We start from the raw sequence: 72,089 nt of genomic DNA on the forward strand, positions 1-72,089 counted from the left end.
ATTGGCTCGAGGGTGCTAAGCATCGTGTGGTGGTCTTGACTGATCACAAAAATCTGATGTATCTCGAGTCTGCTAAACGCCTTAATCCGAGACAGGCCCGCTGGTCATTGTTTTTCTCCCGCTTTGATTTTGTTGTCTCGTATTTACCAGGTTCAAAGAATGTGAAGGCCGATGCTCTTTCTAGGAGCTTTGTGCCTGATGCTCCTGGAGTCGCTGATCCTGTTGGTATTCTTAAGGATGGAGTTATCTTGTCAGCTATTTCTCCGGATCTGCGACGTGTGTTGCAGAGATTTCAGGCTGATAGGCCTGAGTCTTGTCCACCTGACAGACTGTTTGTCCCGGATAAGTGGACCAGCAGAGTCATTTCCGAGGTTCATTCCTCGGTGTTGGCAGGTCACCCGGGAATTTTTGGCACCAGAGATCTGGTGGCCAGGTCCTTTTGGTGGCCTTCCTTGTCAAGGGATGTGCGGTCATTTGTGCAGTCCTGTGGGACTTGTGCTCGAGCTAAGCCTTGCTGTTCTCGTGCCAGCGGTTTGCTCTTGCCCTTGCCTGTCCCGAAGAGACCTTGGACACATATCTCCATGGATTTCATTTCTGATCTTCCGCTATCTCAGGGCATGTCTGTTATCTGGGTGATATGTGATCGCTTCTCCAAGATGGTCCATTTGGTTCCTTTGCCTAAGCTGCCTTCCTCTTCCTATCTGGTTCCTGTGTTTTTCCAGAACGTGGTTCGTTTGCACGGCATCCCTGAGAATATTGTGTCAGACAGAGGATCCCAGTTCGTTTCCAGGTTCTGGCGATCCTTTTGTAGTAGGATGGGCATTGATTTGTCGTTTTCGTCTGCTTTCCATCCTCAGACTAATGGACAGACGGAGCGAACCAATCAGACTTTGGAGGCTTATTTGAGGTGTTTTGTCTCTGCTGATCAGGACGATTGGGTGACATTCTTGCCGTTGGCTGAGTTTGCCCTTAATAATCGGGCTAGTTCCGCCACCTTGGTTTCGCCTTTTTTCTGCAACTCTGGTTTCCATCCTCGCTTTTCTTCGGGTCATGTGGAGCCTTCTGACTGTCCTGGGGTGGATTCTGTGGTGGATAGGTTGCAGCGGATCTGGAATCATGTGGTGGACAACTTGAAGTTGTCACAGGAGAGGGCTCAGCGCTTTGCCAACCGCCGCCGCGGTGTGGGTCCCCGACTACGCGTTGTGGATTTGGTATGGCTTTCTTCCCGCTTTGTTCCTATGAAGGTCTCCTCTCCCAAATTTAAACCTCGTTTTATTGGTCCTTACAAGATATTGGAAATCCTTAATCCTGTATCTTTTCGTCTGGATCTTCCTGTGTCGTTTGCTATTCACAATGTATTTCATAGGTCCTTGTTGCGGCGGTACATTGTGCCTGTAGTTCCTTCTGCTGAGCCTCCTGCTCCGGTGTTGGTTGAGGGCGAGTTGGAGTACGTGGTGGAGAAGATCTTGGATTCTCGCCTCTCCAGGCGGAGGCTTCAGTACCTGGTCAAGTGGAAGGGCTATGGTCAGGAGGATAATTCCTGGGTGGTCGCCTCTGATGTTCATGCGGCCGATTTAGTTCGTGCCTTTCATGCCGCTCATCCTGATCGCCCTGGTGGTCGTGGTGAGGGTTCGGTGACCCCTCACTAAGGGGGGGGTACTGTTGTGAATTTGCTTTTTGCTCCCTCTAGTGGTTACTAGTTTTTTGACTCTGGTTTTTCTGTCATTCCTTTTATTCGCACCTGGGTCGTTAGTTAGGGGTGTTGCTATATAAGCTCCCTGGACCTTCAGTTCAATGCCTGGCAACGTAGTTATCAGAGCTAATCTGCTGTGCTCTTGTCTACTGATCCTGGTTCCGGTTATATCAGCTAAGTCTGCTTTTTGCTTTTTGCTATTTGTTTTGGTTTTGTATTTTTGTCCAGCTTGTTCCAAATCTGTATCCTGACCTTTGCTGGAAGCTCTAGGGGGCTGGTGTTCTCCCCCCGGACCGTTAGACGGTTCGGGGGTTCTTGAATTTCCAGTGTGGATTTTGATAGGGTTTTTGTTGACCATATAAGTTACCTTTCTTTATTCTGCTATCAGTAAGCGGGCCTCTCTGTGCTAAACCTGGTTCATTTCTGTGTTTGTCATTTCCTCTTACCTCACCGTTATTATTTGTGGGGGGCTTCTATCCTGCTTTGGGGTCCCTTTCTCTGGAGGCAAGAGAGGTCTTTGTTTTCCTCTACTAGGGGTAGTTAGATTCTCCGGCTGGCGCGTGTCATCTAGAATCAACGTAGGAATGATCCCCGGCTACTTCTAGTGTTGGCGTTAGGAGTAGATATATGGTCAACCCAGTTACCACTGCCCTATGAGCTGGATTTTTGTATTCTGCAGACTTCCACGTTCCTCTGAGACCCTCGCCATTGGGGTCATAACAGTTCGGTGCCCCCTCCTTAAGGGGGGGGTACTGTTGTGATCGCTTTTTGGGCTCCCCTAGTGGTGGCTGGTGGTACTGGAGACTTGTGTGTTCTTTTCTGCCTCGCTCACCTGCTTCCATCAGTTTTGGGAGTTCCCTATTTAGCCTTGCTCTCCAGTCACTTCCTTGCCGGTCATCATTGTAACCTGAGTCATTCAGTTGCATGTTCCTGCTACTAGTCTGCTGATCAGCTAAGTGGACTCTTGTCCTTATTGTTTTGTATTTTTGTCCAGTTTACAGTTTTGTCATTTCCTGTTACTGGAAGCTCTTGTGGACTGAAATTGCCACTCCTGTGTGATGAGTTGACACAGGAGTGTCATGATCTCAATGGCAAGAGAACATAGCATCAGCATATATAGGAACTAGCTCTTGGAAGATGGGAACTGAGCTGACCATGAACTAAACCTAACACACAACTAGCAGTGGCCGGGTAGCATGCCTACGTTGATTCTAGATGCCCAGCACCAGCCGGAGGACTAAATAATGCTAGCAGAGGAAAATATTAGTCCTAGCTCACCTCTAGAGAAATACCCCGAAAGGAGACAGAGGCCCCCCACATGTATTGGCGGTGAATTAAGATGAAATAACAAAACGTAGTATGAAAATAGGTTTAGCAAATTTGAGGTCCACTTACTACATAGCAGAAGACAGAAAGAACACTTTCATGGTCAGCTGAAAACCCTATCAAAACACCATCCAGAAATTACTTTAAAACTCTGGCATTAACTCATAACACCAGAGTGGCAATTCCTGTTCACAAGAGCTTTCCAGACACAGTAACGAAACTACAGCTGTGAACTGGAACAAAAATGCAAAAACAAACATGGACAAGAGTCCAACTTATCTAGTAGTTGTCTAGGAGCAGGAACAAGCACAGAGAGGCTTCTGATAACATTGTTGACCGGCAAGCAACTAACAAAGCAGCAAGGTTATATAGCGACTCCCACATCTTGATGGGAACAGGTGAACAGAGAAGATGAAGACACCAGTTCAATTCCACCAGTAGCCACCGGGGGAGCCCAGAATCCAAATTCACAACAGTACCCCCCCCTCAAGGAGGGGGCACCGAACCCTCACCAGAACCACCAGGGCGATCAGGATGGGCCCTATGAAAGGCACGAACCAGATCAGAGGCATGAACATCAGATGCATTCACCCAAGAATTATCCTCCTGGCCGTATCCCTTCCACTTGACCAGATACTGGAGTCTCCGTCTGGAAACACGAGAGTCTAAGATTTTCTCCACAACGTACTCCAACTCACCCTCAACCAACACCGGAGCAGGAGGCTCAACGGAAGGCACAACCGGTACCTCATACCTGCGCAATAATGACCGATGAAAAACGTTATGAATAGAAAAGGATGCAGGGAGGTCCAAACGGAAGGAAACAGGGTTAAGAATCTCCAATATCTTATACGGGCCGATAAACCGAGGCTTAAACTTAGGAGAAGAGACCCTCATAGGGACAAAACGAGAAGACAACCACACCAAATCCCCAACACAAAGCCGAGGACCAACACGACGGTGGCGGTTGGCAAAAAGCTGAGTCTTCTCCTGGGACAACCTCAAATTGTCCACCACCTGCCCCCAGATCTGATGCAATCTCTCCACCACAGCATCCACTCCAGGACAATCCGAAGATTCCACCTGACCAGAGGAAAATCGAGGATGAAACCCCGAATTACAGAAAAACGGGGACACCAAAGTGGCAGAGCTGGCCCGATTATTGAGAGCGAACTCCGCCAATGGCAAAAAAGCAACCCAATCATCCTGGTCAGCAGACACAAAACACCTCAGATATGTCTCCAGGGTCTGATTAATCCGCTCGGTCTGGCCATTCGTCTGAGGATGGAAAGCGGACGAAAAAGATAAATCTATGCCCATCCTAGCACAGAATGCCCGCCAAAATCTAGACACGAATTGAGTCCCTCTGTCAGAAACGATATTCTCAGGAATACCATGCAAACGAACAACATTTTGAAAAAACAGAGGAACCAACTCGGAAGAAGAAGGCAACTTGGGCAGAGGAACCAAATGGACCATCTTAGAGAAACGGTCACACACCACCCAGATGACAGACATCTTCTGAGAAACAGGCAGATCTGAAATAAAATCCATCGAGATGTGCGTCCAAGGCCTCTTAGGAATAGGCAAGGGCAACAATAATCCACTAGCCCGAGAACAACAAGGCTTGGCCCGAGCACAAACGTCACAAGACTGCACAAAGCCTCGCACATCTCGTGACATGGAAGGCCACCAGAAGGACCTTGCCACCAAATCCCTGGTACCAAAAATGCCAGGATGACCTGCCAACGCAGAAGAATGAACCTCAGAGATTACCCTACTGGTCCAATCATCAGGAACAAACAGTTTATCAGGTGGGCAACGATCAGGTCTATCCGCCTGAAACTCCTGCAAGGCCCGCCGCAGGTCTGGAGAAACGGCTGACAATACCACTCCATCCTTAAGGATACCTGTGGGCTCAGAGTTACCAGGCGAGTCAGGCTCAAAACTCCTAGAAAGGGCATCCGCCTTAACATTCTTAGAACCCGGTAGGTATGACACTACAAAATTAAACCGAGAGAAAAATAATGACCAGCGCGCCTGTCTAGGATTCAGGCGCCTGGCGGTCTCAAGATAAATCAAATTTTTGTGGTCCGTCAATACCACCACCTGATGTCTGGCCCCCTCAAGCCAATGGCGCCACTCCTCAAAAGCCCACTTCATGGCCAAAAGCTCCCGATTCCCAACATCATAATTCCGCTCAGCGGGCGAAAATTTACGGGAAAAGAAGGCACAAGGCCTCATCACGGAGCAGTCAGAACTTTTCTGCGACAACACTGCCCCAGCTCCGATCTCAGAAGCGTCGACCTCAACCTGAAAAGGTAGAGCAACATCAGGCTGACGCAACACAGGGGCAGAGGAAAAACGGCGCTTAAGCTCCCGAAAGGCCTCCACAGCATCAGGGGACCAATCAGCAACATCAGCACCCTTCTTAGTCAAATCGGTCAATGGCTTAGCAATATCCGAAAAACCAGCAATAAATCGACGATAAAAGTTAGCAAAGCCCAAAAATTTCTGAAGACTCTTAAGAGAAGAGGGCTGCGTCCAATCACAAATAGCTTGAACCTTGACAGGATCCATTTCAATGGAAGAGGGGGAAAAAATATATCCCAAAAAGGAAATCCTCTGTACCCCAAAAACACACTTAGAACCCTTCACACACAAAGAATTAGACCGCAAAACCTGAAAAACCCTCCTGACTTGCTGGACATGAGAGTCCCAGTCATCCGAAAAAATCAGAATATCATCCAGATACACAATCATAAATTTATCCAAATAATCGCGAAAAATATCATGCATAAAGGACTGGAAAACTGACGGAGCATTTGAAAGACCAAAAGGCATCACTAAATACTCAAAGTGGCCCTCGGGCGTATTAAATGCGGTTTTCCACTCATCCCCCTGCCTGATTCGCACCAAATTATACGCCCCACGAAGGTCAATCTTAGAGAACCACTTGGCCCCCTTTATGCGAGCAAACAAATCAGTCAGCAACGGCAATGGGTATTGATATTTAACAGTGATTTTATTCAAAAGCCGATAATCAATACATGGTCTCAAAGAGCCGTCTTTTTTTGACACAAAGAAAAAACCGGCTCCTAAGGGAGATGACGATGGACGAATATGTCCCTTTTCCAAGGACTCCTTTATATATTCTCGCATAGCAGCATGTTCAGGCACAGACAGATTAAATAAACGACCCTTTGGGTATTTACTACCCGGGATTAAATCTATGGCACAATCGCACTCTCGGTGCGGAGGTAACGAACCAAGCTTGGATTCTTCAAAGACGTCACGATAGTCAGACAGGAACTCAGGAATTTCAGAGGGAATAGATGATGAAATGGAAACCACAGGTACATCTCCATGAGCCCCCTTACATCCCCAGCTCAACACAGACATAGCTCTCCAGTCGAGGACTGGGTTGTGAGATTGCAGCCAAGGCAATCCCAGCACCAAATCATCATGTAGATTATACAGCACCAGAAAGCGAATAATCTCCTGGTGATCCGGATTAATACGCATAGTTACTTGTGTCCAGTATTGTGGTTTATTATTAGCCAATGGGGTGGAGTCAATCCCCTTTAGAGGAATAGGAGTCTCCAAAGGCTCTAAATCATACCCACAGCGTTTGGCAAAGGACCAATCCATAAGACTCAAAGCGGCGCCAGAGTCGACATAGGCGTCCGTGGTAATAGATGACAAAGAGCAAATCAGGGTCACAGATAGAATAAACTTAGACGGTGAGGTGCAAATGGAAACAGATTTACCAAGCTTTTTAGTGCGTTTAGAGCATGCTGATATAACATGAGTAGAATCACCACAATAGAAACACAACCCATTTTTCCGTCTAAAATTCTGCCGCTCGCTTCGGGACAGAATTCTATCACACTGCATACTCTCTGGCGACTTCTCAGTGGACACCGCCAGATGGTGCACTGGTTTACGCTCCCGCAAACGCCTATCGATCTGAATAGCCATTGTCATGGACTCATTCAGACCCGCAGGCACAGGGAACCCCACCATAACATCCTTAATGGCATCAGAGAGACCCTCTCTGAAAGTCGCCGCCAGGGCGCACTCATTCCACTGAGTAAGCACAGACCATTTACGGAATCTTTGGCAGTAAATTTCCGCTTCATCTTGCCCCTGAGATAGGGACATCAAAGTTTTTTCTGCCTGAAGCTCCAAATGAGGTTCGTCATAAAGCAACCCCAAGGCCAGAAAAAACGCATCCACATTGAGCAACGCAGGATCCCCTAGTGTCAATGAAAAAGCCCAGTCTTGAGGGTCGCCCCGGAGCAAGGAAATCACAATCCTGACCTGCTGTGCAGGGTCTCCGGCAGAGCGAGATTTCAGGGACAAAAATAATTTGCAATTATTTCGAAAATTCTGAAACCCAGATCTATTCCCCGAGAAAAATTCCGGCAAAGGAATTCTCGGCTCAGATACAGGTGCATGACAAACAAAATCTTGCAAATTTTGTACCTTCGTGGCGAGATTATTCAAACCTGCAGTTACACGCTGAAGATCCATTACAAACAGGTGGACACAGAGCCATTCAAGGGTTAAGAGGAGGTAAGAAGCAGCTAGACAGCAATTAAGGGCTAGGCAGCAAAACTCTGAAGGGGAAAAAAAAAAAAAAAAAATTTCCCTTAAACACTTCTCTATCTCCTGCTTCAGCCCAAACAATTAACACTTTGTGGGCCGGTCAAACTGTCATGATCTCAATGGCAAGAGAACATAGCATCAGCATATATAGGAACTAGCTCTTGGAAGATGGGAACTGAGCTGACCATGAACTAAACCTAACACACAACTAGCAGTGGCCGGGTAGCATGCCTACGTTGATTCTAGATGCCCAGCACCAGCCGGAGGACTAAATAATGCTAGCAGAGGAAAATATTAGTCCTAGCTCACCTCTAGAGAAATACCCCGAAAGGAGACAGAGGCCCCCCACATGTATTGGCGGTGAATTAAGATGAAATAACAAAACGTAGTATGAAAATAGGTTTAGCAAATTTGAGGTCCACTTACTACATAGCAGAAGACAGAAAGAACACTTTCATGGTCAGCTGAAAACCCTATCAAAACACCATCCAGAAATTACTTTAAAACTCTGGCATTAACTCATAACACCAGAGTGGCAATTCCTGTTCACAAGAGCTTTCCAGACACAGTAACGAAACTACAGCTGTGAACTGGAACAAAAATGCAAAAACAAACATGGACAAGAGTCCAACTTATCTAGTAGTTGTCTAGGAGCAGGAACAAGCACAGAGAGGCTTCTGATAACATTGTTGACCGGCAAGCAACTAACAAAGCAGCAAGGTTATATAGCGACTCCCACATCTTGATGGGAACAGGTGAACAGAGAAGATGAAGACACCAGTTCAATTCCACCAGTAGCCACCGGGGGAGCCCAGAATCCAAATTCACAACACAGGAGTTTTAAAGTAATTTCAGGATGGGTTTTTGAAAGGGTTTTTCAGCTGACCGTGAAGTCCTCTTTTGTATCCTTCCTCTATCTAGTAAGTGGACCTCGCTTTGCTAAATCTACCTTCATACTGTGTATGTCTTTTCCTCTGAACTCACCGTTAATATATGTGGGGGCTACTATCATCTTTGGGGAATTTCACTAGAGGTAAGCCAGGTCTGTTCCTTCCTCTTCCAGGCGTAGTTAGTTCTCCGGCTGGCGCGTGGCATTTAGGCAGCCGTAGGAATGCTCCCTGGCTACTGTTAGTTGTGTGGTAGATTTAGGTCACGGTCAGCTTGAGTTTCCATCACCCGAGAGCTAGTCTGTAATTTTTGTGTTTCTGATGTTCCCATGCCATTGGGGAATCATGACAGGGGGTACTGCCTTATTACAGGGTCTGCCTATGGGGGCTTCCTTATAGCAGGGTCTGCCTATGGGGGGCTGCCTTATTACAGGGTTGCCTATGGGGGGCTGCCTTATTACAGGGTCTGCCTATGGGGGGGCTGCCTTATTACAGTGTCTGACTATGGGGGCTGCCTTATTACAGGGACTGACTATGGCAGTGCTACCTCATTACTGGGTCTGCCTATAGGGGTGCTGCCTTATTACAGGGTCTGACTATGGGGGCTGCCTTATTACAGGGTCTGACTATGGGGGCTGCCTTATTACAGGGTCTGACTATGGGGGCTGCCTCATTACAGGGTCTGACTATAGGGGTGATGCCTCATTACAGGGTCTGACTATGGGGGTGCTGCCTCATTACAGGGTCTGACTATGGGGGTGCTGCCTCATTACAAGGTCTGACTATGGGGGTTGCCTTATTACAGGGTCTGACTATGGGGGTGCTGCTTCAATACTGGGTCTGACTATGGGGGTGCTGCCTCATTACAGGGTCTGTCTATGGAGGCTGCCTTATTACAGGGTCTGCCTATAGGGGTTCTGCCTTATTACAGGGTCTGACTATGGGGGTGCTGCCTTATTACAGGGTCTGACTATAGGGGTGCTGCCTTATTACACGGTCTGCCTATAGGGGTGCTGCCTTATTACAGGGTCTGACTATGGGGGCTGCCTTATTACACAGTCTGACTATGAGGGCTGCCTTATTACACAGTCTGACTATGGGGGTGCTGCCTTATTACAGGGTCTGCCACCTTATTACAGGGTCTGCCTATGGGAGTACTGCCTTATTACAGGGTCTGCCTATATAGGGGTGCTGCCTTATTACAGGGCCTCCTACATGGGGGTGCTGCCTTATTACAGGGCCTCCTAAATGGGGGTGTTGCCTTATTACAGGGTCTGCCTATAGGGGTGCTGCCTTATTACAGTGTCTGACTATGAGGGCTGCCTTATTACAGGGTCTTCCTATGCGGGGACTGCCTTATTACAGGGCCTCCTACATGGGGGTGCTGCCTTATTACAGGGCCTCCTACATGGGGGTGCTGCCTCATTACACGGTCTGCCTATAGGGGTGCTGCCTTATTACAGTGTCTGACTATGAGGGCTGCCTTATTACAGGGTCTGACTATGGCAGTGCTACCTCATTACTGGGTCTGCCTATAGGGGTGCTGCCTTATTACAGTGTCTGACTATGGGGGCTGCCTTATTACAGGGACTGACTATGGCAGTGCTACCTCATTACTGGGTCTGCCTATAGGGGTGCTGCCTTATTACAGGGTCTGACTATGGGGGCTGCCTTATTACAGGGTCTGACTATGGGGGCTGCCTTATTACAGGGTCTGACTATGGGGGCTGCCTCATTACAGGGTCTGACTATGGGGGTGCTGCTTCAATACTGGGTCTGACTATGGGGGTGCTGCCTCATTACAGGGTCTGTCTATGGAGGCTGCCTTATTACAGGGTCTGCCTATAGGGGTTCTGCCTTATTACAGGGTCTGACTATAGGGGTGCTGCCTTATTACACGGTCTGCCTATAGGGGTGCTGCCTTATTACAGGGTCTGACTATGGGGGCTGCCTTATTACACAGTCTGACTATGAGGGCTGCCTTATTACACAGTCTGACTATGGGGGTGCTGCCTTATTACAGGGTCTGCCACCTTATTACAGGGTCTGCCTATGGGAGTACTGCCTTATTACAGGGTCTGCCTATATAGGGGTGCTGCCTTATTACAGGGCCTCCTACATGGGGGTGCTGCCTTATTACAGGGCCTCCTAAATGGGGGTGTTGCCTTATTACAGGGTCTGCCTATAGGGGTGCTGCCTTATTACAGTGTCTGACTATGAGGGCTGCCTTATTACAGGGTCTTCCTATGCGGGGACTGCCTTATTACAGGGCCTCCTACATGGGGGTGCTGCCTTATTACAGGGCCTCCTACATGGGGGTGCTGCCTCATTACACGGTCTGCCTATAGGGGTGCTGCCTTATTACAGTGTCTGACTATGAGGGCTGCCTTATTACAGGGTCTGCCTATGGGGGGGCTGCCTTATTACAGGGTCTGACTATGGGGGTGCCGCCTTATTACAGGGTCTCCTTATGGGGGGGCTGCCTTATTACAGAGTCTGCCTATGGGGATCTGCCGCCTTATTACAGGGTCTGCCTATGGGGGTACTGCCTTATTACAGGGTCTGCATATGGGGGCTGCCTTATTACAGGGTCTGCCTATGGGGGGGCTGCCTTATTACAGGGTCTGCCTATGGGGGGCTGCCTTATTACAGTGTCTGACTATGGGGGCTGCCTTATTACAGGGACTGACTATGGCGGTGCTGCCTCATTACTGGGTCATTACTGGGTCTGCCTATAGGGGTGCTGCCTTATTACAGGGTCTGACTATAGGGGCTGCCTTATTACAGGGTCTGACTATGGGGGCTGCCTTATTACAGTGTCTGACTATGGGGGCTGCCTCATTACAGGGTCTGACTATAGGGGTGCTGCCTCATTACAGGGTCTGACTATAGGGGTGCCGCCTCATTACTGGGTCATTACTGGGTCTGCCTATAGGGGTGCTGCCTTGTTACAGGGTCTGACTATGGGGGCTGCCTTATTACAGGGTCTGACTATGGGGGCTGCCTTATTACAGGGTCTGACTATGGGGGCTGCCTCATTACAGGGTCTGACTATAGGGGTGCTGCCTCATTACAGGGTCTGACTATGGGGGTGCTGCCTCATTACAGGGTCTGACTATGGGGGTGCTGCCTCATTACAAGGTCTGACTATGGGGGTTGCCTTATTACAGGGTCTGACTATGGGGGTGCTGCCTTATTACAGGGTCTGACTATGGGGGTGCTGCTTCAATACTGGGTCTGACTATGGGGGTGCTGCCTCATTACAGGGTCTGTCTATGGAGGCTGCCTTATTACAGGGTCTGCCTATAGGGGTTCTGCCTTATTACAGGGTCTGACTATGGGGGTGCTGCCTTATTACAGGGTCTGACTATAGGGGTACTGCCTTATTACACGGTCTGCCTATAGGGGTGCTGCCTTATTACAGGGTCTGACTATGGGGGCTGCCTTATTACACAGTCTGACTATGAGGGCTGCCTTATTACACAGTCTGACTATGGGGGTGCTGCCTTATTACAGGGTCTGCCGCCTTATTACAGGGTCTGCCTATGGGAGTACTGCCTTATTACAGGGTCTGCCTATATAGGGGTGCTGCCTTATTACAGGGCCTCCTACATAGGGGTGCTGCCTTATTACAGGGCCTCCTACATGGGGGTGCTGCCTTATTACAGGGTCTGACTATGGGGGCTGCCGTATGCTATAGAGTCTGCCTATGGGGAGTGCATTATACTAAATTGTGGACTATTTGGTGCATTATGCTACTGTATATGGAGGCTATCTAGGGGGCCATCATCTAGTATGGAGAGGAGATTACAGGGTGGGGGTCATTATACATTGTTGGAGCCATCAAACAGTTTGGGGGCTACTAAGGGGCCAGTATACTGTGTGGGTGGTACTATACAGTGAAGGGGCATTATACTGTGTATAAGAGAGCATCATGCTGTGTATAGGGGAGCTGAACAGGGGGGAGACTCGGGACATTATTAAATGTAAAGTGGGCACTTATTGTTATAGGGGAACTCAGGTTACTGTGATTATCAAAGGAGCACACAGGGCATTATTACTTTCTAGGGGGCAAAATGTGGGCATTGTTTTCTAGGGCACTTGCACCCTGCATTACTATATTATAGAGGGGTGCTTTAGAATTTAGAGGGCACAGAGAACCACACAGCAGGAGCAGTAATAGGGTCACATATGGCAGCAGCGGCTCAGTATTGGGTATCAGGTGCAATAATAGTGACACATACGGCAGCAGCGGCTCAGTATTGGGGTATCAGGTGCAGTAATAGGGACACATACGGCACCAGCGGCTCAGTATTGGGGTATCAGGTACAGTAATAGGGTCACATATGGCAGCAGCGGCTCAGTATTGGGTATCAGGTGCAGTAATAGTGACACATACGGCAGCAGCGGCTCAGTATTGGGGTATCAGGTGCAGTAATAGGGACACATACGGCACCAGCGGCTCAGTATTGGGGTATCAGGTACAGTAATAGGGTCACATATGGCAGCAGCGGCTCAGTATTGGGTATCAGGTGCAGTAATAGTGACACATACGGCAGCAGCGGCTCAGTATCGGGGTATCAGGTGCAGTAATAGGGACACATAAGGCAGCAGCGGCTCAGCATTGGGCTATCAGCAGGATGAGGAGTTTGTTCAGGTTGGGAATAGATGGCGATGGGGCTGGAATATGAGAAGTTAAATGTGTTTTTGTTATATTCTCTGCAGACGAGTTGTACTGGAAGAAGTTGTCATGTCGGTCTGGGCCAGATGGAAAAGACGGGAAAAATGAACGACTCCATCAGAAAGAACGTCAGCGGTAAGTCATTATCTGTAACACTGCAGTGATCTCTTATATGTTCTGTAGGGCTGGTATCTACCACTGACCATATGGCGGTAATATCCATATTGGTCTTTATATAGAGATTATTTTCAGTAACAGCGCGGTCATCTGCTGAAGTTCTCTTCCACTATTAAGGGGCGTCACCGAGTTGTAATCAAGGTTACCTGGTTAGGGGCCCACTCAGAAGCTTCACCCCCCCCCCCCCCCCCCGAAGCAAAACCCTAGCTACGCCTCTGGTTTGCATCCATAATTTATATTACTTCTTAACCAGTGTCCCTATCACCTATTCCATCAACATTCAGATGAGTTATTTTCAACTTCCCCAATGTTCCGCTCATGTCTCCCAATATTTACCAACTGGTCTGTTCTGTTCACTTTGTCATGAGTGATTTTATACTCTTTTCCTTGTTACGTGTTACGTTATGATTCCAGCCACTCTAAATGAAACATTATAGCTTTCTGATTTTTAATGGAATCACTCAACCAATCTTTTAATAAGCTTTTGGCTATCAGACAAATTAAGTGGAACATTGGAGTTAATGTTCCCTTCCCTTTTTGTTGTGTGGCTCTATCTCCTTTCCAGTAATGGAAAAGTAACGGTAATGGGTGCAATGATGTATTCCCAATGCCCAAATTTTCCATCATATGCTTTATGTCTTTCCAGAATTCTTGTACTTTAGGGCAGCCCCAGAATCTGTGTCTGTGTGGTAAATCGTACTCTCTGAGTTTACATTTTGGACAGTGTATCAGGTGATCTCTCATGTCATTGTTCTAGATACTGGTATGTTGAAGGCCAGTATAACTCTATACATAATCCTAAATTGTGTCTCTCCAAACTTCACTCAAAATATTTTTCCGTTCTGCCTGCCAACCTGCTAGTATTTTTTCTCCAATTTGCCCACCCTCTATTTGTTTAGCCCAGGATCTACATGTTTTCTTTATGTTCATTTTCCCAAGGATGTCTTTTAAACCTCTGTATATTGTCGATATATATTGTGTGTGTAACAACTGCTGGCATCACTGCATGGCCTCCCATCCCCCACCTGCATTACACTCAAACTCACTTACTTCTCTGGGCCTTGTTGTGACTTCTCTCTGCTGCCAGCTCCATGCTGTGTGCCTCATGTCTGCTGTTTGCTCTGTGCATGCGCTGTCGGTGTGCATACTAGGGGGGCGGCAACTCCTGTTTCTTTAGAGACTGTGTGCACCTTGCTAAGGTGTCCCTGGCCAATCGCCATGAGGCTTCCTGTATTTAAGACATCCCCACCCATTGGTGGGGTCCTGTGCAACTTACTCCCTCAGTCAGTTCTTAGCTGCTGAGGTGCCAGGCCCCGTCTCGCTTACTCTTATGTCTGCCACCCAGGGGGGCGTTGTACCCTGGTCTGTTTTCTGTGTAGCCACCCAGCGGAGCTTCGTACCCTGGCCTATGTCTGCCACCCAGGGGGGCGTTGTACCCTGGTCTGTTTTCTGTGTAGCCACCCAGCGGGGCTTCGTACCCTGGCCTATGTCCGCCACCCAGAGGGGCGTCGTACCCTGGCTTGTGTCCATGTCTCTGTGCCTTGTCTCGTTCCTGACTCTGTCTTAGTCTAGTCCAGTTCCTGTGTCCGTTTATTTTATATCCCTGTCTTGGTTTGCTTTTTCTGCTGTGCGTACTCTGTGTCTTGCTTTGCTCTGCTCTGCCCTCTGTGTCTTGCTTTGCTCTGCTTTCGGCTCCGCTCTCTGCAACCTTGCTTCGATCCTTGCTCTGCATTGTGTGATCTTGCTCTGCACTCTGTGTTTTTGCTCTCGGCTCTGCACTCTGTGTCTTGCTCTGCGCTCCGACTTTGCTCTGCACTTAACTCTGCACTCTGTGGCTTTGCTCTCAGCTGTGCTCTCTGTAGCTTTGCTCTGCACTTTGCTCTGTACTCTGACTTTGACTTTCTACTTCTCCCGCTCTTGGCTCTGCCTCCTGCGTTTCTGCACTTGGCTCCAGCTCTTGGCTCCGCCTCCTGTGTTTCTGCACTTGGCTCTGCCTCCTGCGTTTCTGCACTTGGCTCCAGCTCTTGGCTCCGCCCCCTGCGTTTCTGCACTTGGCTCTGCAACCAGCTCTTGGCTCCGCCTCCTGCGTTTCTGCACTTGGCTCCGCCTCCTGTGTTTCTGCACTTGGCTCTGCCTCCTGTGTTTCTGCACTTGGCTCCACCTCCTGTGTTTCTGCACTTGGTTCCGCCTCCTGTGTTTATGCACTTGGCTCCGCCTCCTGCTCTTGGCTCCGCCTCCTGCGTTTCTATTCTTTGCTCTAGCTCCTGTGCTTTCGCTCTGCATCCGCTCTTGCAGTCTTTCTCTACCTATTCTTAAGTCCTCCTGTCTGAACAGGTTCTTACCTGTTTTACATACCTGCCTGCAGACCGGTCCCTACCGGTTCTTCCAGTGTACCAGCCTTGTCCGCCTGTCCTGCCAGAGAGCCAGCCGTACCTGCCTGCCTACCAGAGAGCCAGCCGTGACCGCCTGCCTGCCAGTGTCTCTGTTGTACCCGTCTGCCTGCCTGTGTCCCAGCCGTGCCCGCCTGTCTGCCAGAGTGCCAGCTGTGCCCACTTGCCTGTCTATGTTCCGTTCCCTGGTGGGATCAGCAGCCACAGCCAGACACCACCCTGGAGTGGTACCTGGTAGCTTCCTATTGCACAAGTCTGACCTCACCATCAGAGGCTCCAGCGAACACCTAGGAAGCTACTTAGTTACGCCCTTTCCAGGGAAGTTTGGTCTGTGGTCCAGTGGGGCCACATCCCCGCACGCTCGCGCCAACCAGTCTGGGCGCGAGCGTGACAGTGTGCCTGCTCCGTGAAATAATAGATTATCCATTGCATTCCTTCTCGTTTCTTCCCTCATATTTATCAAATGTGTCATAATCATTCCTTTTATTTGTCCAAATTGTAGGAATTGCTGTTCACTTAGCTTGAATTTTTATATCAACTCTTCCCTACTCAGCCACTTATTTTCTTCTTCATGCGGTAGATTAGCAATTTGTGGATCCCTTTCACCCTCCATTCCTGAAATAATTTGTTCTCTGCTATTTCCTGTAACCCTGGGTTTCCCCATATGGGTACATTTCTCGAGATTTTCCATGATAATTTGAATTTTCTCCTAAGTTTCTTCCATGTGGCTATTGTGTCTCGGTACACTATTGAATTTTTATTTTTTAGGCATTAGGCTTTGTGGAGTGTGTAATAAGTCTACTAAGTTCCACGGATATTAACTAACCATAGAAAATAAACGATCAAACACCCAACATTCTTAAGATGCAAAAAATACTTTATTAATAAGAAATACAATAAACATATTGAAGATATTTCGGGAAAACCAGGGAGGGAAAAGATGAAAAACCCTCAAAACACAAGTGCAACAGGAAACGGCCAGGGGTGCAGGCATGTGGACCATGAGAAAATGTGACTAGTCATCAACTAGGTTCCACTAACGGATTCCTATAAAGTGCCATAGCAGGGAGGTACAGTGGAAACAATTTTATATATAGAGGCTGAAATATAGTTATATTGCACAAAATGTATTACATTCAATAATCACCATGTAAAATACACCACATGTATATATTACCTGCAGAGGCACAAAAAGTAATCACGGTCCACCGCGTGCACCCACCCCAACGCACGTTTCGGCGTATGAGCCTTTTTCAAGGGGTGATGGGTAAAGGGAAGTGGGGGCATTAAAATAGCAAACACCCTCCAATCCACGCTCAGAACATCAGCTGCATTGTATAATGACAAACAGGAGAATGCCGGGAAACTAATGAAGGCACACGTTAGGAACACAGTGACCACATATAATTGACTGCGCCGCCATTAGCACATGCTGAGATATCGGCGCTGTAGTCTGATCACATCATCAACCAAGCTTAGATCATATCCGCCCACCCTCGATGACGCGGCTGTAGTCATGGAGATCAAACACAGCGTCGCACAATGTCGGCGCACTGCGTGCAGAGAATGAAGCCTGAAGAAATACCAATCCCTAACAGTGTACGCCCACCTGGGATGACGCGTACGTCACCGGAGCAACCGAGGACGCCGAACAGCGCCGGCGTCAGTGGGCCGGGAGGGAGAGGAACCTCCACAACAAGCAAGACGCCGGAAGCCGAACAACGGGCAAGGTGCTGCAGTGCGCACGCGTCAAGGTGGCAGACAATAGGAGCGGAGGTATAACCACAACAGTGCGAGACTAATATGCAAGGGAAGAGAGATCATAAATAAATAATTAATAACACTAAAGCATGTCATAACAATTCCCCTAAGATGGCATGTATAGTAAGTAAGATAGTATGTTATAAATATTGCTATCAACATATACAGAACCAAAAAATACAATAATAACACAATATAAATACAGCAGATAATGATGGATCAGTCCAAATATCCCTGTGGCCACATATGTTCAATCGACGTAATATCGCATCCTTCCAGCATAGACCGGCATCTCCAGATATTTGCATATGTCAAAAAAGCCGGGACACGGGTGCTTGCTAGATAAAAAAAGTAATTAAAAAAACTAATTAAAACCAACGAAAACCGCCTAAATGTGCACATTACAGGGAAAGAGATATACATCATAAATACAGGCCCGGAGAAAGAGAACTACTTCATAAAAAATAAACAAAACTGATGATTTCATTTAACCCCTTGGGCTGGACAGTGTCCAAAGCCCAGATCCACCTTGTCTCACAGCGAGCCAATTTTTGGCTAAGATTGCCACCACGGATTCCAGGGATGATGGCATCAATGCCCCTGACCCTGAGTAGAGAGCTGTCACAGTTGTGGTGGAGTTTAAAGTGGCGTGGTATTGTCCTGAGCGTGGCTATGTCACCCTCATGGCCGGCCGCCTCCTGGATCCCCAGCACGTGCTCACGCACCCGCACCTTGAACTGGCGGGTGGTCATACCGACATAAATGAGATTACAGGGGCACGTAGCAAAATAAACTACATATCGTGTAACACAAGATATGCGTTTCCTGATCTCATATGTCCTAGTGCCAGCAGAGTTAAAAAAGGTGCGGGTGCGTTCAACATTAGGGCAGGCAACGCAGCGACCACAAGGGACACAACCACACCCAGGACGACCACCATCAAGAAACGTACTTTTAGCCTCACCCTGATAATGGCTGTGAACAAGGTGATCTTTGAGGTTACGTGACCGTCTCACTGTGATACTGGGAACAGGCGGCAAAAGTTGGTTTAATACTGGATCAGTTTGCAAGATCGGCCATGCCTTTTGGAGACAATTTCGCATCCGCGCAAACTGAGCATGATAACTCGTGATGAACCTAATTTTATGGTTACACTTAGGGGTTTTTTTCTTATAAAGCAGCGATTGTCTGGTTGAATGTAACGCTCTATTATATGCTCTTTTTATAGAGCGTGCACTGTATCCCCTTTCACGAAATCTCATGCTCAATTCGCGGGCTTTGTATTTAAAGTCACTCTCATCAGAACAAATCCTGCGAAGACGCAGGAATTGTCCGACCGGTATAGAATTTATTAGAGGCTTCGGGTGGGCAGAAGAGGCATGCAGTAACATATTTGATGAAGTTTCCTTTCTAAAGATGGTAGTTTGTAGGATGTCTTCCACATCCCTCCATACCTTGACATCAAGGAAATCCACACTATTACTGTTACAATGATAGGTAATATGGATATTCCTATCATTATGATTAATTGCCTCCATGAATTCAGATAATTGATTCTGATTGCCCTGCCAGATCAGGAAGATGTCATCGATGTACCGCACCCAAAATGGGATACGGTCCATCCACATCCCCTGATCTGACAGGGGGAGGTCCCTCTCCCACAGGCCCAGGAACAAATTGGCGTATGCCGGGGCAAAAGCCGCACCCATGGCAGTGCCCTGGACCTGTAGGTAGAAGGACCCCTTAAACGTGAAAAAATTATGGGTAAGAGCAAACTGGAGGAGTTCCATAACCAGGCGGATGATCCCCATATTTAAGTTGGACATGTCCAAAAAGAATTTAGTTGCGGCCAGACCATCATCATGTTTAATATTTGTGTACAGGGATTCAACATCACCTGTTACAAGTAAGGTTTCTGGTCCAATATGGAGACCATCCACCCTCTTAAGGAACTCCCCAGTATCTAATAGAAATGAAGGAAGACTCCCAACAAGGGGTTGGAGTTTAGAGTCCAACCATAAATTAACCTTCTCAAGATAATTCCCTGAACCTGAGATGATCGGACGCCCTGGGGGAGCCTCACAGTTCTTGTGTATCTTAGGTAACAGATACATGGTGGAAACCATGGGTTCATCCACCAATAGTGCCAAAGCCAGCTCCTTTGTGATAACCTCATTATTGACCGCAGTTTTAAGAATTTTCTTAAGCTGTTCCGAAAAGGACGACAAAGGGTTGAATGTCAACCGCTTGTAGCATGTCTTATTCCCCAATTGACGCAAAGCCTCCATTTCATAAGAGGTCTTGGGCCAAATAACGATGTTACCACCTTTGTCAGCTGGCTTTAGCACTATACCAGGAAGCTCCCGCAAGGCCTCCAATCTCTCACGTTCAATACGGGTAAGGTTGTCTCTGCCTAACCCCCTAGGGATTTTTTCAAATTCCCTAGTAACAACCTGCACAAATAGATCTATTGCTGTGCATGTAGATAAGGGGGGAAATTTCTTAAGGCCCCGTCTCACATAGCGAGATCGCTAGCGAGATCGCTGCTGAGTCACAAGTTTTGTGACGCAACAGCGACCTCCATAGCGATCTCGCTATGTGTGACACGTACCAGCGATCAGGCCCCTGCTGCGAGATCGCTGGTCGTGTCGGAATGGCCTGGACCTTTTTTTGGTCGTTGAGGCCCCGCTGACATCGCTGAATCGGTGTGTGTGACACCGATCCAGCGATGTCTTCACTGGTAACCAGGGTAAACATCGGGTTACTAAGCGCAGGGCCGCGCTTAGTAACCCGATGTTTACCCTGGTTACCAGCGTAAATGTAAAAAAAAACAAACAGTACATACTCGCCTTCTGATGTCCGTCAGGTCCCTTGCCGTCTGCTTCCTGCTCTCACTGACTCCCGGCCGTACAGTGAGAAGTGAGAGCACAGCAGTGACGTCACCGCTGCGCTCTGCTCTCAGTGTACGGCGGCTCAGTCAGAGCAGGAAGCGGACGGCAAGGGACCTGGACACCGAAAGGCGAGTATGTAGTGTTTGTTTTTTTTGGTAACCAGGGTAAACATCGGGTTACTAAGCGCGGCCCTGCGCTTAGTAACCCGATGTTTACCCTGGTTACCCGGGTGCTGCAGGGGGACTTCGGCATCGTTGAAGACAGTTTCAACGATGCCGAAGTCGTTCCCCTGATCGTTGGTCGCTGGGGAGAGCGGTCTGTGTGACAGCTCCCCAGCGACCACACAGCGACTTACCAACGATCACGGCCAGGTCGTATCGCTGGTCGTGATCGTTGGTAAATCGCTTAGTGAGACGGGGCCTTTAGACTTGACTCTAATGGATGACGGGATCTTACCTCCTTCCCCAGTCTGATGTTCCAAAGCCAATTCCTCAAGATCTTGTAGTGCTATTTGTTCCTCTTCTGTAGGAAACAAAGATTGCAGTTGAGGATCAAAAAAAATGTTTTTTGAATATTAATGTTCTAGCGAACAAATGTAAATCCTTAACTGCTGTGAACATATCAAATCTCGATTTTGGCGAGAAGGTAAGACCCCTACCCAACAGAGTCAAGTCAGTATTAGTAAGTGAATGGGAACTAAGATTGATTACCTGATTGTTGTTCTTTTTCCGATCAGGTGATCTATGTTGTGTTCGTTTATATGGATGAAAATCCGCATCTCTTGTTCTTTTATTTCTAGGCCCTGATCGTGTCACCATCGACGAGGTGGACCATTCTGATGAATCACTGATATTGGACAGTGAGCCCTCAGATGGAGCACCTACTAGTCGTGGGACACGAGAATTGGCCTTCCTCCAATGATACACATTCTTTGATGAAAAGTCTCCAGTGTCTCTCTGAAATTTAGAGGCTTGTAGGGCCAAAATCTTTTTAACACATGTATCCAGGCTTTTTTCAATCTTAGATTCATATTCATTAATTTTATCAACAGGACATATTTGTTTAAAATTGACTTGCACCTCATCAATATTTTTATCAAGATTAGAAATTGATTTGGTGTTCAAGTCCACCAGTAATTGCATGAAGGTTAATGAACAAATACCGCATGCCTCCTCCCACTTAGTAATGAAATCGTCATCCTCCACAGGAAATGAGGGGATGACCCTCACACGTAGGCCTCTTGGAATAAGTTTATTTGAAATATAACGTTCTAAGAATACTCGATTCCACCAAATCTTCGTTCTCTTAATGAGTAGTCTCTCAATCTCACGGGCCTGATTTTCCACTGAATGGTCTGTAAGTGGCTGAGGATCCACACCACTGGCCCCGAATACCTGATCAATTTGGCCAAGCCAGGTCTTATCTTTGGCTCGGAAATCCATATCCCAGAAGGATAAAGCACCTGTGCAAAACACAGCAACGACATATGAAAGCCACGACTTCATGAGAAAAATGCCCATATAACAATAATTATAAATATTAATTAAATAAATAATGGGCCATAATGGATATGCTATGGGATAATCGCTAACCAAAACTAACTAACCATAGAAAATAAACGATCAAACACCCAACATTCTTAAGATGCAAAAAATACTTTATTAATAAGAAATACAATAAACATATTGAAGATATTTCGGGAAAACCAGGGAGGGAAAAGATGAAAAACCCTCAAAACACAAGTGCAACAGGAAACGGCCAGGGGTGCAGGCATGTGGACCATGAGAAAATGTGACTAGTCATCAACTAGGTTCCACTAACGGATTCCTATAAAGTGCCATAGCAGGGAGGTACAGTGGAAACAATTTTATATATAGAGGCTGAAATATAGTTATATTGCACAAAATGTATTACATTCAATAATCACCATGTAAAATACACCACATGTATATATTACCTGCAGAGGCACAAAAAGTAATCACGGTCCACCGCGTGCACCCACCCCAACGCACGTTTCGGCGTATGAGCCTTTTTCAAGGGGTGATGGGTAAAGGGAAGTGGGGGCATTAAAATAGCAAACACCCTCCAATCCACGCTCAGAACATCAGCTGCATTGTATAATGACAAACAGGAGAATGCCGGGAAACTAATGAAGGCACACGTTAGGAACACAGTGACCACATATAATTGACTGCGCCGCCATTAGCACATGCTGAGATATCGGCGCTGTAGTCTGATCACATCATCAACCAAGCTTAGATCATATCCGCCCGCCCTCGATGACGCGGCTGTAGTCATGGAGATCAAACACAGCGTCGCACAATGTCGGCGCACTGCGTGCAGAGAATGAAGCCTGAAGAAATACCAATCCCTAACAGTGTACGCCCACCTGGGATGACGCGTACGTCACCGGAGCAACCGAGGACGCCGAACAGCGCCGGCGTCAGTGGGCCGGGAGGGAGAGGAACCTCCACAACAAGCAAGACGCCGGAAGCCGAACAACGGGCAAGGTGCTGCAGTGCGCACGCGTCAAGGTGGCAGACAATAGGAGCGGAGGTATAACCACAACAGTGCGAGACTAATATGCAAGGGAAGAGAGATCATAAATAAATAATTAATAACACTAAAGCATGTCATAACAATTCCCCTAAGATGGCATGTATAGTAAGTAAGATAGTATGTTATAAATATTGCTATCAACATATACAGAACCAAAAAATACAATAATAACACAATATAAATACAGCAGATAATGATGGATCAGTCCAAATATCCCTGTGGCCACATATGTTCAATCGACGTAATATCGCATCCTTCCAGCATAGACCGGCATCTCCAGATATTTGCATATGTCAAAAAAGCCGGGACACGGGTGCTTGCTAGATAAAAAAAGTAATTAAAAAAACTAATTAAAACCAACGAAAACCGCCTAAATGTGCACATTACAGGGAAAGAGATATACATCATAAATACAGGCCCGGAGAAAGAGAACTACTTCATAAAAAAGAAACAAAACTGATGGTTTCATTTAACCCCTTGGGCTGGACAGTGTCCAAAGCCCAGATCCACCTTGTCTCACAGCGAGCCAATTTTTGGCTAAGATTGCCACCACGGATTCCAGGGATGATGGCATCAATGCCCCTGACCCTGAGTAGAGAGCTGTCACAGTTGTGGTGGAGTTTAAAGTGGCGTGGTATTGTCCTGAGCGTGGCTATGTCACCCTCATGGCCGGCCGCCTCCTGGATCCCCAGCACGTGCTCACGCACCCGCACCTTGAACTGGCGGGTGGTCATACCGACATAAATGAGATTACAGGGGCACGTAGCAAAATAAACTACATATCGTGTAACACAAGATATGCGTTTCCTGATCTCATATGTCCTAGTGCCAGCAGAGTTGAAGCAGAGTAGAGCAGCCACAGCCAGACACCACCCTGGAGTGGTACCTGGTAGCTTCCTATTGCACAAGTCTGACCTCACCATCAGAGGCTCCAGCGAACACCTAGGAAGCTACTTAGTTACGCCCTTTCCAGGGAAGTTTGGTCTGTGGTCCAGTGGGGCCACATCCCCGCACGCTCGCGCCAACCAGTCTGGGCGCGAGCGTGACAGTGTGCCTGCTCCGTGAAATAATAGATTATCCATTGCATTCCTTCTCGTTTCTTCCCTCATATTTATCAAATGTGTCATAATCATTCCTTTTATTTGTCCAAATTGTAGGAATTGCTGTTCACTTAGCTTGAATTTTTATATCAACTCTTCCCTACTCAGCCACTTATTTTCTTCTTCATGCGGTAGATTAGCAATTTGTGGATCCCTTTCACCCTCCATTCCTGAAATAATTTGTTCTCTGCTATTTCCTGTAACCCTGGGTTTCCCCATATGGGTACATTTCTCGAGATTTTCCATGATAATTTGAATTTTCTCCTAAGTTTCTTCCATGTGGCTATTGTGTCTCGGTACACTATTGAATTTTTATTTTTTAGGCATTAGGCTTTGTGGAGTGTGTAATAAGTCTACTAAGTTCCACGGATATGCATACGATTTTTACAGGGCCGTATCAGAAAACCCATTAGTGTCTTTGAACCAATCTATTATGTGATGAGAAATACAAACTAGATTATATCCTCTTATGTCTGGCAAGTCCCCCCCCCCCCCCATTTTTCTTGGATGCCATCATTTTTATACAGTGTGAGGCAGTGAACCCTGTAACAGCTAGGGGGCGCTGTTTGTGCTGTCCAGAATGCGCACGGAGGAGTAGTGAGGCCATGAGGGGGTATTGCAGTCACAGCTGTGGCTGTGATTACAATAGGGAAGCAGTGACTGATTAAAAAACCTGTAGTATAGGGAAGAGGTGTGTCCGTGTTGGTCTTGGAAGAAGACCGAGCAGGAGACTTGTACAGAGCTCTTTCTGTGTGGAGCAACACAGGGCCAGGCAGAGTCTAAAGCCTGATACCCCAACGTACATTACATGGTGGTGTAGTTCATTCACGGCAATTGGTTGCGGACTGTCTTCATTTTTCCCAGCTGCGTACCAGAGGACTCGTTTACGTTCTGTTTGTGAGTATGCTGAACAATAAACAGGACTTTATTTTGAACCTTTTCCTGGGTGACTGCCGTCTCACTGCACCAAGGTCACCACTGCACTACAACAGGATCTTCAACCTTTCCAGATAAATTTCCTAATAGCCGAATATATTTTTCCCACGTCCACATGCTTTCGGAGAACAGGGATGGTCTGTAATGGATACATGAGTTTTGAAATACTCATCATTTTTAAAAGGTGAATCCTGCCCAAAAGACTCAAAGGCAAATGTTGCCACCTTTCTAATTCCTGTTGGATTTTGGAGATGACTGGAGGAAAGTTTAAAATATATATTGACTCTGGTTTTCTACCCAGCTTGATACCCAGATATGTTATATGTGTTTTGGATATCGGAATACCACATATTTCCTTTTCTACCATATTACTTCTGTTAAGTGTTAATCTGTTAAGTGGAGAATTTCACATTTGCTTTTATTTAGAGTGAATGACGAAAACCTAACAAAATTTTCCATAAGATCTAGGACCCCTGGCAGATCTCTTGCCACCTCAGCCATGTAGTGTATTATATTATCTGCAAAGTACGAGGCCCTAAGCTTCATGTCCCCTATTAGTATGCCTTCAAATACTTCATGTTGTTCTATATATTGCGCCAGGGGGTCTAGTGTCAGGTCAAATATAAGCGGGGACAAAGGACATCCCTGACACGTTCCCTTTTCAAGTGGAAAATTTCCCGATAGATGACCCAGGGTTTGAATTTTTACTGCAGGGTTAGTGGAACGCCCGCCAGGGCCATGGGGTACTTGGTACCAGGTCCGGTACTTAAAGTGTATGTGTCACAGTGGCGGCGACCTGGTCCTTGGCCCTGGACGCCAAGTAAAAGGGGATTTGAAATGAGAATTAAAGTTTGTGTTTGTGACCCAACTTGTGGTACTTGGTCAGGGGTGACCGACGCTGCTTAAAGGGGTCCGCTGGGGTGATGTTATGGCAGCTGGGATGGTATCGCTTCCCACAGGTGAAGCTGGGTCCCAAGGGCTCCTGATATGTTTGGCAAGGATGGTGTGGTGCCATAAAGAAATGGAGGACACGGGGTTGCAGTCTCGTTTCCTCTTTACTGAAGGGTTCTGGCATCCACAGTCCTGGGTACTGGGTCATGGGTGTCAATGGTCCAGATGGCTTGGAAGCGAGTTGGAAGTCCCCCTTACCAGGTGGGGTTTGAAGCCTTCTCTCTAGCGCTGTGGTGTAGTTCCTTGCTGCCCTAGGCCTCTCACAAGGTCCTTACGTGTTCTCTCTGTCCTTCTTGTAGGTAGGACACTAACCCGTATGACAGGTGGCTCGAGCCTTTTTACAGGGTCTCTATCATGACCCAGGCTCTATGTGCCACTTTGTCTCCATGTGTCAGGGCGGACAGGTGACTTGTAATCCAGCTGTCCTGCCGGTTTCTGCTGTGAGCCGTGGAGTCCCTCACAACCTCGGTCTTCCGGCTACGGGTGTCTGCACTCTGTAGGGAGGTAGCCCAGTCGCAGCTATTCTCCCCAGTTCTCACTCTCCTGCGCTTCACTTCTCCTACACGATCTCTACAATCTGTTCGGCTTTCTCTTTCTAAGAGCTATAGCACTTCTCGTGGCTGCACAGCCCCTCTGCTCCCTTCTCCTCTGTCTCTCTAAGGCTACGTTCACATTTGCGGTCTGCGCCGCAGCGTCGGGCGCCGCAGCGGCGCCGCATGCGTCATGCGCCCCTATATTTAACATGGGGGCGCATGGACATGCGGTGCACTTGCGTTTTGCGCCGCATGCGTCACTGCGGCGCACGCGTCCGGGCGCAGAGGACGCAGCAAGTTGCATTTTTGCTGCGTTCAAAATCAATAGAAAAAAGGACGCATGCGGCGCAAAACGCAGCGTTGTGCATGCGTTTTGCCGCGTTTTTGTTTGCGTTGTGCGTTGCGGCGCCGACGCTGCGGCGCACAACGCAAATGTGAACGTAGCCGAACAGGAACTCTCCCTCTTTCCCTCCAGACCAGAATATATATAGGGGAGCCACCCACAAGCTGGATCAGAGCTCCTGCTTCTGGTCTGGAGTGTGAACATGTTGCATGCTTGTGTTTACCACAAAAAATGTGTACTGTAGCTTGCACCTACATTCATAAACAAATAAATATTTGTAGAATAAAGATGGCGTGCAATACCTTGTGCGGGAGGGAAACCATGATTCAATGAGAAAACAGACCAAACAAATAATGTTATGCACACCCAAACAACATGAAAACAAATTATTTTTATTAGAAAACCAGGACATACAAAGTGTGTATTAAAACCACTTAAAAACATGAACAACTCTGGAACAATGAATCACACCCCTGAGCCAAAGACATGTCAGACAATAAAGGACAAAATTCCACTGCTGAGTAAAAAAAGTCAGACAAAGCAGGTATTTAAACACATGCGATTAGAACTTTAAGGGTATGTGCACACGTCCGGATTTCTTGCAGAAATTTCCTGAAGAAAACCGGAAATTTTCTGCAAGAAATCCGCATTTTTTTTTTGGCTTTTTTTTTCCGTTTTGTTCGCGTTTTTTTAGCATTCTGCAAGCGTAATTAGTTTGCAGAATGCTAAAGTTTTCCAAGCGATCTGTAGCATCGCTTGGAAAACTGACTGACAGGTTGGTCACACTTGTCAAACATAGCGTTTGAAAAGTGTGACCATCTTTTTACTATAGATGCTGCCTATGCAGCATCTATAGCAAAAGATAGAATGTTTAAAAATAATAAAAAAAATAAAAAAAATGTTTATACTCACCTGCAGGCGTCCGTTCCTATAGATGCCGGTGTGGTTCAGGACCTTCCATGACGTCGCGGTCACGTGAGCGGTCACATGACCGGTCTCGACCAATCACAAGACCGCGACGTCATCACAGGTCCTGAACCACACCATCAATAGGAACGGTAGAGCGAGCATGCACCGGAGAGGCGGGAACACTTCGGGGGCCATCAGAGGGTGAGTATAGGACTATTTTTTATTTTAATTCTTTTTTTTTTTACCAATTATATGGTGCCCAGTCCGTGGAGGAGTGTCTCCTCTCCTCCACCCTGGGTACCAACCGCACATAATCCTGCTTACTTCCCGCATGGTGTGCACAGCCCCGTGCGGGAAGTAAGCAGATCAATGCACTCCTAGGTGTGCGGAATCCCCGCAATTCCGCATTTTAATGAACATGTTGCTTTTTTTTCCGCAATGCGATTTTTTCGCGGAAAAAAAGGCTACATTTGCACAAAAATGCGGAATACACTGAAAATAATGGGAGGCATATGTTAGCATTTTTTTCGCGTTTTTATCACGTTTTTATAGCGAAAAAACGTGAAAAAAACGCGAAAAATACTGAACGTGTGCACATGGCCTAAGATTACCACATGCTAATGTACCAAAATAGATATGCAAGCAAAAGGCTGTAAAAAAGAATGCTGATGAGTTAGTAGAAGGGGTAAGTAGCCCGTATTGAGCAACGCCGGCCCATATCCACACCTATTACCCATAGAATCACAACATGTAGAATCTATGTGGCATAATAACCAAGAAAGCAGCCAAGAGGTAAAAAAAAATGACAGTGTCAAGATTGAAAAATGAATAGAATTGTCCTTAAATATAGCTACCTGACTGGCTCTGGAGAAATCATGTGGCAGCCAAAATGGGCAAAAATGTCCACATGGAGCAGGGGAGTGGGAAAGAGCCCCAAGCGTATCGCTGCTAAAAGCAGCTTCGAAAGATCGGAAGTATGCCTCTGGATCTAATCACAAGAGTTATATACATAACAATCAGTGCTTCCATTAATTACAAGGTAGCCTAAAAAAAAAAGACAGTGATAATGATAATTATGGGGAAAAAAACAAAAAACCCATCAGCCTATAAAGCCCGTAAAGAGGAGTTCCTCATTGAGTCCCATTGGGGACACAGACTGTAGCTCGAATATCCATCTAGATTCAACCCGAAGTAAAAGCTTACAACTACTACCTCCTCTGCCGTTCTGGGTGATTTTCTGTAGGCCTACAAACTTAGTCTTACATGCATTGCCCCCACGTGCACACAGAAAATAGGCAGCTACTGAGCACGGGCATGCTTGTGTTTACCTGATAAAGAAGATCCTTCCTTGCTTCCAAGCATGACATCACTCTTCCCGTGAGGAAAGCAATGCCACTAAAGTTGAGCGACTTTTACTTTTTTAGGATCGAGTCGGGTTTCGCAAAACCCGACTTTCTCAAAAGTCGGGTCGGGTGAAATCGGCCGATTATTGCAAAAAGTCGGGGACCGACTGAAACACGAAACCCAATGCAAGTCAATCTGGAATCAAAGTCGGCAGTGAGTGGAGGACAGGAAAACACCTACAGTACCCATTTTAATGCCAAAAACATCAATTCTTATTACTGAAGCTTGTAAATCTTAATTTACTTTATAATAATAGTTAGGCATTAAAAACTGGGGGTCATTTGGCTAAAGTTGTGGGGGGGTAGGGCTGGCTCAAGATTTTCGTGGGCCCAGGAAACGCGGAATACGTCACGGCGGTGGAGCAGGGAGAGGTAAGTATTTCAACTTTGCAAGTGCTGTGATCCTGAGAAAGGGGGGGGGGCACTCGTTGGCATCGGCACTGGCACAGGGCCCCTCATAGTACGGCGGTGTGTTTGATGGCGGGTGGCGCCTACCACCGGCAGAGACACTTTTGCGTACTATGAGCGGCCCTGTGCCAGTGACGTCGCCAACGAGTATGCCCCCCACCTGATGAAGGAACCTGCACTTTCATCTGCACCTTCCTCTTTGTCCCCGTGTAAGGTGGTATAGTATGCGGGAAGGGGAACCTGACTTTCAGCAGGGTCAGATTCTGGCTGTGTAGAGTGCAAGGGGAATGTAGTGGTCTGGGTCAATGTACCAGCAGACTCATCTAGCAGTGGCTGGGCAATGGGCAGGATGAGGAGGAAACACAGATATAGGCCCAAATAATAAAGTAGGCTAAATGTAGTTCAAATGTGGTAACAGGCCTAAACAGGCAGCATTGCTTTGCTCAGTGGAGGAAAACTGTAATGTGTGGCAGACACAGTTAGTGTGCCCAAGTAATAAAGTGGGCCAAATGCAGTTCAAAATTGGTAACAGGAGTAAACAGGTGGCACTGCTTTGTTCAGTGGAGAACAACAAGCAGCGGCAGACACCGTTAGTAGGCCCAACCAAACAAGTAGGCCAAATGCAGTTTAATATTCGACACAGGATGAAAATTGAGGCTCAGCTTTGTTCAGTGGAGGAGAAAAGCAAGGAGCGGCAGACACCGTTAGTAGGCCCAACCAAACAAGTAGGCCAAATGCAGTTTAATAGTCGACACAGGATGAAAATTGAGGCTCAGCTTTGTTCAGTGAAGGAGAAAAGCAAGGAGAGGCAGACACCGTTAGTAGGCCCAACCAAACAAGTAGGCCAAATGCAGTTTAATATTTCGACACAGGATGAAAATTGAGGCTCAGCTTTGTTCAGTGGAGGAGAAAAGCAAGGAGAGGCAGACACATTGGTTTGTTCAGTGGAGGTCAAGTGTAAGGAGTGGCGCAGATAGACTTAGTAGGCCTTAAAATAAAAAAGTAGACTAAATGCAGTTCAAAACTGGTAACAGGAGTACACAGGCGGCATTGGTTTGTTCAGTGGAGGACAACTGTAAGGAGTGGCGCAGACAGACTTAGTAGGCATAAAATAAAAAAGTAGGCTAAATGCAGTTCAAAACTGGTAACAGGAGTACACAGGCGGCATTGGTTTGTTCAGTGGATGACAACTGTAAGGAGTGGCGCAGGCAGACACAGGTAGTAGGCCTAAAATAAAAAAAGTAGGCTAAATGCAGTTCAAAATTGGTAACAGGAGTACACAGGCGCATAGCTTTGTTCAGTGGAGGACAACTGTAAGGACTGGCTGACACAGTTACTAGGCCCAAATAAGTAAGTAGGCTAAATGTCTGCCCAAAAAATGTTCATAAATAAACAGGTGGCATAGCTAGGTACAGGGGTGGGCTCCTCTGCTGAGTAGCAGACAGTGGTAGTTGGCGCAAAGTATTAACTGGTCTAAAAGGAGGCCAGGGCCCCTGTATATTTTTACTATAATCTATCATTTCAACAAATTTGTATTGGAAGTGCCATTGAAGGATTTAACAGCACAGACTACACAGTGGTGGAGCAGGGAGAGGTAAGTGTTGCAAGTGGTAGAGCACTGTTCAAGCTGGGGGGGAACACTCTTTCATGGGTGGCGGTACTGGCACAGGGCCCCTCATATTATGACGGTGTGTCTGACGTTGGTTGTGCAACACCACCGTCAGAGACACTTCATTGTACTATGAGGGACCCTGTGCCAGTGCCGTCGCCCAAGAGTGGGCACACCCACCTGTCCAGGCAAACGGCACTCGCACGGGTGCTTGCGCCAGGTGGTGACCACGGCCCTGTGGGGGGGAGTCAGCCCATTTAGGGAGGTATAAAAATGGCCTATGGTGGACATTCAGCAGCTGCAAATGGAGGAATTGGAGCAGTCAGTAAGAGGAGGCCAAAAGCAAGACATTTTTCAGGCAAGCTACGTGTTAGCAGGGGAAGGTGGGGCAAAATAATTTGAAATCCATGATTGGTTCATTTTAATGAAGGTTAGATCATCAACATTTCGGGTAGCCAGACGTGTCCTTTTTTCGGTCAGTATTGAACCAGCAGCACTGAAGACTCTTTCTGATAGCACACTAGCAGCTGGGCAAGCGAGCTCCTGTAATGCATATTCTGCCAATTCAGGCCAGGTGTCTATTTTAGATGCCCAATAATTAAAGGGGAATGACCTGTGAGGGAGAACATCGATAAGGGAGGAAAAATAGTTCATAACCATACTGGACAAATGCTCTCTCCTGTCACTTTGAATCGATGCAGCACTACCTGTCATGTCTGCGGTCATTGCGAAATCACTCCACAACCTGGTCATAAAACCCCTCTGTCCAACGCCACTTCGGATTTGTGCACCTCTAACACCTCTGCCATGTTGCCCCCTACGGCTCGTGTGAGAACCATCACCGCCACTGTGTGCTGGGAATGCCTGAACCAAACGGTCTACAAGAGTTGCTTGTTTGGTAGCCAATATTTGCTCAAGGTTCTCATGTGGCATGATATTTTGTAATTTTCCTTTATATCGTGGATCCAGGAGGCAGGACAACCAGTAATCGTCATCGGTCATCATTTTGATAATGCGGGGGTCCCTTTTTAGGATACGCAAGGCATACTCAGCCATGTGGGCCAATGTTCCAGGTGTCAATTCACCGCTTGTGCTGGGTTGAGGAGCACTTTCTTGCAAATCAACATCACTTGTGTCCCGCAAAAACCCTGGACCTGACCTTGCAATGCCACCAGTTTCTATTGCCCCCTGAGAAGCATCCTCCTCTCATAAATATTCATCCCCATAATCCTCCTCCTCTTCCTCCTCTGAGCTGACAATCGCTGACTGTTATCAAGGCTTCCCTCCTCCTCGGCTGCAGACGCCTGCTCCTTAATGTGCGTCAAACTTTGCATCAGCAGACGCATTAGTGGGATGCTCATGCTTATGATGGCGTCGTCTGCACTTACCAGCCGTGTGCATTCCTCAAAACACTGAAGGACTTGACAGAGGTCTTGTAGCTTCGACCACTGCACACCAGACAACTCCATGTCTGCCATCCAACTGCCTGCCAGTGTATGTGTATCCTCCCACAAATACATTACAGCACGCCTCTGTTCACACAGCCTCTGAAGCATGTGCAGTGTGGAGTTCCACCTTGTTGCAACGTCGATTATTAGGCGGTGCTGGGGAAGATTCAGCGATCTTTGATGGCTCAGCATACGGCTGGAGTGTACGGGCGACCGGCGGATGTGCGAGCAATGTCTTCGCACCTTGAGGAGCAGGGCTGGTAACCCCAGATAATTTTTCAGGAAGCACTGCACAACCAGGTTCAAGGTGTGAGCCAGGCAAGGTATGTGTTTCAGTTCTGAAAGGGCTATGGCAGCCATAAAATTCCTTCCGTTATCACTGACTACGTTGCCTGCCTCAAGATGTACACTGCCCAGCCATGACTGAGTTTCTTGCTGCAAGTACTCGGCCAGTACTTCCGCGGTGTGTCTGTTGTCACCCAAACACTTAATTTCCAACACAGCCTGCTGACGCTTACCACTAGCTGTTCCATAAAGGGACACCTCGTGTGCAACACTGGCAGCTGCGGATGGAGTGGTCATGCGACTGCGCTCTGTGGACGAGCTTTCGCTTCTGGAAGAGGAGGTGGAGGAGGAGGAGGGGTGGCGAACGCCTACTGCCAACTGTTTCCTAGACCGTGGGCTAGGCAGAACTGTCCCACTATGGCTGTCCCCTGTGGACCCTGCATCCACCACATTAACCCAGTGCACAGTGATGGACACATAACATCCCTGGCCATGCCTACTGGTCCATGCATCTGTTGTGTGGTGCACCTTTCCACTGACTGATTGCCTCAGTGCATGGACAATGCCATCTTTGACATGCTGGTGGAGGGCTGGGATGGCTTTTCTCGCAGAGAAGTATTGACTGGGTAGGTCATAGCGTGGTACTGCGTAGGCCATCAGGGCTTTGAAAGCTTCGCTTTCAACCAACCAGTAGGGCATCATCTCTAGCGAGATTAGTCTAGCAATGTGGGCGTTCAAACCCTGTGTACGCGGATGAGAGGATGAGTACTTCCTTTTCCTAACAAGAGTCTCTTGTATGGTGAGCTGGACTGGAGAGCTGCATATGGTTGAACTAGCGGGGGGGGGGGGGTGGACATGGCAGATTGAGAGAGGGTTGATGATGGTATTCTTGATGTTGGCCTACATGCGGTGTTTTCTACCAAGAACTTTGTGATTCCCTGACTGCTTTGGCCTTGCGACGATACCTACACATTTGCTGCTGGTGGTGTCCTAACCGGTGGGCTTACAGTGAGGGAAGCAATGTATTGTTGCTGACTACCTTCATTCTGAGCAGGTGCACCAACGGTACGTGATGTTTGGTAGTTAGTCCAGGCTTGCAAGTGCATGCTGGTTAAATGTCTATGCATGCACGTTGTATTTAAATTTTGGAGATTCTGCCCTCTGCTCAAGGTCTTTGAGCATATCTTACAGATAACTTTTGACTGATTATTCGGATCTTGGTTAAAAAATTGCCACACTGCACTCTTCCTACTATGGAATACCTTTTCAGGCATTGCGCGCTGTGCTACTTTCACTGGATGGCCACGCTGTCCTAAAAGTGTTTTTGGTTTTGTCAAACGTTTTTGGCCAGATACGGGCCTGCCAGATGAAAGCTGTTGCGATGTAGATGCCTGCTGCGGATCATCCTCCTCCGCTTCAGAGCTACTGCCAGCGGCACCCTGTTCCCCCAATGGCTGCCAATCTGGGTCAACAACTGGGTCATCTATCACCTCCTCTTCAATGTCATGTGCACCTTCCTCTGTGTCACCGTGTAAGGTGCTATAGCGTTCGTGACGGGGCAACATAGTCTCATCAGGGTCAGATTCTGGCTCAGTACACTGCGAGGGCAATGTAGTGATCTGTGTAAGTGGAACAGCATCATAATATAGCTGTGGCTGTGCATCTGTGCACTCCATGTCCGATTCATCTTGTAATGGGCTGTTAACAATTTCCCTTTCTAACCCTGGCACGGTATGTGTTATGATCTGGTGGCCTAAGAGCAGCATGAGACGTACTCTGGAGAAGGTGGTACCTGTACTGACCGCAGACCCTGAACTTAACACCGCAACTAGAAGTAGCCGTGGAATGTACCTAGCACTCCCTGGACATCTTGACACAGCCGGAGGACTAATTACCCCTAGAGATAGAAAAGGGAAAACTATCTTGCCTCCCAAAGGATAGGCAGCCCCCCACAAATATTGACTGTGAGAGGAGAGGGAAAAAACATACACAGACTGAAATCAGAATTTAGCAAAGGAGGCCACTTCTAGCTAAATAGAAAGGATAGGACAGAGTACTATGCGGTCAATATTAAAACACTAGAAAATATCCACCACAGAAAATACAAAAACTCCACAGCTAACTAAAGATATGGAGGGTATATCTGCATCTCCAGAGATACCAGCTTGGCTAAACAAATCCTTATACAGACCAAGCTGGACAAGACAAAAAACATGGAAAAGAACTGAACAATAAGGCCACAGCATGTGGACAGCAAAAAATCAAGGCCAGAACTTATCTTTGATGAAAAGAACTGCAAAGCAGGAGAGACCAGGCAGAGATGTGAATCCTCCAGGAACAATGGACAACTGGCACTGACAAAAGGGTGAAGCAAGACTAAATAGCCCAGTCAGATTTGCAAAAAGTGAACACACCTGATAAATGCTGCGATTCAGAGACAGCAGCGCTACCACTTACAACCACCGGAGGGAGTCCAAGAGCAGAATTCACAACAGTACCCCCCCCTTGAGGAGGGGTCACTGAACCCTCACCAGAGCCCCCAGGCTGATCCCGACGAGCCAAATGAAAGGCACGAACCAAATCATCAGCATGAACATCGGAGGCAACAACCCAAGAATTATCCTCCTGGCCATAACCCTTCCATTTGACAAGATACTGAAGCTTCCGCCTCGAAAAACGAGAATCCAAAATCTTCTCAACCACATACTCCAACTCCCCATCAATCAACACCGGAGCAGGAGGATCAACAGAGGGAACAACGGGCAGCACATATTTCTGCAACAAAGATCTATGAAAAACATTATGGATGGAAAAAGAGGCTGGAAGGGCCAAACGAAAAGACACTGGATTGATAATCTCAGAAATCCTATAAGGGCCAATAAACCGAGGCTTAAACTTAGGGGAAGAAACCTTCATAGGGACATGACGGGAAGACAACCAGACCAAATCCTCAACCCGAAGCCGGGAACCAACACACCGACGACGGTTAGCAAAACGCTGAGCCCCCTCCTGAGACAACACCAAATTGTCAACAACATGAGCCCAAATTTCCTGCAACCTGTCAACCACAGAGTCCACCCCAGGACAATCAGAAGGCTCAACCTGCCCCGAAGAAAAACGAGGATGAAAACCAGAGTTACAAAAGAAGGGTGAAACCAAGGTAGCAGAACTAGCCCGATTATTAAGGGCAAACTCGGCCAATGGCAAGAAAGCCACCCAATCATCCTGATCAGCAGACACAAAGCATCTCAAATAAGTTTCCAAAGTCTGATTAGTTCGCTCGGTTTGGCCATTTGTCTGAGGATGAAATGCGGAAGAAAATGACAAATCAATGCCCAGCCTAGCACAAAAGGCCCGCCAAAACCTAGAAACAAACTGGGAACCTCCATCGGACACAATATTCTCCGGAATGCCATGCAAACGAACCACATGCTGAAAAAACAACGGAACCAAATCAGAAGAGGAAGGCAACTTAGGCAAAGGTACCAAATGAACCATCTTAGAAAACCGGTCACAAACCACCCAGATAACTGACATCCTCTGGGAAACCGGAAGATCCGAAATAAAATCCATAGGAATATGCGTTCAAGGCCTCTCAGGGACCGGCAAAGGCAAAAGCAACCCACTAGCGCGGGAACAGCAAGGCTTGGCCCGCGCACAAGTCCCACAGGATTGCACAAAAGAACGCACATCCCGTGACAAAGAAGGCCACCAAAAGGACCTACCAACCAAATCTCTGGTACCAAAAATCCCCGGATGACCAGCTAACACAGAACAATGAACCTCCGAAATCACTTTACTAGTCCATCTGTCAGGAACAAACAATTTCCCCACTGGACAGCGGTCAGGTTTATCAGGCTGAAATTCCTGAAGAACCCGTCGTAAATCAGGGGAGATGGCAGAAAGAATCACCCCTTCCTTCAGAATACCGTCCGGCTCAAGGACCCCAGGAGAATCAGGCAAAAAGCTCCTAGAGAGGGCATCAGCCTTAACATTCTTAGAACCCGGAAGATACGAGACCACAAAATCAAAACGGGAGAAAAACAGGGACCATCGGGCCTGTCTAGGATTCAGCCGTTTGGCAGACTCGAGATAAATCAGATTCTTATGATCGGTCAAGACCACAATACGGTGCTTGGCCCCCTCAAGCCAATGTCGCCACTCCTCAAATGCCCACTTCATAGCCAACAACTCACGATTGCCGACATCATAATTGCGTTCCGCAGGCGAAAACTTTCGAGAAAAGAATGCACACGGTTTCATCAAGGAACCATCAGAATTCCTCTGAGACAAAACGGCCCCTGCCCCAATCTCAGAAGCGTCAACCTCAACCTGAAAAGGAAGAGAAACATCCGGCTGACGCAACACAGGGGCAGAAGTAAATCGGCGTTTAAGCTCCTGAAAGGCAGAAACAGCCGCAGAGGACCAATTAGTCACATCAGCGCCTTTCTTCGTCAAATCGGTCAGGGGTTTAACCACACTGGAGAAGTTGGCAATGAAACGGCGATAAAAATTAGCAAAGCCCAAAAATTTCTGAAGGCTCTTCACGGATGTGGGCTGGATCCAATCATGAATGGCCTGAACCTTAATCGGATCCATTTCTATAGATGAGGGAGAAAAAATGAAGCCCAAAAAAGAAATCTTCTGTACTCCAAAGAGGCACTTAGACCCCTTCACAAACAAGGCATTATCACAAAGGATCTGAAATACCATCCTGACTTGTTTCACATGAGACTCCCAATCATCTGAAAAAATCAAAATATCATCCAAATATACAATCATGAATTTATCAAGATAATTCCGAAATATATCATGCATGAAGGACTGAAACACAGATGGAGCATTAGAGAGTCCGAATGGCATCACAAGGTATTCAAAATGGCCTTCGGGTGTATTAAACGCAGTTTTCCATTCGTCACCCTGCTTAATACGAACAAGATTATATGCCCCTCGAAGGTCAATCTTAGTAAACCAACTAGCCCCCTTAATCCTAGCAAACAGATCAGAAAGCAAAGGCAAAGGGTATTGGAATTTGACCTTGATCTTATTCAAGAGGCGATAATCAATACAGGGTCTCAAGGAGCCATCTTTTTTGGCAACAAAAAAAAAACCTGCTCCCAATGGTGAAGAAGATGGCCGAATATGCCCCTTCTCCAAGGACTCCTTAACATAGCTCCGCATGGCGGTATGTTCTGGCACAGACAGGTTGAAAAGTCGGCCCTTAGGGAACTTACAGCCTGGAATCAAGTCAATAGCACAATCACAGTCCCTATGCGTTGGAAGGGAACTGGACTTGGGCTCATTGAATACATCCTGGAAATCTGACAAAAACTCAGGAATTTCAGAAGAGGGGGAGGAGGCAATTGACATCAAAGGAACGTCACCATGAACCCCCTGACAACCCCAACTAGTCACAGACATAGATTTTCAATCTAATACCGGATTATGCACCTGTAACCATGGGAAACCCAGCACAATAGCATCATGCAAATTATACAACACCAGAAAACGACACTCTTCCTGATGGGCTGGCGCCATGCACATGGTCAGCTGTGTCCAAAACTAAGGTTTATTTTTAGCCAACGGTGTAGCATCAATACCCCTCAAAGGAATAGGACTCTGCAAAGGCTGCAAGGGGAAACCACAACGTCTGGCAAATTCTAAGTCCATTAAATTTAGAGCGGCGCCTGAATCCACAAATGCCATGACAGAAAATGACGATAATGAGCAGATCAGGGTCACAGATAACAGAAATTTAGGTTGTACAGTACTGATGGTAACAGAACTAGCGATTCTCTTGGTACGCTTAGGGCAATCAGAAATAACATGAGCAGAATCGCCGCAGTAAAAACACAACCTATTCTGACGTCTGAATCCTTGTCGTTCAGCTCTAGACACAATCCTATCACACTGCATAGGCTCAGGACTCCGCTCGGAAGACAATGCCATAGTGTGCACAACTCTGCGCTCGTGCAAGCGCCGATCAATCTGAATGGCCAGAGACATAGAATCACTCAGACCAGCAGGCGTGGGGAACTCCACCATAACATCTTTAACGGATTCAGAAAGACCCTTTCCAGAGGCGTAGCTAAGGGTTCAGCTCAGGGGGGGCGAACCATCTGAGTGGGCCCCTAACCCTTGATTACAACTATGGTGGCACACTTTAATCATGGGTATAGGGGGAACCTCAGCAGATGATCCTGCTGTAATCGAAAATGTATAATGGCCCCCGCATTGGCCCCCACGTTGTATCTCCCTTGGATTCTGGTCTCTGTCCCTTTCTGTGGGCTGCAAATTGCAGAAAATAAAAACAACCAGTAAATGCGTATAGAGTCCATCATATGGGAATAGGTCCCTGAATGAATCCAGGTAACCCTAAAAGGAATACTCTTGTCTGGACAAGACCCTAAAGAGGGGAATGGAAAAAAAGAGGAAAGCAGAAGAAAGGGGGAGGTAAAAAATCACACAAGAATAAAGTGCGCCCCCCCCGTATGTCATCTCTTCTTTTTTTCCCTTCTCCCCATTTGCGGGCCATGTTATTCAGACTGAGTATACATATGCAGCTAAAGGTGATTGTGATTATCTATACGCACCTACTGGCTGTTCCCATTTTTATTCTATTTGGCTTTTCATCATATATATTTATACTCAACTTTATGGGGATTTTTATTGTTTATATAAATAGCATTTTCATGTTTGTTACCTTGTATTTACTGATATGAGATGACACACACTGGACTGATAGGACCCTGACCCCAGCTACAGGACCACATTACAAGAGATAGAGAGAGAGATGCTGAGAGAGAGACTGAGAGACAGAAAGAGAGAAGACAGAGAGAAAGACAGAGAGAGCGAGACTGAGAGACAGAGAGCGATACCGAGACAGAGAGACTGACAGAGAGACTGAGAGAGACAGAGAGAGACTGACAGAGAGAGAGACTGAGAGACTGATAGAGTCACACAGAGAGACAGACAGTGAGAGACTGACAGAGACAGACAGAGAGCGAGACAGAGACTAACAGAGACAGAGAGAGAGACTGACACAGAGACTGAGATCGAGACTGAGAGAGCAAGACAGAGAGAGAGCGAGACTGAGACAAACTGAGAGAGAGAGTGAGACAGAGACTGAGAGACAGAGAGAGACTGCCAGAGACTGAGAGAGACAGAGACTGAGAGAGACAGAGAGAGACTGACACAGAGACAGAGACTCAGAGAGAGACTGAGACAGAAAGACACAGAGCGAGACTGAGAGAGACAGAGAGAGCGAGACCTTGACTGAGAGAGACAGAGAGACTGAGAGACAGACAAAGAGACAGACTGAAGAGAGACTGACAGAGAGACAGATTGAGAGAGACAGAGAGACAGACAGAGAGAGACAGAGAGACTGACAGAGACTGAGAGCGAGACAGAGAGAGAGCGAGACAGAGAGAGATCGAGACTAAGACAGAGACAAACTGAGAGTGAGACAAAGACTGAGCCAGAGAGAGACTGACAGAGACTGAGAGAGAGACAGAGACTGAGAGACAAACAGAGAGAGAGCGAGACAAAGACTGAAACAGAGAGAGACTGCCAGAGACAGAGACTGACAGAGAGACAGAGACTGAGAGAGTGATTGACCCTGAGAGACTGAGAGAGAGCGAGACAGAGTGAGCGAGACAGACAGAGAGAGTGAGAGAGAGTGAGACTGAGAGCGAGACAGAGTGAGCGAGATAGAGAGTGAGCGAGACAGACAGAGTGAGCGAGACAGAGACAGAGAGCGAGAGAGAGCGAGACTGAGAGCGAGACAGAGAGAGACAGACTGACAGAGAGCGAGACAGACTGAGAGAGAGCGAGACAGAGAGCGAGACAGAGTAAGCGAGACAGAGAGTGAGCGAGACAGAGAGTGAGAGCGAGACAGAGTGAGCGAGAGAGAGTGAGCGAGACAGAGAGAGACAGAGAGCGAGAGAGAGCGAGACTGAGAGCGAGACAGAGTGAGCGAGACAGAGAGACAGACTGACAGAGAGCGAGACAGACAGAGAGAGCGAGACAGAGAGCGAGACAGAGACAGAGAGCGAACGAGACAGAGAGAGCGAGACAGAGCGCGAGACAGAGCGCTCATGCTCTGACAGAGCGTGAGCGAGACAGAGTGCGAGACAGAGAGAGAGCAAGACAGAGTGCGAGACAGAGAGAGAGCGAGACTGAGCGAGAGACAGAGAGCGAGACAGAGAGCAAGCGAGACAGAGCGAGATTGAGAGAGCGAGACAGAGAGAGAGAGAGACTGAGAGACTGACAGAGACAGAGCAAAACGGATGCAAGAAACCTCAGGGACATGTCAGGAGGGGAGCAGTGTCCTGCCTCTTCCTCACTGCACAGTGCAGTCACCTCCAGCCCCCCCGCAGCCTGAGCTCCTACGTCGTCCTATCTCCTGTCCTGCTCCTGTATGCAGGGCTCAGGGAGGGAAGAAGCAGCGTCCTGAAGTCTCTTCAGCAGACACCACACAGCCGGCAATGTGTGCGTCTGCAGTATGCTCTGCTGGAGGCAGCAGGTACAGTGCTGGCACCCAGCGTCCCCGGGTACATGCTCCTCTATAGAACAGACCGCAGCAGAGCAGGGAGATTCTGTCCCTGCTCTACTGCAGAGCTCAACTATATTGGCGTGCAAGTAGGCTAATACAGTTAAGGGTAGCGTAGCTCCAGGTGGGCCCCCTCTGAGCTCGGGGCCCGGGGCGACCGCACCCTCTGCCCCCCTGGTAGCTACGCTACTGACCCTTTCTGAAGATTGCCGCCAAGGCATCCTCATTCCATTTAGTCAGTACAGACCATTTTCTAAACTTCTGGCAATATGATTCTGCCGCTTCTTGACCCTGAGACAGGGCCAACAAGGTCTTCTCAGCATGATCCACTGAATTAGGTTTGTCATACAATAACCCAAGCGCCTGAAAAAAGGTGTCTACATTAAGCAACGCCAGATTCCCAGGTTCCAGGGCAAATGCCCAATCCTGGGGGTCACCACGCAGCAGAGATATAACAATTTTAACCTGCTGGATGGGATCACCAGAGGAACGGGGTTTCAGAGCAAAAAACAGTTTACAGTTATTTTTAAAGCTCCGAAATTTGGACCTATCCCCAAAAAACAAATCAGGAGTTGGAATTCTAGGCTCTAAAACCGGAGTCTGAACGATATAATCGGAAATACCCTGTACTCTAGCAGCAAGTTGATCCACACGAGAAGCCAATCCCTGAACATCCATACCAGCGCCGAACTCCTGAGTCACCCAGAGGTAAAGAGGGAAGAGAAAAAAAAAAAAACACAACAGACTACAGAAAAAAAAAAAGGCTCAGCACTTTCCTTCCCTTCTTCTGAGATGCGGTTAACTCATTGCAGGCCAGTTGTACTGTTATGATCTGGTGGCCTAAGAGCAGCATGAGACGTACTCTGGAGAAGGTGGTACCTGTACTGACTGCAGACCCTGCCCTGAACCTAACACCGCAACTAGAAGTAGCCGTGGAATGTACCTAGCACTCCCTGGACATCTCGACACAGCCGGAGGACTAATTACCCCTAGAGATAGAAAAGGGAAAACTATCTTGCCTCAGAGAAAATTCCCAAAGGATAGGCAGCCCCCCACAAATATTGACTGTGAGAGGAGAGGGAAAAAACATACACAGACTGAAATCAGAATTTAGCAAAGGAGGCCACTTCTAGCTAAATAGAAAGGATAGGACAATATTAAAACACTAGAAAATATCCACCACAGAAAATACAAAAACTCCACAGCTGACTAAAGATATGGAGGGTATATCTGCATCTCCAGAGATACCAGCTTGGCTAAACAAATCCTTATACAGACCAAGCTGGACAAGACAAAAAACATGGAAAAGAACTGAACAATAAGGCCACAGCATGTGGACAGCAAAAAATCAAGGCCAGAACTTATCTTTGATGAAAAGAACTGCAAAGCAGGAGAGACCAGGCAGAGATGTGAATCCTCCAGGAACAATGGACAACTGGCACTGACAAAAGGGTGAAGCAAGACTAAATAGCCCAGTCAGATTTGCAAAAAGTGAACACACCTGATAAATGCTGCGATTCAGAGACAGCAGCGCTACCACTTACAACCACCGGAGGGAGCCCAAGAGCAGAATTCACAACAGGTATGTGTAAAGAGCTCCATGGAGTAAACTGTAGTGTCGCCTGCCGCATCCTTCACTTTTGCTTTGGGTGAAGGACACAAGGAAGCGACTTGTTCCTGACCGGGAGCATCCACTGACGACTCGCTGCTTTTATATTTCAAACTTTCTGAAGAGGAGGCGAAAGAGCTAGAGGCTGAGTCAGCAAGGAAAGCCAAAACTTTTTCCTGCTGCTCCGGCTTTAAAAGCGGTTTTCCTACTCCCAGATAAGGGAGCCTTCAAGGCCTTGTGTAGCCAGAAGATGATGCAGGCTCAACACCTCGAGCCTTAGGTGCTATTTTGCTTTTCCCATTACCACCAGATGCTCCACCACCACCACCATCATTACCAGCCGGCAACAAACGCCCACGGCCTCCTCCACCAGACTTCCTCATTTTTGGGAAAATGTAACCAAAATAACAACCGTTATATGGTACTGTAAAACAAGGTAGAAGGTGTATATAAACTGGTTGAGAATTTAAATCTCCCTTTTTTTGGGGGGGAGACTGCACCAAAACTCAGGCCCAGTGTATTGCACTACACAACGTAAGTGGCAGAACGTCGCTGGAAGATATACGACAAACTAACAGAACTGACATAGATCCACTTAGTGGCAATTTAAATCTCCCTTTTTTTGGGGGGAGACTGCACCAAAAAAAAGGCCCAGTGTATTGCACTACACAATGTAAGTGGTAGAACGTGGCTGGAAGATATACAACAAACTAACAGAACTGACGTAGATCCACTTAGTCGCAATTTAAATCTCCCTTTTTTGGGGGGGAGACTGCACCAAAAAAAAGGCCCAGTGTATTACACTACACAATGTAAGTGGCAGAACGTGGCTGGAAGATATACGACAAACTAACAGAACTGACGTAGATCCACTTAGTGGCAATTTAAATCTCCCTTTTTTGGGGGGGAGACTGCACAAAAAAAAAGGCCAAGTGTATTGCACTACACAATGTAAGTGGCAGAACGTGGCTGGAAGATATACGACAAACAAACAGAACTGACGTAAATCCACTTAGTGGCAATTTAAATCTCCCTTTTTTGGGGGGGAGACTGCACCAAAAAAAGGCCCAGTGTATTGCACTACACAATGTAAGTGGCAGAACGTGGCTGGAAGATATACGACAAACTAACAGAACTGACGTAGATCCACTTAGTGGCAATTTAAATCTCCCTTTTTTGGGGGGGAGACTGCACCAAAAAAAAGGCCCAGTGTATTGCACTACACAATGTAAGTGGCAGAACGTGGCTGGAAGATATACGACAAACTAACAGAACTGATGTAGATCCACTTAGTGGCAATTTAAATCTCCCTTTTTTGGGGGGGAGACTGCACCAAAAAAAAGGCCCAGTGTATTGCACTACACAATGTAAGTGGCAGAACGTGGCTGGAAGATATACGACAAACTAACAGAACTGACGTAGATCCACTTAGTGGCATTTTAAATTTCCTTTTTTGGGGGGGAGACTGCACCAAAAAAAGGCCCAGTGTATTGCACTACACAATGTAAGTGGCAGAACGTGGCTGAAAGATATACGACAAACTAACAGAACTGACGTAGATCCACTTAGTGGCAATTTAAATCTCCCTTTCTTTGGGGGGAGACTGCACCCAAAAAAAGGCCCAGTGTATTGCACTACACAATGTAAGTGGCAGAACGTGGCTGGAAGATATACGACAAACTAACAGAACTGACGTAGATCCACTTAGTGGCAATTTAAATCTCCCTTTTTTGGGGGGGAGACTGCACCAAAAAAAAGGCCCAGTGTATTGCACTACACAATGTAAGTGGCAGAACGTGGCTGGAAGATATACGACAAACTAACAGAACTGATGTAGATCCACTTAGTGGCAATTTAAATCTCCCTTTTTTGGGGGGGAGACTGCACCAAAAAAAAGGCCCAGTGTATTGCACTACACAATGTAAGTGGCAGAACGTGGCTGGAAGATATACGACAAACTAACAGAACTGACGTAGATCCACTTAGTGGCATTTTAAATTTCCTTTTTTGGGGGGGAGACTGCACCAAAAAAAGGCCCAGTGTATTGCACTACACAATGTAAGTGGCAGAACGTGGCTGGAAGATATACGACAAACTAACAGAACTGACGTAGATCCACTTAGTGGCAATTTAAATCTCCCTTTCTTTGGGGGGAGACTGCACCCAAAAAAAGGCCCAGTGTATTGCACTACACAATGTAAGTGGCAGAACATGGCTGGAAGATATACGACTAACAGAACTGACGTAGATCCACTTAGTGGCAATTTATCTCCCTTTTTTTGGGGGGAGACTGCACCAAAAAAAAAGGCCCAGTGTATTGCACTACACAATGTAAGTGGCAGAACGTGGCTGGAAGATATACGACAAACTAACAGAACTGACGTAGATCCACTTAGTGGCAATTTATCTCCCTTTTTTGGTGGGGAGACTGCACCAAAAAAAAGGCCCAGTGTATTGCACTACACACTGTAAGTGGCAGAACGTGGCTGGAAGATATACGACAAACTAACAGAACTGACTTAGATCCACTTAGTGGCAATTTAAATCTCCCTTTTTTGGGGGGGAGACTGCACCAAAAAAAAGGCCCAGTGTATTGCACTACACAATGTAAGTGGCAGAACGTGGCTGGAAGATATACGACAAACTAACAGAACTGACGTAGATCCACTTAGTGGTAATTTAAATCTCCCTTTTTTGGGGGGAGACTGCACCAAAAAAAAAAGGCCCTGTGCATAAAACAACACAATGTACGTGGCAGAAAGTGGCTGGCTGATATACCAAAAACTAACAGGACTGTAGTACAATTTCAATCTCCCTCTCAGGACAAGTATGGCAGGATTAAAAAGGAGTGGTGCACACAAAAGTGTGGACAAATAAACAAGATAACTGTGCAGAAATGAGCAACAGGATTTTTGCTTTTAAAAAAGCAGTTGGTTTGCGCAGCAGCGGTGCAAACAGCAATGCAGCTATCAGGGAGCCTTATAACCCAGTCTAATAAGCTACGGCTGATGCACAAAAATATAGCCTCCACTGGCCCTGCAAAAAAAGGTGGTGCTGGACAGTGGAAATCGCTACAGCACAAGCGGTTTGGGGGTTAATCTTCCCTCCCTAACTATATCCCTTCTTCTGATGAAGCTGCAGCAATCTCTCCCTATGCTACGATCGGCAGAAGTAAGATGGCGGTCGGCGTGCACGCCCCTTTATAGCCCCTGTGACGCCGCAGAAAGCAAGCCAATCACTGTCATGCCCTTCTCTAAGATGGTGGGGACCGAGACCTATGTTATCACGCTGCCCACACTCTGCGTCCTCCTTCATTGGCTGAGAAATGGCGCTGAATGCGTCATATGAAACGCGACTTTGGCGCGAAGATCGCCGACCGCATGGCCGATCCCACACTAGGTTCGGGTCGGGTTTCATGAAACCCGACTTTGCCGAAAGTCGGCGATTTCTGAATTTGTCCGATCCGTTTCGCTCAACCCTAAATGCCACTATGACAACCAGGAACCTGGCGTGTGACATTAGCATACAGAACTTTTATATTTGTTTCATTAAACAACATCTAAGTTCTTTAAGTGATCACCCCCTCAAGTGAATACAAATATAAGAGACCATGGGCTGCCAGTCTTATTAAAGTGTCCTTCTGCCTGATTTATTCCCTTCAGAGTGTATTACTTATCTGCTTCAATGTCTACTTCCTGGAGTTTCTTATGATACCGGGACAATCTTTGTCTTTGGGTCTGTGGGCTCATCCTCCAGTTTTCGGATTCCTCTTCTCTCTCTGTGCGTTGTTATGCTCTTCTCCCCTGTTGCGGTGATTTCCTGGCCTCTGTGTCATCTTGTTTGTTTTTCCCCAGCAGCTTCAGTTCGGATTCTTCTTCATCTTTTGGATTTTTAAAGTTTTTTGTTGAGCCATCTGTGTGCCATACTTTCAATATGGCCACATACAGTAATTGGAACTGTATGTGGTTTTTAAATAGTCTGGAATAACAGTCACTGAACAATCGGCGCCGTTTATTATTCTCCTCGGAATAGTCATTGAAAATGATAATTTTGTGCCCTTGAAAAGTGAATGGCTCTCTGCAGCGCCAGATTGCTCACAGTATGTTCTCCTTATCATTAAAGTCCAAGTACTTGGCTACTGCTTGCTTTGGTCTCTGGTGTATTGTTCGGTCTTTGTGGGCCTATTTTGTTTGCCCCTTCTACCCTCCTATGAGCAGCTATTCCCAGAGCCTCTTGTAGATCATCTTCAAATATTCTCTGAAGTTGTCTGGGCTTGATAGTTTCTGGAAGTCCAACTACCATTAAGTTGTTCCTGCGCGACCTGTTTTCAAGGTCTTCAATATGGTCTATTAGAATATGGACTTGTTTCTGCAGTAAACTGATGTCTTTATCAGCCGGTTCATTTATATCCTCCAGCCTTGCTATTCTGCAGTCAGCTTCCTCTATTTCTCACTTCATGTTGTGAGATATTTTCTTTAAAGGTACCGTCACACTCAGCAACTTTGCAAAGAGAACGACAACAATCCGTGACGTTGCAGCGTCCTGGATAGCGATCTCGTTGTGTTTGACACGCAGCAGCGATCTGGATCCCCCATCTCTCCCCCGTCTCTCCCATCAGCTGGCCAGCTTCTCTCCGTGCTCTGTCCTCATCTCTCACCCCCTTGTTTTGTAACGGATTCAAAGGATTGTGATGAATAAGAAATGCTCACACGAGAATATAGTAAACTAAATTTAATTTACTTAATAAATGATAAGAGTAACCAATAAAGTAAAATACATGTGCATCAAAACAGGCATTATTCATACATTACAAGGTAGAAGTCCATCAGCCTCTATGTCCATTTCTCTCTCTCCCCAATCCTGTATGTCACATCTCCAATCTTTGCTTTATCTGTCTCTCTCCTTCCCAAGAGTTCAGGCGTCCTCTTTTATATGTTAAACTCTCCTATATATCTCAGTTAAAACCTGTGATCTCCCATGGAATATGTACTGGGGACTTAACAGTATGTATCTAACATATAATTAGCATATACAGGATACCTTCTCCTGGGAAAGGTCTAATCAGTTCCCTCTCATCTTTGAATATCAAAAGACTGCTTTGTCAGAAGATAAGTGTCAAGATTGTAACAAAAACAGGTTATTGGCTCTCCCTGGACAATTGACTATCTGGTTTAAAACATTTCAATTTCAATGACGTTGTGCTAACCTCCCTGAAAGTAAGTGTGTATATATATATATATATATATATATATATATATATATATATATATATATATATATATATATATATATATATATATATATATATATATTATAACGGATTGAAACCATATTAATATATCAACCATTAGTATTAATTAATTGGAGGATTGAAACCATAAAAAATAACTCTTACTACAGCCCTTCTCCTGCTGGATGTTTGCAGAGATTTCCTCCTCCTTCAGCTCCTCTGCTGATAGCTGGAAGGCACACTGAGAATCTTCAGTGGTGGCCATTTTGGATATCTCCTGCATCTCACATATCATGCCACTCACAGGGGTTTTACTGCAGCTGCGAAAGAGATAGCAAAGGAAATAGGGTTCCATGAGCTGGTTAATCTATTTCTCGCTGCTCTGTGCTTTTGATCCTTGGCTTTCTTATCAGTTTTTACTGCTCTGAGGGGGTGAAATCTGCAGGGGCTGTGCTTAGCTCTCCCTTCTCACTCCTGTACAGCCAGGGCCTGAACCAGGAAGTCATGAGCTTCACTTTTTGTATTACTTACTACATTACTTGTTCTCAGAGAGTTAGCACTGTTTTATCTGAAGAGTTCAAAAAAAAATTAAGAGCGGGTTGGGGGCAACTCTTTGTCTTGGGCCCGCAATCTTTTCTGACCCTAGCAACGCCCCTGCGTACAGCTAATAGTGGCAGACCCGTTGGCCGATATAAGGCCCCTAAATATGGGGGCCATAGTGCAATGTTATCATTTGGGGCCCCAACTTTAAATTTTTGCCTAGGACCCCACTTTGTCTAAATCCGGCCCTGGGCTGGGGCTATGAATATGTGAATCTCATTCACTTTGTTTGCACTTTAAAACTTTGCTCATTTTCTGCAATAAAAATGCAATGTGTGCATATAGCCTTCAAATGAATTGGGGGAGAGCCACAGGGACTGATTAATTTAAATGTATCAGTTTATATTTTGAATGGTGTGTGGCTAATAGTATATTTATGGTGGGGTACATATTTGTAGTCAGAGGGGCCATGCGGGGGATTTTTTATTCAACCATCAAATGCATATATACAATATATGTGACCTTGTTATTTTTAGGCCTGCAGTGATCATCATGACAAGACGAGTCGTGGCTGGGAGATGTAGACATGAAGGTCTGACCAGATGAAGAGGAAACAACAGAAAACAAGGCTAATCAGATGAAACAACAGCAGCAAGTGCCTGGATGTAAGTATTTATTCTTTATACTGTGTGACTTGGAGTAATTCTGTTATTTGTAAAGTCCACATTCTCACATTTATGTCTGTGAGCTGCCAGATTTTTTTATCGGATGGCAGACGGACTCAGAGTTTTACAGATTCATTCACATATCTGTGAAAATCGTGGATCTGAGAATGAGATCTGTGAGACTCAGAGCATGGCTATTTCTGACCCGGTTTTGAGGACATACTCAATGGATCGATGTGCCATCAGAGAAAAAAAATCAGGCAGCACACTTGACGTCCCACAGATATACGAATGTAGCCTTAAGCATAGCGCAATCCTGTAGTATATAGCATACACTATTGTTATGAAATCTATTTTATCTAGTATCATCTCATGTCATGTACATCTCCGTCTCTCACGTAGCGTATTCTCATTCTTGTTAATCACAGCGCCCTCTTTTTATTACATAGTACTCACTTGTTAAATATAAAATGACTGTTAATGGGGCAGCATCTGACCATCAGACCAGTCCATCAGCTCCTACATTAGAAAATAAGCTTTCCCATGCTCCACCAGCCATCATTGCATTATACATCTAACGAGAGGACAGTATGTACCGTATATGCTCGAGTATAAGCTGAGATTTTCAGCCCATTTTTTTGGGCTGAAAGTGCCCCTCTTGGCTTATACTCGAGTCATGGTCGGCGGTGAGGGGGAGGGGGAGCGACGACTATCAAATACTCACCTGCACTCCTGGCGCGGTCCCTGCTTGTCCCATGGTCTCCGGCGCCAGCACCTTCTTCCTCTGTTCAGCGGTCACGTAGTACTGCTCATTAAAGTAATGAATATGGACTCCACTCCCATAGGGGTGGAGCTGCATATTCATTACTGTAATGACCGGTACCATGTGACCGCTGAACAGAGGAAGAAGCTGCAGGCGCTGGAGACCATCTCTCTGGTAGAAGCTGCCAGGGACCACGCCGGGAGCAGGTGAGTATTTCATATTCGCCTTTCCTCATTCCACTGCCGCCCCGTCTTCCGCGTCCTCTGCAGTGACTGTTCAGGTCAGAGGGCGCGATGACGTATTAGTGTGTGCGCCGCCCTCTGCCTGAACAGTGACTGCGGAGAGACGGGAGGTGAGTATGTCATTTTTTTTTTTACTGCAGCAGCATTACATGTGGCACATTGTTATATGGAGCATCTTATGGGGCCATAATGAACTGCATGGAGCATTATATGGGGCATATTTGTATATGGAGCATCTTATGGGGCAATAATGAACTGCATGGAGCATTATATGCTGCATATTTGTATATGGAGCATCTTATGGGGCCATAATAAACTGCATGGAGCATTATATGTGGCATATTTGCATATGGAGCATCTTATGGGGCCATAATAAACTGCATGGAGCATTATATGTGGCACATTTGTATATGGAGCATCTTATGGGGCCATAATGAACTGCATGGAGCATTATATGTGGCACATTTGTATATGGAGCATCTTATGGGGCCATAATAAACTGCATGGAGCATTATATGGGGCATATTTGTATATGGAGCATCTTATCAGTAGCTGCTGCATTTCCCACCCTAGGCTTATACTCGAGTCATTAAGTTTTCCCAGTTTTTTGTGGCAAAATTAGGGGGGTCGGCTTATACTCGGGTCGGCTTATACTCGAGTATATACGGTAATTAAGAACAGGGCACTATAAATAACAAAAATAACGAAAGAATCCAATACGCAAGGAACAGAGGCGTAGCTAGAGCTTTTGCCGCCCGGGGCTGTTCCCGAGTTTGGCGCCCCCCCCCCCCCGGCTCAAAAGATTTTTTTAAGCCACCAAAATGACAAGGTAGACTCTTTTGGCCGGGCCCTACTCTACTGTAACCTATTAAATATTTGTTAAAATATGCAGTACAATTTAGGTATATTTTTATTTATTTTTCAATTTTAAAAATGACCTATAATACCACATACAAGGAACAAATACCACAGCACCATGACCAGACACCATATCACCACAGTGACCTATAATACTATCTACAAGGCACAAATACCGCCACACCATGACCAGATGACATATTACCACCACAGTGATCAAATAATATCAAATACAAGGAACAAATACCACAACATCATGACCAGACCACATATTACCACCACATAGTGACTGAATACTACAATACTGATAATAAAAAAAACCCACAATACTATCACCATAAGTGCCATTATACACAGGAGATCTGTACTTAGTATGCGGTGTCTGTGTACAGGTAATACAGTGATCACCAGTGACATTATACACAGGAGCTCTGTATATAGTGTATAGGTAATACAGTGATCACTAGTGAAATTATACACAGGAGCTCTGTATACAGTATACAGTGTATAGTGTCAGTGTATAGGTAACACACTGACTCACCAGTGACGTCTCTAGGTGAAGCCCTTCATCTTTCATCCCGCACAGACCGCCATCACTTCATCCAGCCAGGACTCGTCTCTGCAGGAAATAACACAGTTATCTCGAGTTCCACTTGCATAACACATTACATAATTTTCCCAACTTCTACATTACACCACATGAAGAAGGCGACATAGTGTCACTCTGCAGTACACAGTAATAGGACCGACCCTCCATTTAAAACAGTATACTCAAAAAATAAAATAAATACATCACTGCAGTAATAATATCCCTTAATTAGCCCCTATGGTAATAATATTCGCCATCCTGGCCCCGTGTGTCTCATTCCTGGCGTCAGCCATATGTTCTCCCATCCTGCCCTCATGAGTATCCATCCTGCCCCATATGATCTCCCCATCCTGCCCCATCTGTCTCCATCGTATCCATCCTGCCCCATGAGCCTGCCCCATCTGTCTCCAATCCTGCCTCCAGTGTCTCCAATCATGCCTGTATCACCATTCTGCCCCGTCTCCAATCATGCCCCCTGTGTCTCAATCCTGCCCCATCTGTTTCCAATCCTGCCCCATCTGTCTCCAGTCATGCTGCCATGTCTGTCATCCTGCCCCAGTGTCCAGCATACTGCCCCCCCAGTGTCCAGCATACTGCCCCCCCAGTGTCCAGCATACTGCCCCCCCGGTGTCCAGCATACTGCCCCCCCGGTGTCCAGCATACTGCCCCCCCCCCAGTGTCCAGCATACTGCCCCCCCCCAGTGTCCAGCATACTGCCCCCTCTGTGTCCAGCTTTCTGCCCTCGTGTCCAGCTTTCTGCCCCCCAGTGTCCAGCTTTCTGCCCCCTCTGTGTCCAGCTTTCTGCCCCTCTGTGTCCAGCTTTCTGCCCCCTCTGTGTCCAGCATACTGCCCCCTCTGTGTCCAGCATACTGCCCCCTGTGTCCAGCTTTCTGCCCCCGTGTCCAGCATACTGCCCCCTCTGTGTCCAGCATATTGCCCCCTCTGTGTCCAGCATATTGCCCCCTCTGTGTCCAGCATACTGCCCCATCTGTGTCCAGCATACTGCCCCCTCTGTGTCCAGCATACTGCCCCCTCTGTGTCCAGCATACTGCCCCCTCTGTGTCCAGCTTTCTGCCCCCTCTGTGTCCAGCATACTGCCCCCTCTGTGTCCAGCTTTCTGCCCCCTCTGTGTCCAGCATACTGCCCCCTCTGTGTCCAGCATACTGCCCCCTCTGTGTCCAGCATACTGCCCCCTCTGTGTCCAGCTTTCTGCCCCCCTGTGTCCAGCTTTCTGCCCCCTCTGTATCCAGCTTTCTGCCCCCCAGTGTCCAGCTTTCTGCCCCCCAGTGTCCAGCTTTCTGCCCCCCAGTGTCCAGCTTTCTGCCCTGGGTCCCCCCTATCGCCGCTCTCAATTAAAAAAAAAACAAAAAAAAAAACAAGTTCTGCTTACCTGCCGCGTTCCTGATCTTCATGCAGCTGAAGCGTGCACTCGCCAGCGACTGACAATGACGTCAGACGCCGGCGACATGCACGCTGGGACTGACGTCAGCTGCCAGCCTCAGATTGGCTGGCGGCTGTTAACTATTGACGTGCGGGCTCGGGCACGCAAGTCAATAGTGAGGGCCCCTTTCCACTTGCGAGAAACACGTCCGTATCTCGCATGTGGAAACCAAGCTGTGGTGCCGGCACTTTGGAGCGGAGCTGTGCAGCTCCATGTGTTCCTATGCGGCCGCACGCTCCGCTCCACAGTGCCGGCACCACAGCTTGGTTTCCACATGCGAGACACAGACGTGTTTCTCGCAAATGGAAACAAGCCTTTAAACAGCTGCAGCGCCGCCCCCCGCATTGTGCCGCCCGGGGCGGACCGCCCCCCCCCCGCCCCACCCTTCCTACGCCACTGGCAAGGAATGGTGGTGTACATAACAAGAGAGGGCACTATGTAATAAGGGCGTTAATATACATAACGAGAGGAGATTAAGTAACATATACAGTATCTGTAGCTTGTTTGCCATGTAAGAAGGGGTGCCCAAACACATTTCTTGCACAGAGGCACCAAGCTGTCAGTGTCTGCCCATCGTCCCAGTTATGCCCAATGAGAGAAAAGCCAGGAGACTGCAGGCTATGTTAGCATCATTAGGCCATGCAGGCTTCTCACAATAGCACAAGCAACATTTGCCCTGCTTTGGTGTGTTGAAAAATGGCTTCTGAGACACTTTGGAGAAATTACGATACGATTGGTTCCACAAACAAATCAATCTAACGCTGAGCTTTTAGTGTACCAGGATGGAAGAGTAGGGTTTCCCGGCTAACGTACATTATGCCTCCCCACATAATCCCAGGAGTAGGACCTGTCTTCCCTCTTGAATGTCTCTTCGTGATGTTTCCCATGAGGTCAATAGACCAAACCTGAGCTATAATTGCAACCAATACAAAATTGAGTCATCACTGAAAACAATGGACATCCATTCCAGTTTATATTGTTCTCTTGCTCTGCACCATGATAGCCTTTGAGAGTGGTGGTGTGAGAACAATAGAACACCTGTAAATGAAATCTTACCCCTGGGATTATGGTGTGGGTGTCATATCATATGGTTGTTGGACCTCTCTAGTCTTTATTACAGGTATACTAACAGCTAACAGTGCCTTCAGACTTATGCAAAGAGAAAAAAATTGCGGCAGCACTCACCAGGTGGCGTGGTTCATTCCTTTATTGAAAATACGAATTCCATTAGAGTAAATGCACGGCTCGGGGGAGTGCGGACATGGTGGAAGTGAGCAGGGAAGGACATCCTTCCCTGCTCACTTCCACCATGTCCGCACTCCCCCGAGCCGTGCATTTACTCTAATGGAATTCGTTTCTTCAATAAAGGAATGAACCACGCCACCTGGTGAGTGCTGCCGCAATTTTTTTCTCTTTGCATATACATTGGAATTTATCTCTTTTTTTCCTTATGCGAGCACCTCCAGTTACTGAGTTTCAGGCACCCACAATTGACTGCATACAAAAAAGCAGTGCTCGTTGCAGAGGCTGTGCAGCGCCACGTTTTTTTCTTATTGCTCGTGCCTTCAGACTTGTCTCCCGTCGAACAGATATGGGATGTTATTAGCTGTCAATTACAAAGGGTGCTGCCAGCAGCGGATCTTGAGGATTTGTGTACCCAAGTACATTCAGCGTGGCAGAACATCCCTCCAACAACCATTTATAACCTCACTGATAGCAGCCAATACATGTAAGTGAGGATATTTCGGTTCCTGGTGCTCATATTCAAAACTGAATAAATTGAGATGTTTTGAAACTTTAGTTTCTTTTTCTTTAATCTTTTGCATGTTATTAACATACTGTATCTATCCATCCTGTGATTTCCATAATTCTGCAATCTTTCCTTTTTTGTTGTTGCAATTTCAGTGTTGAGGAGTGTATGTGGTAGAAATGCCCCATTCTTCATATTTTCTGTTCCAAAGTAGTGGTTATGCTTTTCATTATAAAAAAAAAAATCAAGACTACCAAATAAAACGTTGTGTTCGCACTCTTAATGATCCTGGGGTCCCTGGAAGTACTATCCTGGAACATCCTCCTATTTCTTCTCAAGATGCTTGTACTGTGAAAGCAGACCTTTGAAAAAGCATTTGCCCTACCTCTATAATAGAACAAAAACAACAAAAGGATGATGGAGATCATGTCAGTTTTATAAACACCAGGGGCTTCATGTCCCACATACTCCAGAACATTTAACTTTTAGCTAACTGAGAAAATGCCTGTCCTCTAACCACCCCTACATTTTTGAGTTGTAAACTTTAATCTCTTCCCTCTTCTCATGCTGACAATTATTGGGCAATTACTAATGCATCTGACATTCAATGAGCAACGTGACTTTGTGTATTTCTTCTAGTAATTCTAAGCAATTCTGACGTGAATTCCCCTCTACATCCCTTTTCTCTCACTTCCTTTTTTGTTCTCTCTTCTTGTTTCTTTTAATCTTAATCATAAAGGACAATTTGTATGGATATGTGACTGTTACATATAGATTTAAAGATACAAATACCCTTACAAATAACCTTTAAAAAGATTGTACGGAGAAGGGCTCATACCACTGAACGCCCGCTCTCTCCCCGTGGGCAGAACACTACTCAGACAACCCAGGGTCCCAGTAAGTACCCAAGATGGTGCAAAATACAGAGTCTCCCCCTTCTACTGAATACAGTCCATTGATGTACGAGGCCAGGTGAATTGATTGCCCCAACCTGGATTCTCTAAACGTTTTGAGGATTTTGAGATGGTCAAGTGAAGTGAGGCAGATCCTCCTTTTTATAGGTCACAACTTTTCATTTAGACAATCCACCACAAGCTTGGGGGAAGGTGGAAGGAGGCCAACCCTCACTGTTGGAGTATTCAAACAACATGCGTAGATTATCCTTCATATTGCAGAGCTCCAGTGGGTCAACATATTAACAAACATTCAAACATTATAACTTTGTTTCCCAAAGATAGTAGAAAAATACTAGGACTGCAATAGTAGGGCAGATACAATAGCTAATCCGCAGCCAGTCAACAAATGGCAGCCATTGAACATTAATTCAATGACAATATGGATCAACATTCATTCTCACATGAACTCCAATTCAGCTCCCTAGGCCTATTGAAATAATATGTCTGAATAATTCAGATTAAATGCAGTGTCTACACAAGCCCCATAGCAGAAGTTCCTATTGCACTCACCACAAAAAAAAAAAAAAGAATATTCGGCAGGGTCGGTGGGCTTAGCTCAACTTCCATTTGGGGGGTGACAGGTTCCCTTTACGCAGCAGGGCTCTCAAACTGTTTTCGACCCAACACACCCAAGGATAAGATTGGATAACTGGAATGCCACTCACAAAACTGACAGTCCAGCACACTCTAGATCCCATAGGGCGGCTAACCTGTCACTCACAGTGTTCCCTGGCTACAGTCAATGTAGAAACAGTGACAGTACCCCGTCTTCTAGGGAGCGCCTTTGTCCCCCAGGCTTCATAGTAAACATAGCATGAAAGACCCTGACCAGCCGATCGGCAGTGATGGATTGGGCTGGAACCTAGAATCTCTCCTCCTGTCCATATCCCTTCCAATGTATAAGGTGCTGGAGGGAATTACGAACCCTTTGAGAATCCACAACTTTCTGCACTTTATATTCTAGACTGTCATCAAAAGCAACCAGAGGAGGTGGAGATGAGGGCGACACCACCAAGAGGACAAATTCTTTCAATAGGGATCTATGGAAGACATTAGGGATGTCGAGAGATGAAGCAAGCTTCAACCTAAATTCCACTAGATTGACCATTTCCAGAACCTCATCAGGGACCATGAATTTCGGACCCAATTTCGCCAATGGTACCTTAAGTTTAATATTTCTGGATGATAGCCAATCCCTATCGCCCACTTTCAAAACAGGAACCACCATCTATGATCAGCCTTCCATTTTTGGCGAACTAGAGTAGCCGCCATATTCCTTAGACATTGTTCCAAACATCCCGAAGCTTCTGTATGGCGACATCCACCCCAGGACACTCAAAAACTATCCTGGAAAAAAGCACCAAAATGAGGATGAAAGCCATAATTACAGAAAAAATTGTGAAGTTCCAGTAGATTGATTGATCCAACTGCTAAAAGCAAACTCTGCAAGAGGTAGAAATGAGGACCAGTCCTCCTGCTGAGCCACAACAAAACACCTCAAAATTTGCTCCAATGATTGATTTGTCCTCTCCGTCTGAGCATTGGTTTCAGAGTGGTAAGCAGAGGAAAAAGACAAGTAAATCGCCAGTTTCTTACTAAAAGCTCTCCAGAACTTGGAAATAAATTGCACTCCCCTATCAGACATAATATTAACCCCTTACCGACCTCCGCCGTACTAGCGCTGCGGAGGTCAGATCCCCTTCTTTGATGCGGGCTCCGGCGGTGAGCATGCATCAAAGCCAGGACATGTCAGCTGTTTTGAACAGCTGACATGTGCCTGCAATATCGGCGGGTGGAATCATTTAACTACCGCTTCCGGCCATCAGGCCCGGAAATGAGCGCATCGCCAACCCCCATCACGTGATCGGGGGTCAGTGATGCATCAGCATAACAACCAGAGGTCTCCTTGAGACCTCTATGGTTGTTGATGGCGGATTGCTATGAGCGCCACCCTGTGATCGGCGCTCATAGCAATGCAGTAAATCTTCTACGTAGGAGCGATCTATGCATCGCTCCTATGTAGCAGAGCCGATTGAGTTGTGCCAGCTTCTAGCCTCCCATGGAGGCTATTGAAGCATGGCAAAAGTAAAAAAAAAAAAGTTTAAAAAAAAATGAACAAAAATAAAAAAAATATATAAAAGTTTAAATCACCCCCCTTTCACCGCATTCAACATAAAACAATAAAAAAATTAAACCTACACATATTTGGTATCGCCATGTTCAGAATCTCCCGATCTATCAATAAAAAAAGGATTAACGTGATCGTTAAATGACGTAGCGAGAAAAATATTCAAAACGCCAGAATTAAGTTTTTTTGGTCACCACGAAATTGCATTAAAATCCAATAACGGGCGATCAAAAGAATGTATATGCACCACAATGGTATAATTAAAAACGTCAGCTTGGCATGCAAAAAATAAGTGCTCACCCGACCCCAGATCACAAAAAATGGAGATACAGGTGTCGGAAAATTGCGCAATTTTTTTTTAGCAAAGTTTGGAATTTTTTTTACCACTCAGATAAAAATAACCTTGACATGTTTGGTGTCTATGAACTCGTAATGACCTGGCAGTTTAGTTTTAGCATTTAGTGAACCTAGCAAAAAAGCCAAACAAAAAACAAGTGTGGGATTACACTTTTTTTGCAATTTCACCGCACTTGGAATTTTTTTCCCGGATTCTAGTACCCGACATGCTAAAACCAATGATGTCGTTCAAAAGCACAACTTGTCCCGCAAAAAACAAGACCTCACATGGCTATATCGACGGAAAAATAAAAAAGTTATGGCTCTGGGAAGGAGGGGAGCAAAAAACGAAAACGCAAAGCTGAAAGCACGGTCTTGAAGGGGTTAAGGAGATCCTCCATCCTGGGCCTTTTTACTTCTGTCAGACTCACTCCATGTTTTTTTTGAGGCTCCAGGCCTTGTATCTGATGACCCGAACCATGTCTCCCTGGCTGAATTTAAGCTACTTAAACTCCAACAGGGAGACATGTCTGCAAAGGAATTTTGATCAAAGTTCCATAGATGAGCCACTGACACCCGGTGGAACGATCCTGCTCTTATGAGTCAGTTTTGTCATTGCTTGTCTGAAAGATTAAAATACATTTTAGTGCTTTACGAGTCATTGGCAGCCACCATAGCTCTTGTTATAGGCATAGATAGATGCCTCAGGGATAGACCTGTTGTGACTCCGGTCCCCATGGTACTCCCTAAAACTGAAGTTTTCCCTATATGCTCTGAAGAACCAATGCAGTTAGGAGGGGCCTCCCCTCAGTATGAGATTCTTGCAGTTTCCCGCAAAACGTGATTGTGTTTTTTCTGTGATCAAACGGGCATTTCTTTGGGATCTGTTCTTTACCAAAGCACAAAAAGCCATCGGAAGACTTCTAACCCCAGGTTGTGTGGAGGATAACAACCTGGGTGCACATATATTCTCCGCATATGTATCTCAGTTTTTCTTACCCTCAGAAGTGGTTATTGGTATGAAAACTGAGAAAATATCTATCCTCTTGGATAGTGGGGTGGGAGCCAATATGGTGGATGCTCAATTTGCACAATACCTTGGTCTTCCCTGTAGTGCTCTTGCAAAGACCATCCCCATATTTGCAATTGACTCTGCACCTTTCGGCAGGGAAAGTTTACACAAGTGGTACGTAATATGAACCCCGCATAGGGGCTCTTCACAGGGAGCTCTTTTCTTGTTATATCTTGGAGGGTCTCCCTACTCCTATTGTTTCGGCCTTTCATGGCAAAGTTTGCATAGTCCAGTTACTGACAGGCAGTCCAGAGAAATAGTCAGATTGAGTGGTTTCTGCAAAAATACCGTATATACTCGAGTATAAGCCGAGAATTTCAGCCCATTTTTTTAGGCTGAAATTGCCCCTCTCGGCTTATACTCGAGTCATACCCAGGGTCGGCAGGGGAGGGGGAGCAGCAGCTGTGTAATAATACTCACCTGCTCCTGGCGTGGTCCCTGCACGTCCCTGGAATATGGACCCGGCTCAACTCCCATAGGGGTGGAGCCGCATATTCATTACTGTAATGAGCGATACCATGTGACCGCTCAATACAGGAAGAAGCTGCCGGCGCCGGAGAACATGGGATTGCACCGCGCCTGGAGCAGGTGAGTATAACACAGTGCGCGATATACACCTGTTCCCCGTTCCGCCGATGGTCGCCGCTGCGTCTTTCCCGTTCTCTGCAGTGACGCTCAGGTCAGGGGCGCGGTGACTCGATTAGTGTGCATGCTGCCCTCTGGCTAAACAGTCAGTGCAGAGGACGGGGAAGATGCAGCAGCGGCCGTCGGTGGAACGGGGAACAGGTGAATATAGCAAGTGTCAGGGGCCTGAGAGGTGAGTATGTCATTTTTTTTTTAATCGCAGCAACAGCATATGGGGCAAATGTCTGTATGGAGCATCTTATGTGGCCATGTGAAGCGTGATATGGGGCAAATATCTCTATGGAGCCATGTGCAGCATTATATGGGGCAAATATCTGTATGGGGCCATGTTCAGCATTATATGGGGCAAATGTCTGTATGGGGCCATGTGTAGCATTATATGGGGCAAATATCTGTATGGGGCCATGTACAGCATTATATGGGGCAAATATCTGTATGGAGCATCTTATGGGGCCATGTGCAGCATTTTATGGGGCAAATATCTCTATGGGGCCATGTGCAGCATTATATGGGGCAAATATCTCTATGGGGCCATGTGCAGCATTATATGGGGCAAATATCTCTATGGAGCATCTTATGGGACCATGTGCAGCATTATATGGGGCAAATATCTCTATGGAGCATCTTATGGGGCCATAATCAGCATTTGTGGAGCATTATACGGGGCAAATGTGTCTATGGAGCATCTTATGGGGCCATAATCAGCATTTGTGGAGCATTATATGGGGCAAATGTCTGTATGTAGCATCTTATGGGGTCATAATCAACATTTGTGCAGCATTATATGGGGCATATTTTAATATGGAGCATCTTATGGGGCCCATCATAAACTGTATGGAGCATTATATGGGGCTCCTGATTCAATATGGATATTCAAAAACACTTAACCTACTGATGTCTCAATCAATTTTTACTTTTATTGGTATCTATTTTTATTTTTGGCATTTACCGGTAGCTGCTGCATTTTCCACCCTAGGCTTATACTAGAGTCATTAAGTTTTCCCAGTTTTTTGTGGCAAAATTAGGGGTCTTGGCTTATACTCGGGTCGGCTTATACTCGAGTATATACGGTAATTGCCTAGGTACCATCATTTCTACTGTTTTCACTAAAACCATACCCTCTTTTCTGTCTGATTTTGTGGATGTGTTCTTAGAAAAGGGGTGCCAGGAACTGCCTCCCCACCATGTGAATGATTGCCCTGTACACTTTCTCCCTGGAGCGAAATTACCTAAAACCAGATTATACAATCTATATGACCCTGAAAGGCAGGCTATGAAGGATTACATCTCTGAGGCCATGTGCACACGTTCAGTATTTTTCGCGTTTTTTTCGCGTTTTTTCGCTATAAAAACGTGAAAAAACGTGAAAAAAACGCTTACATATGCCTCCTATTATTTACAGTGTATTCCGCATTTCTTGTGCAAATGTTGCATTTTTTTCCGTGAAAAAATCGCATCGCGGAAAAAAAAGCAACATGTTCATTAAATTTGCGGAATTGCGGTGATTCCGCACACATAGGAATGCATTGATCTGCTTACTTTCCGCATGAGGCTGTGCACACCATGCGGGAAGTAAGCAGATTATTTGCGGTTGGTACCCAGGGTGGAGGAGAGGAGACTCTCCTCCACGGACTGGGCACCATATAATTGGTAAAAAAAAAAAGAATTAAAATAAAAAATAGTGATATACTCACCTTCGATGGCCCCGGAGTCTTCCCGCCTCTCAGCGGTGCATGCTGCCGCTTCCGTTCCTATAGATGGTGTGTGTGAAGGACCTGCGATGACGTTGCGGTCTTGTGATTGGTCGCGTGACCGCTCATGTGACCGCTCACGTGACCGCGACGTCATCGAAGGTCCTGCACACACACCATCTATAGGAACGGACGCCGCTGAGGAGATTGGCTGTCTGCAGGTGAGTATAACTATTTTTTTTATTATTTTTAAACATTCTATCTTTTACTATTGATGCTGCATAAGCAGCATCTATAGTAAAAAGTTGGTCACACTTGTCAAACACTATGTTTGACAAGTGTGACCAACCTGTCAGTCAGTTTTCCAAGCGATGCTACAGATCGCTTGGAAAACGTTAGCATTCTGCAAGCTAATTTCGCTTGCAAAATGCTAAAAAAAAAAGCGAAAAAAACGCAAAAAAAAACATGCGGATTTCTTGCAGAAAATTTCCGGTTTTCTTCAGGAAATTTCTGCAAGAAATCCTGACGTGTGCACATATTCTGAGAGTCTTACTAAGAGATATAGACCATCCCCTTCGCCCGTAGCAGGGGGGGTTCTTCTTTGTTAAATAGAAAGATGGGGGCCTTCATCCCTGTTTAGATTTTTGTGAGTAAAATCAAGGCTGGAAATGGGCAGGTTAATCTTTGCGAAGGACGTAGGAATCAAGCACCGTACAAAGTTATCCTGGAAAAACAGTTGATTCCTTCTGCTCAGGCAATGTTCCCAAACTCTGAGGACTGGTTTTTCCAGCAGGACAATGCGCCATGCCACACAGCTAGGTCAATCAAGGTGTGGATGAAGGACCACCACATCTAATCCCTGTCATGGCCAGGCCAATCTCCAGACCTGAACCCCATTGAAAACCTCTGGAATGTAATCAAGAGGAAAATGGATAGTCACAAGCCATCAAACAAAGAACTGCTTACATTTTTGTACCAGGAGTGGCATAAGGTCACCCAAAAGCAGTGTGAAAAACTGGTGGAAAACATGCCAAGCCACATAAAAGCTGTGACTAAAAATCATGGTTATTCCACAAAATATTGATTTCTGAACTCTTTCTGCGTTAAAACATTAGTATTGTTGTTTCTAAATGATTATGAACTTGTTTTTTTTTTTTGCATTATTTGAGGTCTGCAAGCAATGCATATTTTTGTTATTTTGACCATTTCTCATTTTCACAAAATAAATACAAAATGAATTGCTTGAAAATTCGGAGATATGTTGTCAGTAGTTTATAGAATAAAAGAACAATTTATATTTTACTGAAAAATATACATATAAAGAGAAAAATCAGACAAACTGAAAATTTTACAGTGGTCTCTTAATTTTTGCCAGAGCTGTATATGTATTTATATTTCATAGAGAGATAGATAGAAGAAAAGCCGGTAATTCATTTGTCGGCATCTGTAAAATCACTGGAGGAGCTGACAGGACAGAAGAGATGGATTACATACAGTAAATACATATAGAATAGGTAGATATATAGATGTCAGTGACAAATACAATTAGAACAGTGTGTGGGCAAATTACTGGACATGTATTTAATAAAATATTATTTTATGGAAAAAATGGCCTGAGCCCCTGCGCAATTTTCAGAACCAGCAGGGGGAAAGCCAGTGACTAGGGGCAGATGTTTATAGTTTGGGAAGGGGTAATACCCGTGGAGCTTCCCAGGCTATTAATATAAGCTCACAGCTGTATACTTAGCCTTTACTGGCTATTAAAATAGGGGCCCCCCAAAAAGAATGATGTGGGGTCCTACTATAATTAATAACCAGCAAAGGCTGTGCAGACAGCTGCGGGCTTATATTAATTGCCTAGGAAGGGACCATGGATATTGGCTACCCTCTGGCTAAAAACATCAGCATTCAGCTGCCCCAGACAATGCACATCTGGAAGATGCACCAATTCCGATACTTAGCCTAGCTCTTCCCACTTGTCCTGTAGCGGTGGCAAATGGGGTAATAGTTTGGGAGTTAGTGTCACCTTTGGTAGGGTGACATAAAGCGCGGCTTAGTAATGGAGAGGTGTCAATAAGACACCTATCCAAGATAATAACAAAAAAAGAAAAAAGCTGCTGACCAATACCAGGGATCACCATAATCAATTTGAATATTTTATTGAGAGCGTACAAAACAGACCACACTAATAAAAACATTTAAAAAGTCACTAACATGACATAATCACAGCACATATGGCTTATAATGAATCCAAAAAGGCCCCTACCCTACGTGTCAAAGCATCAAAATGCAAAACAGGGCTACAAAATAACATGCAAACATAACTGTATACAGGAATGATAGATAATTTGTAATCCTATAGTCAGGCAAGCATGAAAATAAATCTCACAGTCAGGTAGCACATAAGCAAAACATATGCATGTAATAGTATAAATTTCAAAACAGCCTAATAGAGATACAAATACCAAGGTTCAAAGAGCAGGTCTGACCAGATAATGGGGGCTTCACTGTGACAGGAAAACCTTTAGGGTATGTGCACACGTCAGGATTTCTTGCAGAAATTTTCCTGACAAAAAAACGGACATTTCTGCCAGAAATTCGCATGCGTTTTTTTTCTGCGTTTTTTTTACGCGTTTTTGATGCGTTTTTTGTGCGTTTTTCCCCAGATGCATAGAATTGCGGGAAAAACGCCGAAAATCCGCAAAATTAATGAACATGCTCTTTTTTTACCGTGATGCGTTTTTTTTGCGGAAAAAAAAGCATCCATGTGCACAAAACATGCAGAATGCATTATAAATGATAGAATGCATAATGCATGCATTTTTAATGAGTTTTTATAGTGTTTTAGCGCGAAAAAACGGGAAAACACCTGAACGTGTGCACATAGCCTTAAGCTGCAATAGAGCAGAGTCCTCAATGGGAATCCTAGCCCACAAAAAGTAGTAATAATACGTGGGCAGAATACAGGGAAAATTTATTTGTCAAAAGAAGCATACCCATAGACCAACATAAGGAACCAGTATAGCGATGCTTTAAACAACCATGTGGAGGGGGAGCCTGTGGAGATGCCCGACGCGTATCACCACCGCTAGGTGGCTTCGTCAGGGGCTGGAGTTTAGATCCATTTAACTACCCTTTAAATATACAAATCAATCAAGATAAATAAAGTACAGCTGTGGTAATGTTACCTGAGAGGCAAGGATACAGGCTTCTGGGACGCCGAGGCGGGCAGCATGGGCTGCGCGTAAGTACGTCACCATGATGGAAAAGGAAGTTACAGAACTGAAAATGCGCATGCGCAAAGGATTTACCAGTTGCGCTTGTGCCCTGGTGGTTGCCGTTGCCATGACGAGAGGACGCACTTCCCAAATGCCGAATGCCTGCACAAACAGATTTGAACTGCGCATGCGCATAGGCAGAAATACGAGACATAACGTCTGCACCGTGGGGGTTACTGTAGTAGCCGTCGGACAGTCACCTCCAAGACATCACAGAGGCGAAAATGCATAGACACATAAGAGCCAACATAGGGCAAATAAAGTATCTAGTTGTGCAGATAAATAAATAGAAGTTCTAGATTCTCACAAATATGGTGGAAAGAAAAGAGCACATAGCGCTTGCGCAATACTGATTGCCATTACCATGACAAAAAGACGCGATTCATGAGTGTCTGACAGTCTGCATAGACAAAATAACAACTGCGCATGGACAAGCGGTGATGTCCATATAATAAACATTACGAACATGGTAAATTATTGGTATACTGTTGTACGGACGCAAAGCAAGTTATTTATCAATAAAGATCATCATATGGAAGACCTTGGCCACCCTAGATGCCCCCACAGCACCATACCACCGTATTGGCTGCATGGATGCACAAAGAAGAATTCACGGGTTAAAAATTTACCCGGTGACATGCACAATTGACATTAAAACGTGAGCGCACAACATCACGTGCACAGGCCAAAAAATAGATGACAAACATAGAAGATTCATAATGATGGAAGAACACTGGAATAAACCATTTTCCCAGGTCTTCTGGAAAGAACAGTCGGCCTCCCATGCCGGGAAAATCTGGTTTGGTTCCTAGGGGTCTTAGGGTCCAGATTTTCCGGTATGGGAGGCCGACTGTTCTTTCCAGAAGACCTGGGAAAATGGTTTACTCTAGTGTTCTTCCATCATTATGAATCTTCTTATAGAACATGATCGTTCCCTACTAACTGAGATAAAAGAAAAAATTAAGAATTGTGAACAAAGATTACAGGCATTTGATATTAAGACCCAGGTGGAACCTTTTCAGATACGGCTTAAGACCACGATTGATCAATACAAAAAATACATTATTGGGGGGAAAAAATGAAAATTCAAACGTGACCAACTGGACTTCAAAGATGGCAAAGCTTATAGGTGGGCCCACAGAGGAAACAAGAGGCGTTTGGTACCAGAGAACAATCCCCATGAAGATCATTCTTCCCTGGTCGAGACACAGTCGAGTGATTTTTTGTCCTCGGAGCAGAGCGATGCAAAAGGCGCCATAGGAGGGGTAGACGTGGTGGGTGAGTCCAAAAAGAAAACCAGAAGTTATCGGCAATGGTCTCCCAGATATCGGAGGGAGACTCGGCAGAACCGGAAACGGTAGCAGTCACACAGATGGGGAATCCCTCCTCCATGCACGTGGCAAATGAGGGTGCTGGTAAGCTTCAAATTATCAACTTGTCGGTTTATGAACTTTCCTCTATTGAACTGTCTTTATTGAAAAGAGGGCTTTCTTTTTGCCCTATGAATATGTTGGATAAATTTACTTTTATGAAAGACCTTTACTTATTTTGCAGACAGCTTACTTTTAAGCTGTATCACCAACCCTCTATTGTTGACAGTTTGCCCATGGAGGAGAGACAGACATTTAGGGATCTTATTTCTCTACTGGAAGAAAATGAGAATCCCTCAACAAGAATGCGGTTCACAGGGAGACTACCCTCCCAGGCCACGCCTAGCTTCTCACTTTTCCCATCCGTACAGATCTTCTTTGACACGGTATGTAGAGATATACACAGGTTGGACACAAAATCAAATTGGTTGAATAATGTTAGCAAGTCGGAAAAGGCAGCCCTCCATAATTTGCAAAATAACAAAAATCTCATCATAAGGGAAGCGGATAAAGGGGGGAATATTGTCTTTTGGCCAGCAGATCTTTATGTTCAAGAAGCCAAACGACAACTTAACAACTTGCTTTTTTACCAGAAACTTCCCTCAGATCCCACCTCCATTTTTAACTCTAAACTTGAGAATTTGGTTAATACGGCCTACTCTTACAACATCATTGGTAAAAAAGAAAAAGACTTTCTGACCACAAAACATCCAAGAATCCCGACTTTCTACATGCTGCCGAAAGCACATAAGTCCCTAAAAGAACCCCCAGGTAGGCCCATAGTATCAGGCATTGGGGGTATCTTTGAAAAACCGTGCATTTATGTCGACTTTTTTCTGCAGCCTCTTGTGGTTACTTTAAAATCTTATGTTAAGGATACATCTCATTTGTTGGGTATTCTTAAAGATCTCACCATTCCTCCTAATACCTTTTTAGTAACCTTGGACGTCGAATTGTTGTACACGTGTATTCGACACGACTTGGGGATCCAAACAGTTTCCTACTTCCTTGAACAACACTCTACTGGTGATCGACAACATGATTCTTTCATTCTGGACCTCCTGCATTTCATTTTGGATAAAAATTACTTCGTGTTTGACAGAGTATTTTTCAGGCAGTTATCCGGTACTGTGATGTGTGCACGTTGTGCACCCTCGTACGCCAATCTTTTTTTAGGGTGGCGGGAGTTGACTATAAGTGTCTATAAGTGGTTCAGGTATATAGACGATGTAATTCTTCTCTGGACTGGGCCTCTTGATAAATGTAAAATCTTCATTGATGGTTTAAATAACAACCTGTTGAATATTCATCAGTCTTTCTGGTACAGTCGCAGAATTTCTGGACCTCCATCTTAGTATTGAGGATTCATCTGTGAAGACAACCCTTTACCGTAAGCCGACCTCCACAAACAGCATTCTACACTACTCAAGTTTCCACCCGAAACATTTGAAAAATGGTATCCCTAAGGGGCAGTTCTTCCGTCTAAAAAGAAACTGTTCGAATCAAGAAGATTTCCTGACCCAAGCGAAGGACCTGACTGAACAGTTTAAAAATAGAGGATACCCGAGGAAGGTAATCTCAAAAGCGTTCGTCACAGCTAGGGACTCTGATCGTACTGAACTTCTCAAAACTCAGTCACGTAACAAGGCTAGACCCTTGGGGGTGATTACGGCCTATAATAATCAGTGGCAGCATGTAGGGGGCATTCTTTCCAAATATTGGGGGATTCTGGCAAATGAACCCAAATTGGCACCCCATATAGCCCCTACACCAACTCTTATTGCCAAGAAGGCTCAGTCCCTAAAGGACTCGCTTTGCCACAGCCATTCAAAAGGCCCACCCTTAGTCTTAATCGTGGTACACGACTCTGTGGCACTTTTCCATGTGGCAGATGCAATATCTGCCATTTAACTGTGGGCAGCGAAGGAGTGTCTCTTCCTTCTGTTTCTTCGATAATTTTTTCTAAGACTTTTTTTAATTGCAGGTCCAAAATGTGGTGTATGGGTTGATCTGCAGATGTCCAAAGATCTATGTAGGTCAGACCACACAGGAATTAAGACGGCGAATACAGCAACATCTTTCCAGTATCAATACAGCTAAGACAGATTTGGCAAAAGGGAAAACTTTGACCCCCATGGCGTCACATTTCTTGCAAGTACATGATGGAAAAAGTACCGGGATGAAAGTAATGGGTTTGGAGGCCATTCCAACTAACATCAGAGGCGGCAATATCACCTTGGAGCTACTTTGCTGTGAATCTAAATGGATATTTGACTTACATAGTCTCTCCCCATCGGGACTTAATGAAGACTTACTTTTTACTGGCTTCTATAAACAATTGTGATCTCGTAGTGACTGCATTGTTTTTTTTAATTTTTTTGCATTGTTGTTATCATGTTTGAGGCATTAGTATCCAGTCCGTACGTGTATATTTGGGACTAACTAATTTAGCTCACGGATTGGGATACGTATTCAAATATCTGTTTGTTTGTTTTTTTGTTGTCCGGGGGCCTGTGGAGAATTGTGCATAAGGATTACATAATTTCCTTGACACAAAAATTGGTCAGGACCTGGCTATTTTGGTCCACACTTAAGTAGCCTTTGATGTTACACTTTCAAACCAATAAGTGTGTTTGCGGCACCACTACTGTGCCTCTTACAATTACTGTGTTTGGTATCATGGTGTGGGCTTCTGTTCGCTGCTACCTCTGTCAATCTAGCATACTAAGTCTCTCCTATGGTCTCCCTTGCTGCTGTTTGCCTGTGGCATTCGTGTCAATACACACCTATTTAAACTGCTTGGCATCTCTACACGTTAATTTAGTTTCATACATTATGGTTTGTTCTCTGTATGAACCATTGTTTTGTACTTACTTATTATATTCTTGTGATACCCGCGCAGCGCTGTTTAGGCATCTTTTTCTTATTTATTGCTTCTGTGTACATTGGAGCTGTACCTTTCCTTGATTCTTTTTTTGCTCCTCTTTACTTGACACATACCCGTTCTGTTGGCTAGTTTGGTCTCAGACTTTACGATATTACTGTTTGACCGAACTTTTGTTCATGTCTTTATATTTCTATGACTTGCCTTGTTTTTGTGCCTATGGTGACAGCTTACTACATCAGGGAAACATTTTTACGTATGCGCTGTCGTGCAATCACTTTCTGTGGCAAGGTGCCCTTCTGCGTGTGTGTGTGTTTTGAAATACCTGTCCACGCGCCCACACAATTGTTTACTAGCAATTTACTATTGCCTCATCATAGGTCTTGCCCCTCAGCGCTTCCCCACCTTTTTGGCTTTTTGGGGGGTTTGTACCCCCCCGGGCTATGATCCTAGTAACCCTCACTGTGCAGATGCTATGTTTGTCATCTATTTTTTGGCCTGTGCACGTGATGTTGTGCGCTCATGTTTTAATGTCAATTGTGCATGTCACCGGGTACATTTTTAACCCGTGAATTCTTCTTTGTGCATGCGCATCCATGCAGCCAATACGGTGGTATGGTGCGGTGGGGGCATCTAGGGTGGCCAAGGTCTTCCATATGATGATCTTTATTGATAAATAACTTACTTTGCGTCCGTACAACAGTATACCAATAATTTACCATGTTCGTAATGTTTATTATATGGACACCACTGCTTGTCCATGCGCAGTTGTTATTTTGTCTATGCAGACTGTCAGACACTCATGAATCGCGTCTTTTTGTCATGGTAATGGCAATCAGTATTGCGCAAGCGCTATGTGCTCTTTTCTTTCCACCATATTTGTGAGAACCTAGAACTTCTATTTATTTATCTGCACAACTAGATACTTTGTTTGCCCTATGTTGGCTCTTATGTGTCTATGCATTTTCGCCTCTGTGATGTCTTAGAGGTGACTGTCCAACGGCTACTACAGTAACCCCCACGGTGCAGACGTTATGCCTCGTATTTCTGCCTATGCGCATGCGCAGTTCAAATCTGTTTGTGCAGGCATTCGGCATTTAGGAAGTGCGTCCTCTCGTCATGGCAACGGCAACCAACATGGAGCAAGCGCGACTGGTTAATCTTTTGCGCATGCACATTTTCAGTTCTGTAACTTCCTTTTCCATCATGGTGACGTACTTACACGCAGCCCATGCTGCCCGCCTCGACGTCCCGGAAGCCTGTATCCTTGCCTCTCAGGTAACATTACCACAGCTGTACTTTATTTATCTTGATTGATTTGTATATTTAAAGGGTAGTAAAATGGATCTAAACTCCAGCCCCTGACGAAGCCACCTAGCGGTGGCGACACGCGTCGGGCATCTCCACAGGCTCCCCCTCCACATGGTTGTTTAAAGCATCGCTATACTGGTTCCTTATGTTGGTCTATGGGTATGCTTCTTTTGACAAAGAAATTTTCCCTATATTCTGCCCACGTATTACTACTTTTTGTGGGCTAGGATTCCCTTTGAGGACTCTGCTCTATTGCAGCTTAAAGGTTTTCCTGTCATAGTGAAGCCCCCATTATCTCGTCAGACCTGCTCTTTGAACCTTGGTATTTGTATCTCTATTAGGCTTGTGGTGCAGTGACCAATGTTACAGCCAGGGGGCACTGTATGTGCGCTTCATGATGCGCTTGGAGGCATAATGGTGATGAGAGAAAGTCTGGCAGGATTATAAATGGCCGGTATGTGTGTCGCAGAGGAGGTCACTCTGCGCTGTCAGTCTGAAGTTAAGTTGGTGTGCTGGGTCCTGTAGTCCCATGTGTGATTGTGTAGTTCTAATGGGAGATTGGCAGGGCTAGTTATGAGAGATGGGAGGGTCAGACTAGCCACACACACCCACACTCCCACCCAGGGGAGTGGTTACAGGTATGTAATGTGACCAGGATGTGGGTCACATGGTTCCTGTGCAAGGTCCTGGACGGTCGGTGTTGGAAGCTCCTGTGAGTGGAGTCTTTCTGGAAGCACCTGAGACCGTGGACTTAGTGGACGAGGTGTTGGATTGTCCTGGTATGGACTGAAGTCCTGCAAGTACCTGATAAGAGTGGGAGTCCTGGAATGGTCAGGGTGTTGGATTGTCCTGGGTTGGACTGGAGTCCTGCAAGCATCTGGTAAGATCATGGACTGATGGCCTGTGTGTTGAAAGTGCCTGTGATTGGACTTCCTGAAAGCACATGGAGAGGCTACAACTACAGAGCCTGTGACGGCTTCTGTATTGGGGAGGCTACAGTTCCTACTGTGGGTCTATCCGAGGTGCCCTGTTGTGAACTCTGTGTTCAGGCTCCCTCTTGTGGTCACTGGTGGTATGGTGTGACTTTGCTTTGGGCTCCCCCTGGTGGCTTTGCCTGTTATCCTGCTGGTCTCTGGCTATCAGCTGGCTCGTTATCCTCTGGGAGGTTCCTATATAGCTCTGTTTTGCTTTCACTTGTTGCCGGCTGTCGATGTAATCAGTGCTACTCAGATTCCTTCTGACTACCTTGCTCCCAGTCCATCCAGGATAAGCTAAGTTT

This window comes from Ranitomeya variabilis, chromosome 4 (genome assembly GCF_051348905.1).
Source record: "Ranitomeya variabilis isolate aRanVar5 chromosome 4, aRanVar5.hap1, whole genome shotgun sequence".
Taxonomy (NCBI): domain Eukaryota; kingdom Metazoa; phylum Chordata; class Amphibia; order Anura; family Dendrobatidae; genus Ranitomeya; species Ranitomeya variabilis.